The 69,385-nt window shown below is 40.2% G+C and overlaps 3 protein-coding genes and 1 long non-coding RNA gene across 5 annotated transcripts; 1 reads left to right on the plus strand and 3 right to left on the minus strand.

Moving 5' to 3' along the window:
* Positions 1 to 9,368: 9,368 nt before the first annotated feature.
* LOC142372717 (cytochrome c oxidase subunit 5B, mitochondrial-like) lies at positions 9,369 to 15,009 on the minus strand. Its single transcript, XM_075455670.1, has 4 exons — positions 14,844 to 15,009; positions 13,714 to 13,784; positions 10,576 to 10,675; positions 9,369 to 9,801 (listed from the first exon to the last, which is right to left on the minus strand). Exons 1-4 carry the CDS (start codon positions 14,992 to 14,994, stop codon positions 9,689 to 9,691), a joined length of 435 nt encoding a protein of 144 aa, XP_075311785.1. The 5' UTR covers positions 14,995 to 15,009; the 3' UTR covers positions 9,369 to 9,688.
* Positions 15,010 to 17,507: 2,498 nt separating this feature from the next.
* Positions 17,508 to 20,486, minus strand: LOC142372964 (cytochrome c oxidase subunit 5B, mitochondrial-like). The gene is made up of 4 exons (XM_075455990.1): positions 20,347 to 20,486; positions 19,474 to 19,544; positions 18,498 to 18,597; positions 17,508 to 17,977 (listed from the first exon to the last, which is right to left on the minus strand). The coding sequence occupies exons 1-4, from the start codon at positions 20,441 to 20,443 to the stop codon at positions 17,865 to 17,867; spliced, it is 381 nt and encodes a 126-aa protein (XP_075312105.1). The 5' UTR covers positions 20,444 to 20,486; the 3' UTR covers positions 17,508 to 17,864.
* On the plus strand, positions 17,870 to 18,769 carry LOC142372965 (uncharacterized). Its single transcript, XR_012768369.1, has 2 exons — positions 17,870 to 18,003; positions 18,440 to 18,769. It is a non-coding gene; the product is annotated as an uncharacterized LOC142372965 (long non-coding RNA).
* A 4,235-nt stretch (positions 20,487 to 24,721) lies between the features above and the next one.
* LOC142372789 (drebrin-like protein B) lies at positions 24,722 to 44,985 on the minus strand. 2 transcript variants are annotated; one of them, XM_075455760.1, is made up of 15 exons: positions 44,711 to 44,985; positions 44,565 to 44,620; positions 41,085 to 41,197; positions 40,072 to 40,146; positions 39,750 to 39,893; positions 38,678 to 38,755; positions 38,446 to 38,588; positions 38,314 to 38,368; positions 36,946 to 37,011; positions 36,617 to 36,722; positions 36,339 to 36,533; positions 29,401 to 29,478; positions 29,176 to 29,270; positions 27,467 to 27,536; positions 24,722 to 24,998 (listed from the first exon to the last, which is right to left on the minus strand). In XM_075455760.1, the coding sequence occupies exons 1-15, from the start codon at positions 44,791 to 44,793 to the stop codon at positions 24,862 to 24,864; spliced, it is 1,494 nt and encodes a 497-aa protein (XP_075311875.1). In that variant the 5' UTR covers positions 44,794 to 44,985; the 3' UTR covers positions 24,722 to 24,861. The 2 variants fall into 2 exon arrangements, with proteins under 2 accessions (XP_075311875.1, XP_075311876.1); XM_075455761.1 differs by lacking the exons at positions 39,750 to 39,893; positions 40,072 to 40,146.
* Positions 44,986 to 69,385: the final 24,400 nt, after the last annotated feature.

Consider the following 69,385-nt stretch of genomic DNA (forward strand, 5'->3'; position numbering starts at 1 on the left):
CCGTTACACAATCAAGTACCACCTGTCTGGAGGAGATTGAGACGTGGATGAAGCACAACTTCCTACAACTAAACAGTTCCAAAACAGAAGCCATTCTAGTTGGCACCCCACACCAGCTCCGCTCTTCCACCATCACCAGCATCACCTTCACTGGTCAAGACATCCCCCTCTCCACTTCTGTCACCAACCTAGGTGTCAAAATTGACCCACAACTCACTTTTGACACCCACATCAAACATCTCTGCAAAACATCTTTCTATCACCTCAGGAACATAGCCAAACTCCGCCCAACCCTTACCCTGGCTGATGCAGAGAAGCTCGTCCACGCCTTTGTCTCCTCCAGGCTGGACTACTGCAATGCACTCTTCATCGGGATCTCTGGCAGGAATATCCAGAGACTGCAATACATCCAGAACAGCGCTGCCAGGATCCTGATGAGAGTGCGCAAATTTGACCACATCACCCCCATCCTCAAATCTCTCCACTGGCTCCCTGTCCCACTCAGGATTGAATACAAGGTCTCCCTCCTCACCCACCAGTGCATTCACGGACATGCCCCCAAATACCTCAAAGAACTCCTCACCCCCCACCCACCCCCCCCACACGCACCTGTCGATCCGCAGCTTCGCACACCCTCAAAGCTCCCAGAACCAAGCTCCGCACTATGGGTGACCGGGCCTTTTGTTCTGCAGCTCCAAGGCTGTGGAACGCCCTCCCAGACCATCTGAGGTCCCCACAGACCACTGATGCTTTTAAATGTAGCCTAAAAACACATTTTTTTAGGAAAGCTTTCTATTAATTTTATTGCATTTTTTAACATTTATTAACTTGTGCCCCTCTTTTCTTTTAAGCTTGCACTGTAGCACTTTGAGATTGTTTTAATGTAAAGTGCTTTATAAATAAAATTCATCATTATTATTATTATTATTACCGGCCGGGGTCCAGGAATGGGAACGCAGACGGCTTATCTCGTCGGTCTGGGGAGATGGAGGTGCACGCTACCCAGGCCACCCTTCAACCCGTTTTGCCAGTGGACGCTGCTGCGCAAACAGAGTTTGGTCCTGAGGTCGTGGGCTGCGAGCTGCAACTAATGAACCAATGGAGGAGAGCACAGCAAGTAGATCCTTCCCTCCAGCAGCTGTACACATGGAAGGAGTGACGGGCCGGCCCCACAAAGGAAGTGCGTTCCACCCTGCCTCGATCAATGCAGAGGCTGCTGGCCGAATGGGAAGAGATCGGGATCCAGGATGGCACCTTAGTGCGCCGGGTGAAGGAGCCAGACTCCGGCCTGGAAACCTGCCAAATCCTGGTGCCTGCGGCGGAAGCCAAGGAGGTGTGGCGGCAGTATCATCAGGCCTCCGGGCATGCCAGTAGTGACCGGACTTTGGGCCTCTTGCGACGGAGGTTCTTTTGGGCCGGGATGGCCACAGACTGCAGCACTTGGATACAGGACTGCATAACGTGTGTTGTAAGCAAAGCTGGACCTGAAGTGAGGGCCCTCTTGCAGTCCATCCAGACTACCTATCCCTTCGAGGTGGTCGGCCTGGACTATTTGTCCCTGGGGAGGCCAGCAGACACCTACCCGTACATCCTGGTGATCACAGACCTGTTCTCCCGATACACAGTTGCAGTGCCCACTCGTGACCAGACAGCCCAGACAATCGTTAGGGCCCTATAGGGCTCATTCGTACAGACATTTGGCTGCCCTGAATGGATTCTGTCAGACCGGGGAGGGGCGTTTGAGTCGGAGCTGATGCAGCAACTGTGCGCCCTGTATGGGTGTGTCAAAGGCCGGACCACCCCATACCATCCCCAGGGCAACGGAGCTGTGGAACGCTTTAATCAGACGCTCCTGTCCTTGCTGAACTCCCTGCCGGCCGAAGAACACGCCCAGTGGCCCTTGAAACTACCCGCACTAGTGCAGGTATATAACAACACTATACACAGTGCTACAGGACTAACCCCCTACTTTGTAGTGTTTGGCAGGCATGCTCGGCTCCCAGTAGACCTGTGTATGGATGGTCGGCCTCCACAAGAACGCACCACCCGTGAAGGGTGGGTCCAGAATCACCACCAAACACTGACTAGGGCCTACCAACAGGTTCAAGCACGCACCCAACAGAGACAGGCCTGGGACCAGGCCCGCTACAACACCAGGGCAAGAGCCCTGGCGCTGCTTCCAGGGGAGCGGGTGCTCATCAGGAACTTCAGGCGTCGTGCCAGGGGCAAGCTGGAGCCGAGGTGGGTCCCCTCACCATTTGTGGTTCTTTCCCAGGTGCGGCCTGGGCAGCCGGTCTACCAGATACGGCCAGAGGGTAAGGAGGGGCCCATACGGACCATGCATCCAAACAACTTGAGACCATGCCCTGCTGGTCTGCATGCCCCAACGGACCCCCCGGCAAGGAACTAGGCTGCCCACCCAATGGCCCATGGTAGGAGTGGCCGTGCCTACGCCCTTGCCCGTGCTGCCCCCAAGGTCTGATCAGGCAGAGCCCACATCTGCTAGTGAACCGGCTCCTGAGCCCCCTCCAGTACCCCAGGGGGACGAGGTTAGTGCAGGGTCTTTGCCTCTGGTCAGACGGTCGCAACGGTCTACTTTTGGGGTGCCCCCAAATAGGTATAGGCACTGAGGGGTCGGGGGCGACCACCCATTTAGTGGGGGGGAATTATGTCGTGGGGGGAGGATGGTATATTCCCTTTATGGAAAAGAATGACGTCTCCATCAGACCAGCCAAACACCAAATATGTTTAGGTGATGATATATACAGCTACGGCACCCTCCGGACACCAATGGACAGGCACGCTGAGCGACGTGCACACGTGCTCCGTGCCCCTGATAAGTCTACTGTGTGGCCGGGGGAGAACATCGAGCTTGAGCTGCCGCCTGAACTGTGCGATATGGACTGTGAACTGGCTGTTGAACCACACATGGATGTCTCGCGTGACCAGTCACGCTCACGCCAATGGCCTACTCCTACCTTACTGCGGGGTGTATCAGCAAAGATTTGTGTCCCAAATCTCACTGGCGAGCCACGGCTGGTTCAAAAGAGCGACCATCTGTGCCGTGTCCATCCAAAATATGTCCCTCCAAAATATGTCCCTCCACGCCCACACCGTTCAGAGGCTGCAATGGCTGACCCCCCAAGCTGGTTGCAACGACCAAATCAACATTGTCCTCCGACTCTGTCACTCTTGACCCTGATGACGTCATGCCACCTGTACAGAGAGTTTGAAAGTGTGTTTGATCCCCAATATAAAGGATATAACGGTGCAGTAGGCCCATTCCAGGCCAGGGTGAACATGGGACCCCTTCTACCCTCGCAGCGCAAGGGGAGGGTTCCACAGTACTCCAGGGTTCAGCTGCAGTCGACATCAGGCATCATTGAAATGGAAATGGAAATACATCATTGCCACAGACCTAACCAAAGCCTTTTACCAGATCCCTTTGTCCAGGGACTCATGGAAGTACTGTGGGGCCGTCACGCCCTTTAGGGGTGTCCGTGTGTACATGTGGAGGGCTATGGGCATGCCGGGGTCCGAGACGGCACTGGAGAAGTTGACGTGCAGAGTCTTTGGAGACCTCCTTGAACAGGGCCTTGTAGCCAAGGTAGCAGATGACCTGTACTGCAGCGCGGACACTCGGCGAGGACTTGCTAGCTGTCTGGAGGCGGGTTCTTTCGGCCCTACAACGCTGTGGTCTGAACCTATCCTCCACCAAGACCACTGTTGCCATTGTACAGACCTCCATCCTGGGCTGGGTCTGGCGTCAGGGAACAATCCGGGCCAGCTCTCACCGCATCTCGGCTCTAGCTGCGTGCCCCCCACCTAAGACTGTGATGGGCTTGCATTAATTTATTGGCGCATATAAAGTGCTGGCTCGTGTAATGAAGAACTGCGCCGCGGCGCTGGCCCCATTGGACGATGCGGTTGCCGGGCGTGAGTCGAAGGAAGCAATCCTGTGGCCAGACGAGGTGCTCAGCGCCTTCACCTCTGCTCAGAAGGCGCTATCCTCAGCGCGTGCTATCACGCTTCCACGGCCTGCTGACCAGCTGTGGATTGTCACTGACGGCGCTGTCAGGGAACCGGGCCTGGGAGCCATGTTGTATATCACCTGCAAGGACACTGTCAGGGTCGCGGGCTACTTCAGCGCCGGAACCAGAGCTCTTGGCTGCCGTGTGAGGTCGAGGCCTTGTCCATAGCTGTGGCGGTGAAACACTTTGCCCCTTACATAACCCAGTCTTCCCGGAAAGCGTGTGTTTTGACAGACAGCAAGCCATGTGTACAAGCTTTTGGGAAGTTGTTCAGGGGAGAATTCTCCGCAAGCCCTCACGTTACTTCCTTTCTGTCCACAGCTAGTCGGTTCCAAGTACCCATCCGGCACGTGGAGGGAGCAGCTATTCTGCCATGTGATTTTGCCAGCCAGAACGCGCCTGAGTGTGACAGCCCCACCTGTCAAGTATGAGCCTTTGTCTGTTCGAAGTCCGACTCCGTTGTGCGCCAGGTCACAGCAGAGGATGTTGTGCTCATGGACTGCTAAGTTGCCCTTCACAAACAGGTCGGCATGGCTGGGCCTACAAGCCGAGTGCTCTGACCTCAGACGGACCCATGCTCATCTCCGTCAGGGCACACATCCTTCTAATAAGCTGACTAAGATTCATGATGTAAAACGGTACCTGAACGTTGCCACAGTGGCTAAGGATGGCCTACTAATGGCCTCGCTGCGCACAGATTGGTTGAAGTTGGTAATGCCAAGAATTTCAACAAGAACCCGGTGGCTTAGAAGGCCATTCAAGAGGTCCAGGGGAGCCTAACTGTAGGGCTGTTACTCCCCTGTTACTCTCTGTCGCCACAGCCCATCTGAACAGCCGTGTTAGGTCACGTGGATTATCTTCTCGGGAAATGCTACTTCAGCGTGACCAGTTTTCCCATAGGCAGTTACCTGTGGTCGATCGGAACCTCATCTTGAGACAACACTCGGAGCGTGTCGCCAACCACCCGTACAGCGTGAAGTCGAAGGTGCCCTCTGGTCGTGTGGCTATGCCTCCCGCCATCCGGCCCGGCGACCTTGTGTACCTACCTTTACTGCGATAGGAACAAGTCGAGAGCACGTGACAGATACCTTATAACAAGCCTGGATGTCGTTGTTGTGTCTGTTCCTGTTTACACTAAACAGCTGCTGCCGCACTGCTCCATCTGCGTTGTGTGATTCATGTGTGTCATCCTCCATTTACTGGCGTTGAGTTTAGTGCGTGCACCACAACTTTAAAAAGCCAGCATCAATGGAGCTCAGATTTGACGAGTCACCATGGCAACGGGGAAGAGGAGAGTACGTTTTTCACCAACCTCGAATTGGAAATCTTAATGCGTTCATATGGCGAGTTTCAACACGTTTTTAAAAAAGAAGTGCAACACCGCTGCAGCTGCAAAAGCATAAGTTTAAATGTAGTCCTTTGCAATCACAATCAATATTACAGGGGAAAACTGTTTGAATAGTAGCCTATTCATTTATTTAATTTAGGTGCAATCCCGCGGGGGAGAAGCACACTTGGCAGCAGTTTAAGATGAAATATAAAAACATTGTTCAAACAGGTGAGACCTCGGCATGGAGGTACCTCATTTTGATCATGTTTTACACTATAAAGTAAATATTAAGTGGCTATTTCACTGTGCAGTTGTTTTTATCCCCAACATAATGCTGTTTTCACACACATAAATGTATTCTCATCTATATCATGTTCTGTTAAATAATTAAGCCTATTTAAACTAACACAGACTTCTACTCGGCTAACAGAAAGAAGGCAGATGCCTGTAAAAGGGGTGTTGGCCCAGCAGCGCCACCTCTAATGGAGGCAGAGGAGCTGGCCCTAAACAAGAATATTGGAAGGGCAGTGGCTGAGGGAATCCCTGGAGGGAGTCCACCCCCAAAACACAAGTGCCTTTATAAAATACAATAGGCCTATAAATATCTTTTTTCAGCCTATTCATACATATGTCTTTTTTTCTTTTGTCCCACCAGATTCTGATGGTGCCGTTCAAAAAGATAATTGTCTGGAAATGCTAAAATATCAATGCGCGTTCTGACGCCATCTTCCGACGTATATTTAATTCTCTGTGCAGTAATGCTGCACCTTCATCCACGGGATTGTCAAAAGGATATGCCATGTGCGTGAAAAAAGTCACCTCCTACTGTGCCTAATCACAGTAGAATTACAGACCGGTATCCCTTCTACCCTTCCTGTCCAAAACTCTTGAACGTGCTGTCTTTAAACAACTGTCCTCTTACCTCCACCAGAACAACCTCTTGGATCCCTACCAGTCCGGGTTCAAGGTGGGCCACTCAACTGAGACGGCCCTCCTAGCAGTAACTGAGTCACTCCAAACTGCTCGAGCTAACTCTCTCTCCTCTGTCCTGATTCTCCTGGACCTTTCTGCAGCATTTGACACAGTGAACCACGACATCCTTCTCTCTACCCTGGAGGGAATGGGGGTTTCGGGCTCTGCACTCTCCATGTTCTCATCCTACCTGACAGATCGCTTCTACCAGGTCACACTGAGAGGGTCTGTGTCGAAGCCACGTAGGCTCACCACCGGGGTTCCCCAAGGTTCGGTCCTGGGTCCTCTTCTTTTCTCCCTCTACACATCATCTCTTGGTTCTGTCATCCACTCCCATAACTTTTCCTACCACTGCTATGCAGACGACACCCAGCTGATTCTGTCTTTTCCCCCTTCTGACACCCAAGTGGAAGCACGCATTGCTGCGTGCCTGGCAGACATCTCGGGGTGGATGTCGATGCACCACCTTAAGCTCAACCTGGACAAGACAGAGCTGGTGTTTCTCCCGGGGAAGGGCTGCCCATTCAGAGACCTGGCCATCACCATGGATGACTCTGTGGTGACATCAACCCGGACCGCGAGGAATCTGGGTGTGACCCTGGACGACCAACTGTCGTTCTCGCCAAACATCGCATCAGTGACCCGTTCCTGCCGATTCCTCCTCTACAACATCCGGAGGATTCGCCCCTTCCTCACCGACAAGGCAGCACAGGTGCTCATCCAGGCTCTTGTCATCTCCCGCCTGGACTACTGCAACTCCCTCCTTGCTGGCGCCCCGGCTTCTGCCATCAGGCCTCTGGAGCTGGTTCAGAAAGCTGCTGCTCGTCTGGTGTTCAACCTCCCCAAGTTCTCCCACACCACTCCCCTTCTCCGCTCTCTACACTGGCTCCCTGTAGCTGCTCGCATCCAGTTTAAGACTCTGGTGCTGGCCTACAGGGCAGTGGAAGGAACAGCTCCTTCATACCTCCAGGCTATGGTCAAGCCCTACACCCCCGCCCGACCACTTCGCTCTGCGGCCACCAGGCGCCTGGCTGCCCCGTCACTCAGGGGTCCCTGGGCACGATCGACACGGTCACGGCTTTTCTCTGTTCTGGCACCCCGATGGTGGAACAATCTCCCGACTGATATCAGGACAGCTGAGTCGCTGCCCATCTTTCGCCGCAGGCTGAAAATCCACCTCTTCAGGAAAAACTACCCTGCTCCGTCCTAGTTCCTTACGCACTTATTGTTTCCTCCACCACTGGCACCCTCTATATTTTCATTACCCCCTACCCGAACCAGGGTTTGAATCCCATTCCTGCTTTTCTTACCTCTTTTATTTCTTCCCCTACCCGAACCAGGGTTTGCTTCCCATTCCTGCTTTTCTTACCTCTTTTATTTCTTCCCCTACCCGAACCAGGGTTTGCATCCCCACCCCGCTGTGACTGGTGTGCAGTTGGTGAGAGGCTGAGGTATCTGACTTATCGCACTTACCCTAGCACTAGTTTTGCTCTTAGCTGTTTGGTATTGGAAGGAAATGCACTTATGATTTCTTGCGACCTGAAGTTCTTTTGCCTACCGATGTTGAACGCACTTATTGTAAGTCGCTTTGGTTAAAAGCGTCTGCAAAATGACCGTAATGTAATGTAATGGACTTCTAGAAGTAGAAGAACTAGTCTACGCCAAAACTCGCCTGCTGACTGAACGAATGAATGAGGAAATCAAATGGTGTGTGGGGCTGAAAGAGGGCAGAAACAGAGAGAAACTCGAGGTTCATTGAGTAAAACCTGGTCCCGATCAGGTTAGGTTCATAGAGTCTGTTACTACGGCAACTGACCGAGAGCTTAAGTTACCTCTCTCTGTGAAACAGGCTAGAGTTACCCCTCTTTCTCTGGTTTGAGTTACCTCCCTTTGGGAAACGGAAAACTCAGAGTTTCCCTCATTTCAGGGTTAATGAACTCAGTTTTCACTAAAACTCAGTTTTTGTTTGTTTGTTGTTTTGGTAGTGGCCCTCCTGAAGCCTATTAGTCCCATCTCGAAGTTGACATATTTCTTATCTGAATTATAAATAAACTTTCATATTAAATTCTAAATAATGTCTCCGTGGCTGCTTGAGGATTGAGGAAAATGGGTCACATGTATGTTGTGCCTTGGTTACGCCTAGATGGGGCATAACAGTCAAAAAGGGAGTTTTTTTTCTCTCCAGTCGCCTCACACCCTGTCCTGACTGAATGCAAGCGAATCCGACGCGAAACGACGACGAAATGTCATGCGAGGGTGTCCTGATATGCAGCATGACGATTTTGTCGTGAGTGATTCTATTGGTTCACAATCCAAACCAATCAAATCAGATCACCAATTAGAAGTGTTTAGGGGCGGGACGCCGCCACAAAATGTCATCCAGATAGAGACAGTGCGAGTGATTTTTTAAGGGGTCAGCGTCATCGCACATTCTAATCACTTTTTATCGCTCGCTCACTTTCAGTCAGGATGAGATGTTATGCACACTCAGGACGGGGGATCGGATTAAAAAGAAGTTTCAGTGCAATCTGTAGGTTTCCTTAGCTAGGCTTTTTTTTTTTTTTTTTTTTTTTTTTTTTTTTAAATTGGCTCTATGTGAATTGGGCTAATTTGGAACTTAATTAATTCCATAATTAAGATAATGATTGTATTACAATGAATTGGACTTCATCTTAGAAATGCTTTGAGATTACATTTGTTGGGATTTAGTGCTTTATAAAACTGATGTGATTTTTTTCTAAGCCTTTGGACGTAGTTATTTTTTCACACCTCCTCGTTGCCCCAAATTCTCAGCACCAATAAATCCAAAGATATATGAATACAAATGCTGATCATCATTTTGAATCTGCATGTTTTTAGGCAAATATGTTTTAGACAAAAGCTGCTTCATGAAATAAAACTCAAAAACCCTCAGCTGCACCATGTGTCAGCTTTGACATTTCATCTAGTCAACATGCTCATTAAATAGTTTTCAACTAACATGCCTCACGTTCAGGTGGAAAAAGGTGTGAACTGGAAGCAGACTGACAAACAAACACGAGTTCAGCACTTTAATGGTTCCATAAGAGGAGTTGAGTGGTTTGAGTGTAACATTGTATAATAAACGTGCACATGTAAACTGAAGCCAAACATGTCTGGTCTGTGTGGAAATGTAACATGGAGAGACAAATGAGGTTACCAGTTAGATCAAGTATGATACAGAACAAAACCAGGATATACACCAAGCCCAAAGACAAAATGTCTTCCTGGAAGTGACGATAAGACTCTTCTTGTTCAGGAGCTTTAGGAAATATTTAAGAGAAGCCAAACTAGTACTGCGTATACATCTCTATGATAATAAGATCAGGGTTTTAAGTTAGTGGGGGAGCTCGTGGGCCACCAGTTTGTAGTGGGCGCCGCAGGACGGGCAGCGCTGGGGCTCGCCCTCTTGAAGCCAGAACCAAACCACAGCAGTGTTGTCTTCCTCACCTGCAGAGGAAACGAGAGCAGGTGAGAACTGAACGTGTGGAGGCAGACATCAATGAAAGGGTCTGTTTATCATCCTGACTGTTGCACACTACATAGGGATCATTACACATGTTTAAATGTTTACAAGCTGATCAATATCACTGCCTTAAAGCACGATAGGATCTGAAGATCACTGAGCTACAATCCTGCTGATCCTCATCAGAATCAAACTGCTGATCCTCATTCAGATAAATTCAAAGCATCTCTGAGAACAAAAGCAGAACGAAAGATATTCTAACAGAATAAACTAACAGGGCCCTGCTTTCTCTTTGTATTTAAATGATTCAAACTGTAGAAAACAGAGCTGGTTGATGTTGGACCATTAACAACCATCGGACTTCTTTTCTTGGCCTTCATGCAGTTTGTTTTCAGATGCTTCAATAACTCAGATGATCTGTTCTTGGTTAACATCCAAAATTCATAGAATTTGATTAATTGAGCAGCTCTAAGTTTGATTTAAGGAAGAATTTTAAAGTTCAGTGATTTTAATTAATAAAAACCTTTAAGAGTCTTCAGGAACAAACTTCAGATCTAATTTTTAAGTCTCCTTTTTTTAATTTACAAAAAGAAGTGATTGGTCGGGCCATGGTGGTCACTGGTCTCTAAACTAAACCCGACCTGCTCCAGTTTGACACTGAGAACCCAGAGCTGAGGCTGAACCTGTTTCACAGTGAGGGAATTAAACATAAAGAAGAAAGTTCAAGAACCAACAGAGTTAAACACAAAGCAACTTACAGACACATCCCACAATCCTCTTGTTTGTGATGGAGGGAACCAGGTGGGGGTCGGTTTTGGAGCCAGCGTAACCTTTGGGCTTCATCATGTTGTAGGGATCCTTCAGGAGGGAGGAGAAGGAGGAGGAGGATGAAGGATAGTCATGTCACTACAGTCATCATTCAGATCTGTGTTTGAAGGCATCTCTGAAGCCAACATCAGACCTCATTAAGTTCAACAACATATCAGAGACTCAGATCGGCTGCTGTCGGATAAGAAGCCAGAAGTTTTAATTAAACTGCCGATCAGCAGAATGAGACTGCTGATCGGCAGTCTCATTCTGCCGATCAGCAGAATGAGACTTATTTCTAAGCAGTGTTTCTCAGTCCTGACCCCCGGGCCCTCTGCTCTGCCCCATACTTACACAAATGACTGGTAAAGGGAATAAAGATGCAGGTAATTGTTAGTTTTTATTTGTTTTACAGCATGAACAAAATCTAAAAATGATTCAAGGACTCAAACATCCCAACCATCAAGAGATGTCATTTAAAACAGTTTGTCTGTGCTGAATGTTGAAGGACTTTTCTGGACAAGTCATTATCTCAGATCTGTGTTCTGAGCAGGAGTGGACTAAATGTACGTTTCCATTCCCATCTACGACGCTGAAACGCTGCAGGGAGCGTCGACAATCTGCTGTCATGACAGACCGATTTCCAACATTTCACTTCTGAACAATGACAAACTGGCCCCGACTGTTCTGGCTGCAACAGAAGCAGTGCATTACGTTGGACATTTTAACGCATCTAAGCCTGTTACATCTGGAGTTACTAATGGTGAGCGAACATTTATGTTTCACCGCCTGCAGGTCGCAGAAGAGTTTCCGAGTCCGAGGAGAAAAACTTCTAAATAGAATAGAATAGAAAAATACTTTATTCATCCCCCAATGGGGGAAAATTAAAAAAAATGGGGGAAATTCAAAAATGGAAATGTACATTGTAAATGTACAATTTAAAAGATTTTAGGGGACTAATGACAGCTGGAGTGAGACCTGAGACCATGTGGATTAAAATGGCTGACTGCCCTGAACAAAAAACACTCAGTTACACAGAGCACTAATCAACATGGCGGGCTATCTTTCATCCTATGCTAGTCTTCAGTATCGGACCGTTTCTCAATATGCGTACTTGTCTGTACTCATGTTCTCGTGTACTTCTGAAACGTCATCACTAAAGGACCAAGTACTGTTCCAATTCAAAGTATGCATCCAGACAAGTATGCTCCACATTCCCGGATGTGTACTTGCTCCGCCCATTTTATCAAGTACATTTCTGTGGTGACTTGTGTAGACAGCTTGCTATCCCAGAAAGCAGTGCGGGTCAAGCGAAGATGGCAGAGGAGTTGACAAAAGTTGACAGGTATGCCATTAGCCTGCTCCTCCTCCGCATCCTGGCTCATCACTCCCGTTTCTCCCTCCTCAGCCTTATCGCTTCCTCTTCAGCTTTAAAATAAAGTATTCCAACAGCAGCTGCAAGCACAGCTTGGTACATTTTCAATCATTTTTAGAAGTTTTGATTTTTCTTTGCTGTTGAAAATCACACACGGGCAGCGATGAACAGAAAAATCATAAACAATCTTTTAAGTTTTTATTTTTATTTTTGGTGTCAACGTCTTTGATGTAATCAAGTACGCTTCCGTTCCAAATGCACAATGAGCGTACTTGCGTACTTCTGTACTCAGAAGTCTGTACTTCCGACAAGTCCATACTTGTCCAGTAACCTCCAGTTAAACTGCGGCTAATCGCTGTGTGTTTGGGGACTTTATAAACCTCACGTCTCAGATAAGTGCTGCTCATTTCCCAGTTTGCTGGCTGCATGTAACGACCTCCTGAAGCACGATTAACCGCCTCTCTGGTGTCCTGGAGGACTCGTTTAGTCAGCCTTGAGGAACCGGAGGCTAAAAGTGACCGAGATCTTCGGCCATTCGCCAATTCTACAGGGTAACATGTTCCGATGAGCTGGGAGTGTTTCTGAAATACTCAGGAGTTCTTGTCAGCTCCAAAGTGTTTCAGTCTGGATCAAACTGAATCATGTTTCGGTTACAGACTTGCAGACCAATTACAGGAATAGAACAGTTTCTACTTTGAATATGCTCCCAACACATAAAAGTACAGTGAACCCTCGCTATAACGCGGTTCACCTTTCACGGTCTCGCTGCTTCACGGATTTGCATCGTGCATTGTGTTCTGCATTCTGATTGGCTAAACAGTCTCTCCGCTTCTTCTCTACCTGTGTGTCAATAACGTTGCGGTTTAATATGTACACGTACACGTTCATTACAGTTCTGAAACATAATCGATGGTGGCATGTCGGTATATAAAAATCTTTTTGCCCAGAAGAAAAAAAAAGAGCGACAACAACTACCGATCTATGTTCTTCTCTCGAAAAAACACACCTGCACCGCAGGCGTTAGAAGAAAAAAACGCTACAGAGCGGAGTCAGGATGCAGCAGCTCAGTCAGAAGAGCAGTGAAATACACGCGAGTCACTATTTATCCTACTGTACTTTGTATTTCTTTTCATAATCATTTTTCATTTTCTCCCGTTCTAATCCAATGACTCGGGTCGCGGTGGGGCGGCGCTGATCTCCGCAATTTGAAGCCTTCAGTTCGTATTGATGATTAAAATGATTATTTTACAGTACAGTAGTTATTTGTTAAAAAAAACGTTTATACAGTACTTTTATTTGTTAAACAAATGCTTGGGCCTGTAAAAAGGTGTTGTTCTTTGGTTTCAATGTATTATGGAGTATTTCATTGTATAATAATTGTAAAATTTTGCCTATCACGGGTTCTTTTTGGAACGTAACTTTGGAACGTAATCCCCACGAAAAACGAGGGTTCACTGTAACTAGAATGTACTGTTTAAGCAGACCAAGTAAGAACAAACAGCGGCAGTCTGAGGTGAAAACAACCTACGAAGCCACCAGCAGGACTGAACAACATCCTGGACCTTTGTTTCTCGGAACAAAGAACGTAATCAGTTCTGTTTGATTCATTCAACAAATTTCACTTTTCAATGACTGGTGGAGCCGAGTGTCAATGTGCACAATGATCTGTGATGGTTGATTCAGGTTAAAGGAATAAACTAATGAGTGACCGTACCGTTCCGTCCTTCATGGCCTTCATGATGATCTTCTCCAGTCCAGTGGCCTGCTCCTCATCAGTGGGAATCCCTGCAAACATGTCAGAGTACAGCAGTCTAATCATCTATTATTATTCATTATTACCCTAACTTAAAGATAGAGATGCAGTGGCTGTGTAGTTTCATCAGAAGAAACCAGAAACCAGAAACCAATTAAACCTTCCAAGAACCAAAAGTCGGGACAACTTTTCAGTCTTTGGACAAAAACTACAGAATTTAATTTATCAAACCTTTAAATTACAAAGCTTTGTAGTAGAAGATACAAAGTGTTAAATCGGAGTGAGTGTGGCTGCTTAAACTCAAGTAAATACCAGCCAGATGTGTCCCAGATTGACTTCACTTCACCCAGGGAACTGACTCTGGGACAGTTCGGTCCATCAAGCTGGAACCTTCCTGTCACTTCAGAAATAAAACCTAAGTACCTTTAAATTTGTAAACATTTATTAAAAAGATAAATGACCAACATTAAAAAAAAACTGATTTGGAAATATTTAAACTATAGACTTACATTCTCTCCACATATTTTTCAGAATAAGAGCTTAACCTAGTAATTAGTAATAAATTAGTAATAAATCCAAATTATCGGTTAATCGAGTAGGAACTTTTAAGATCAACAGCCTCCCGATACCTCGTTTGGTAACGCAAGTTAAACATAATGATAACTTAACTGTACAGTTTCGATAAGTACAATACCACAGTAAAAATAACATACAAATCAAATGCATTTGTTAAAACTGTCGATTTTTGCGGGTTAATCATTAACAACGACGTTTGACCGCTTGCTATCGTTGCTAAGCTAATGCTAAAAAGCAAAGTTAGCTCTTCGCTTTAAAATCAACCGTTTCGAGTTATATGTTATTTTACAATGAGCCGAAGTGAAGATGGTTTCAGATTAAAACTATAGAGCAAAACTTTCAACCTTTGATGCACTAATGGGTTTAGCAGAAACACAATTTAAAAGTTTTTAAACTTGATTTGGCCTGCCCCATAAGAGAGTCGCAGAGACAGGAAGAGCTCGTCGGTCAGCGGGATCAACCTTTTCTTAGCTCATATTTGTGTGTTTAAGGCGTTGTGTTGGTTCCATCCTCACCTCCAGCCGCCATACTGCGGGTCAGAGCCGGAACCCGGGAAGCTTGACAGCTCGCCGCGGCTCTGAAACCTGTACGAAGCAGTAACCTTGCAGCCATTTCTCCTTCTGTGGCGTCTGTCAAGTGCGGACGAATAATGATGACGTATGCCATTCTTCTGCAGAGGTTAGACATTTGCCTACCAGTTTTCTTGCATTAGCGCCCTCTTCTGTTTCAAAGTTCTCCAACGTTCTCTATTGGGGACAAGTCAGGACTGCAGGCAGGCAGGCCAGTCCAGTACCTGTACTCTCTTCTTCCTCAGCCATGCCTTTGGAATGTGTGCAGAAGGTGGTTTTTCATTGTCTTGTTGAAAAATGCATGGACGTCCCTGGAAAAGATGTGGTCTTGAATATGATGCTGTAAAATCTCAGTGAATTTTTCTGCATTAATGCTGCCATCACAGAAGTGGAAATGAGCTTTGCCAAGGGCACTACAGAGCCTGGCTTTTGGACTGGTTGCTAACAACAGTCTGGATGCTCCTTTTGCTCTTTGGTCCAGAGCACACGGCATCCATTTCATCCAACAAAGATCTGGAATACTGATTGGTCTGACCACAATACACGTTACCACTGTGTGATGGTCCATCCCAGATGCCTCAAAGCCCAGAGATGTGGATGCCGCCTCTGGACGAGGTTAAGATAAGGCTTTTTTTCTGCACAGTAAAGTTTGTGAATGAAACTCTGTATTGTAGTGCTTGACAAAGGTTTCCCACAGTAATCCCTTATCAATAGCAATCTTTCGGACAGAGCCGTTCTAAGAACGGTCCTCCTCGAATTTCGTTCTAATAACTGTCCTTCCCCAGCGGAACTGTTTCAGTTTGCATTCGCACATGAGTCGGGACCAGGTCGGGACTGATGTGGCGCAACCGTCTGCGACAGTGACGTGTTACTTTAGCGCCACACTCAACAACAAAACAAAACAAAACAAAACCTGCAAAAAGTAAGGAGAGAAGAAAAAACACCACAAAGAAGCTAATATGGAGAGCGGGGAGGCCACCGTGTTCATGGTCTGCATGATGGTGATATTAATCATGGACGATCACATCGGGCGTCTAACATCGAGGCTGGAAGAGCACACAGAGAGAGTCAGGAGGTGAAGGATCGAGCGCAGGCGATACTTCGGCCCAATCCCATTTCACCCCTTGGCCCTACCCCTTACCCCTTCCCCTCCGTTTTGCGCGTTCACGTGTAGGGGTAGGGGTGTCCCAATTCTCGTCGGCGGAGGGGTAGGGCTAAGGGCTAAGGGCTCTGTAGCCCTTCAAACGGAGGGGTTCGGCCAGGCAGACTCGTTCGAAGGGGTATGATATATTTCCCAGAGTACAACGCGACTACCGGGAGAACTCAAGTGTTTTCAAACATGGCAGAAGCAAAGAAAGGACCACACAAATGTAAGTAGCTCTATTTTTTTTTGCCATAATTTAACTGTTTTAGGTTGTGATAACTGGTGTATTGTGTGAGTTTAACATGGTGGCAATGTGTAATTGTTTTCTGCTATAAACGCACATGGGAAAAGTCGCTATTTACATGGAGTAATCGGTCAATGCACGTGAAGCTGCTACGAAAGAGTAGTCGTTTTTGAAATTGTAACTCGAGTATTTACAAGCAATGTAGTTGGTTAACCATAGAGAAGTTCCTTTTGAGTGACGTGTGCGTCATTTCGCTACCTATTATCACAAGTATTCATATACAGTACGTGACTGTGATTCACAGGGACGTGTGAATCTTCGTTTCATGAAGGAAGAAAGGAGAGCAGAGCGCCGCAGACAAAGGAGACAACGTGTAAGTTTAACTTATTAAACACGTGCCGGTTGTGTCTGTGTCGTATGAGTAAACATTTCAGCCGTGACAGCATGACATGGGGCTTAGCTACCGACCACCAAACACCTACGTCAGATGTGTTCCTATAGAACCCTGAAAAGACCCAGCCTCAGAGAAGGAGCTAAAATGGTTATAGGAACTGAGGGCGATGGTCCCGAGTTCCTGTATGTCCGAATGCGGGAGAAAACGGCCCCGTGGATTAAAAGGTTATAAGAACTGCCAAAGGTTCCTACAGTCCGAATGCCGCTCATGTGGTTCTATCAGCTTTTGATGAATGACGGTTCTTGATGCAGTGCTTTCTGAGGGTTCAGAGATCACGGGTGTCCAGCTTAGGCTTCCTCCCTTCATTCCTCCAGTTTCCTTGAATGCTTTAATGATATTCTGCGCTGTAGAGGGAGAAATATGCAAATCCCTTCCAATCTTTCTTTGAGGAACATTGTTTTTAAACACATTTGTGGAGACTGGAGATCCTCTGAACATCTCCTCAGACTCTTTGTACCACTTTATTACTGTCACCTGTTTTAACTTCTTTATCTTATCTCCTTACTGGCCCTAAATTGCCTCCGTCCCATTTTATCTAGTGATTTTTTTTTATCTGTTGCAATCCTAAAATGCAGTCGTGGATGAATATTAATAAATTAATGAGACAAGACTTGAAAAATCTTGGGTTTGACTGTCTGAAGTGCAATAAAATCTGAATCTACTTACAGGTGTATTTCAACAGCATCAATCATTAAAGAAACAAAGCTTCTATAATGTTTAATTGATTAACTGATAAAATAATAAAAAAAAGAGTCCAGGAGAAGTGCATTAACAGGAATTGATCACATTTATTGGTTTAATAAAAGTTAAGTATGACAGTGTACAGTACAAGTTTAGATGTAAACTGGTCCAAACATACCTGATCTGTGTGGAAATGTATCATAAGACTGATGAGGTTAGCAGGTGGATCAAGTGCTGACACAGAATAAGATAAAGAATAACCCACCAGGAAATACACCAAGCCCAAAAGATGCCTGACCTTCCTGTAAACTGAGAAGTGGAAACAATCGGATTGTTCTTGTTCTGGAGGTGGAAGCCACACGGTGCAGATGTGCACCTAGGACATCCACATATACATATATAGATATATAAACACACACTGATAAGATGGTTTTATGTTACAGGTTAGTGTGGGAGCTCGTGGGCCACCAGTTTGTAGTGAGCACCGCAGGACGGGCACCGCTGGGGCTCGCCCGCTTGAAGCCAGAACCAAACCACGGCGGTATTGTCTTCCTCACCTGGAGAAGAAACAGTAACAGGAAATGTGAGCTTTTAAATAAGATAAGTCATGGATGAAAATCAAAACCAGAAGAGAAGCTGCACATTCATGTTACTGTCAAAAAACTGACAGAAAACAGGCTTCTTCATCAAAATCTGAGATTAGAGGCTGCAGCTCGGACACACCAGCGCCACCATGTGTTGACAAACAACTGTAAGATTAGCTGTAGTTTTCACCCAACAGCCCTGAAGAATAAACATTTTTTTAAAAGTGCCCTAAGGTGTAATACCACTGATGGCCAACAGGTGCTGCTAAAGAATAGACTCCCATTTAAAACCATCATGAAATACCTCGAGAACTCATGTTCAATGTTTAAAATGGTATCTAAATGATAAATGATATCCGTTAAATTAGAAAATATTAAATCTCAAAATAATGAAAAATCTCTTTAAATATGTCTCTCTGCTTTTTAATGTTGCAGCACTTTGGTCAACAGGAGGTTGTCAGAAGCACAGTGAACCCCAACGAGTTAAACTTACAGACGCATCCCACAATCCTCTTGTTTGTGATGGAGGGAACCAGGTGGGGATCGGCTTTGGAGCCAGCATAACCTTTGGGCTTCATCATGTTGTAGGGATCCTGCAGGAGGGAAGAGGATGAAGGCAGACTGATATTATGTGGTCAGAGTTTAATGAAACAGCAGACGTCATCAGAGAGGATTTCTTTTTTTCAGAGACATGGAAACTCTCTAAACTAGAGCCAAATCGCCAAAGTAGAATTTCCTCTAAAATTAAAATTTATCACATGAAAATCGATTCTCATTCTGATATTTTCTGTTCTTTCTCACTAGTTACATTTTATTAAAAATGTCTCTTCCATTTTACATTAATTTACATCTTTTTTGGGTATTAAAGGTGGGGTAGGGGATCTTTTTCTGGAACATTTTTTTACATGTTGCTTGAAATACTCTTCACACCCCCATTGCAACCAATTAATTAAAAGTTTTGACACAAATATGAAAAGTTTTAGTGGCCTCTAGAACGTACAATCTAGGAAAAACAGTATCCAATCATTGTGAACGGACCGTTCACAATGATTGGATACTGATGCCGTCTATCAAACTGCAATCTGCTCCTCCCTCCCCCTCCTTCCCCATGTGCGCATACCCTGCTCCGTGAACGAATTACGCGTCCAGAAGCTTGGCAGGAAGCTAAACTAGAGCCAGCTTGGCTAGCACCTAGCATTATTAAACGTATAGTTAGCATATACTAAATACAGCAACGATCGATGCTTACTGTCAGAACAGCGCTTGTGCACCTTCGTGCTCGTGCGCGTTCATGTACTCTAGAGGCGTGCCTTCGGGGGGAAAGTGAAGAAAAGGGTTGGGACTTTTTACCTGTGTATTTTCAAAATGCAGCTTCGCTCGACTCAAAATCCAGGATCTCCTACTCTACCTTTAACTGTATGTATAAGTCAGGGTTCCTCCTCAGTGACAGATCCTAAGTATCACCATACCGTCCCATCCTTCATGGCCTTCATGATGATCTTCTCCAGTCCAGTGGCCTGCTCCTCATCAGTGGGGATCCCTAAAAACACAGAGTTTTTACTTTTTTACTCGTGAACAGTGTCAGCAAACAAGACCTGGAAACTTGATAAAGCAGCTGTGATGGCATTCATTTACCACACAGGGGAGGGTAACATGAAAATGATCATCCATCGACTGCCAGTGGGATCACAACACAACAGACTTTGTTTTAAAGGATATCTAACGAGTTAAAATCAAGAAAACTGCAAATATTTGACTTAAGAAGATACTGAAATGATTAAAGTGCCAAACAAAAGGTTTTTATTTAGTGTAAATTACCTAAATCATGAAGTAAGTAACTAATTATCATGCTAAAATCATTGGCCTACTAATTTCACACAATTTTCAGTAGTTTCAGTACCAAATTACACAAAACTCAAAAATGTTTTACAGTTAAACTGCTGACATTTATTAAATACTGCCATTTATCATCAAAAACCTGATCTGTAAAACATCAGCTTTGCTTTCTCATACTTTTTATTCACATAAATATCCGCATTCATGGACTGTGGTGTGAACGGATAGGGACGAAATTAAAAACATCATGTATTTTTTTTTCCATTAGTGTGCCGAATTGAATATGGATTAGGTTTATTTCCCATATCAAAATAAATTAATGTTTTAACGGTATAAAATATAAAAGACAAACTGTTTTAACAGAAATCGTCACATTTTGTAACTGAAGTCTGTGGAACGTTGTGGGACAGGAGGTGTTATCTGTCCTTGCTGCGGTTAATCCTTCCTTTAGCTGATAATAAAGCCGTATATTGGTTGGAGTGTGTTAGTGTCGGTTCCGTCCTCACCTCCAGCCGCCATGCTGCGATTCAGAGCGGGGACCCGGGCAGCCCGGCAGCTCGTCGCAGCTCTGAACGCCGAGCGGATAAGTAACCTTGCGGCCATTTTTCCTTCTTGGTGTTGGATCGTGGCTGGTCGCAGGAAGATGACGTAAAAGGTCTTCAAAAAAACGTTTCTGACTTTTCAAAGAGGTGAAAATAAAGACCAATAGAAACTGATTCTGTAAATTAATGTGATGTACAGTTAACATCTTAGCTAAGACTGACCCTTATTATTATAAACATAATTAATTTAACTTAATCCTACAGAGTTGAAGTATATATTTGATAACCTTTGAGTTCACATTACTTGACTATACAGTTTCTGAGAATAAATTTACATATAGAAGTTGTCTATCAGAGGATGCTATAACCAGATTTAAAGAATTAATGCCATCATCCTTTTCTTCACTGCCATGTGCAGATATGACAGACAACGACTACCTAAATTTTGCTCCAGCAACACTTGACTCTCTTCTTGACAGCACTATAGTTTCAATGCCTACAAATCTGGACAATGTTGCCCCTCTGAAAAGGAAGGTAATCAGTCAGAAGAGGTTGGCTCCTTGGTATAATTCACAGCTGCGTGCTTTAAAGTAGACTGCAAGAAAGCTGGAGAGACAGTGGCGTTCCTCTAATTTAGAAGAGTCTCAATTAGTCTGGAAAGATAGTTTAATAACGTATAAGAAAGCCCTTCGTAAAGCTAGAACTGCTTATTATTCATCACTGATAGAAGAGAATAAGAATAATCCCAGGTTTCTTTTCAGCACCGTAGCCAGTCTGACAAAGAGTCCAAGCTCTGTTGAGCCAGGTATTACTTTAACTCCCAGCAGTGGTGATTTCATGAGCTTCTTTATCAATAAAATTGTTTCTATCAGAGAGAAGATTAATGGAGTCCTTCCCACTATCATCTGTGATGTATCATCAAGTACAGCAGCTTCTTTAGAACCTGATTTGTATTTAGACGGCTTCTGTCCAGTTGATCTCTCTGAACTAACAACAGAAATAGTCTCTTCTAAACCATCAACTTGTATTTTAGACCCAATCCCAACCAGACTGTTCAAGGAGGTTTTCCCCTTAATTGACACTTCCATATTGGATTTGATCAATCTGTCTCTATTGACAGGATATGTACCTCAGACTTTTAAGGTTGCTGTAATTAAACCTTTACTTAAAAAAACCTACTCTTGATTCAGAAGTGTTCGCTAATTATAGACCTATATCCAATCTCCCTTTTATGTCTAAAGTTGCAGCTCAACTTTGTGATCATTTACGTAGAAAAAATCTGTTTGAAGAGTTCCAGTCAGGATTCAGAGTGCATCATAGCACAGAAACAGCACTGGTGAAAGTTACCAATGATCTCCTCTTAGCCTCTGATAGCGGACTTGTGTCTGTGCTTGTCCTGTTAGATCTCAGTGTTGCATTTGATACGGTCGATCACAGACTTGAACATGTTATTGGGATTAAAGGAACTGCATTAGGCTGGTTTAAATCATATTTATCTGAAAGATTTCAGTTTGTTCTTGTAAATGAAGAATCTTCCTCACAATCCAGAGTAAGTCATGGAGTTCCTCAGGGTTCTGTGCTTGGACCAATTCTTTTCACTTTATACATGCTTCCATAAGGTAACATTATTAGACAGCATGGCATAAATTTCCATTGCTATGCTGATGATAATCAGCTGTACTTATCTATAAAACCAGATGAACCCAATAGGTTGGTCAGACTACAAGCATGTCTTAAAGACATAAAGACCTGGATGACTCAGAACTGTCTGCTTCTAAATTCAGACAAAACTGAAATTGTTATCTTTGGACCTGAGCGTTCTAGGGAGAAATTGTCTAGCTATATAGTTACTCTACATAGTATTTTTTTGGCTCCTCGTACTACAGTGAGGAACCTTGGAGTTATTTTTGACCAGAATTTATCATTTGACTCGCATATTAAACAGGTTTCTAGGACTGCCTTCTTTCATCTTCGTAATATTGTTAAAATCAGGAACATCCTGTCTCAGAGTGATGTAGAAAAACTAGTCCATACATTTGTTACTTCAAGATTGGACTACAGTAATTCTTTATTCTTGGGCTGTCCCACATATTCTTTGAAAAGCCTTTTCAGCTGATCCAAAATGCTGCAGCCAGAGTTCTGATGAGAACTAAAAGAAGAGATCATATTTGTCCAGTTTTAGCTTCTCTTCATTGGCTCCCTGTTAAATGCGGATGGCCACCCTTCCTGAGTCTGGTTCTGCCAGAGGTTTCTTCTTGTTAAAAGGGAGTCGTTCCTTTCCACAGTCGCCTCAGGCACGCTCAGGATGGGAGATTGGACTGAAGACAAATTTCAGTGCAATCTGTTGGTTTCCTTAGCTAGGAAATTGTTTTTGAATTGGCTCTATATGAATGAATTGGATTCTTTTGAAATTAATTATGATTACAATGAATTGAACTCCAATTGGCTTGAATTGGACTATTCTATTTAAGTGCCTTGAAATGACATTTGTTGTAATTTGGCGCTATATAAATAAAACTGAATTGAATAGAATTGAATACAGTTCCTTAAAATGCATTTCTAAATGGTGCGTAAAAAGTTTACATTTTACTCACAAGAATTAAGACATCATCCAGTCTTTTAATCCAATAATATTTATATTGACTCCTTTGCTATTTTGTCCTATCCCTGCATGTCCATGTGGGGCCCATGTGGGGTTTAAATTTGGGCTGCAGATAAGGGTCCCACGTGGATTTGTCCGCAGTTTCCACGGTGGCCTCACCTGTGTTTGCCCATATGGGTTTCAAAATGCAACTTGAGGGTTAGGGGTTAGGGTTACCCTAACCCTTAAATTATTCCAATGGCAATACAGATAAACACATCACTCAAAATAAAAGAATGTTCACATTCAAATTGGCTAAATGCAACGTCCAACTAAAGCCATACAGCAACTTGAAACCCATATGGGCAAACACAGGTAAGGCAGACAGAGAACGGAACAAAAGGCAGCCAACATCCAAAGAAGAGCTTTGGGATGTCCTTAAAGAAGTGTTAAAATTGGCTTTGTTCTTAGACATTATGAATGAAATAGTCTGTGTACTTTTCCATGATGTCCTAAAGTGATCCAGGAATGGGGAGACAAAACAAATAGCCTGGGAAAGTAGGTGCAAGATTCACACACACACATTGTTTGGCTGATCCAGAGAATATGACGAAGCATGTTGAACCTACCCAATCATACTCGGTCGAGTGTGAGTCCAACCTATGAGGCTATAAATGCAAATGATACCTGGAAATCGAGGCTCAGTCTGACGGATTTCCTGCGGGAGCTCTGTTCCACTGAGCCCAGCGCTGATATGCTTGACGTGTGACTACCAATAAACACTTTATTTTACTTGAGATTCCTCCGGCTTGTTCTTGAGCTTCCAATGAAAGAATCGAGCTAACAGAAGCCTGGAGAACTATTATAGAGATAACCTCTTTGTGTGTGAAAGTCTGTCTGTGTGGATCTACCCTTGGTTGGTCACATGATCCACATAGACGTGCCCTCACTACCCTGACGTGCCCAGACGACTTCCCCTGCAGCTAAGCGCTGCTAAGCTGCTAGAGACGGAGAAGGCACAACTGACCGGTGAGTAGGTTTTGAAGCGATATTTATTTATGCAGGTTGAAGTGACCAGCATCATGTGTGTGTGCGTCTGACTCTGCACACACTCTCATAAGTTATAGCCGCTAATTAACCACACACATCGTGCTGAGGGCAAAAAGTATGTCTGTATGCCTCTATGTATGTCTTCTTTTGTTTCTATGTTTCTTTTGTATCTCTCTATCTAGCTGTGTAATAAAGACATTGAACTTTTGGCAGTCTCCCTCCACCCTTTCTTCCTTTCCCAGAGAGTTTCCTCAGCTCTTTTCATCCTAGTATAATTCCACCCCAGAGCAAATCATACAGGAGCCACTGAACAAATTCTGGAAGTCATCTTCCCTGACTCTCCTAAATTCATTCTAGGAGACGTCAACCACTGCTCACTCAATCAGTGCCTAAAGGATACCAGCAGTATATCATGATCACCACCTGGGGAGGGGGTGACCATTAATGTAGCTACAATATTCTATTATCGCCTTGAACCTATACTGTTTGCTCTTTCATTCAATTGCACTATAACATTTAAAGATAAATGTTTAACCTTTATCTTTAACTTGTCCGTGCTACGTATGTATACTTGTATATGACAGTGATCCTGATTGGTATCGAACTAAACACCAGTGTCATCTGCATAAAAATGGACTTTGGCCTTTGTTACATCTCAAGCAAGATGGTATATTATATATTCTACTTTTCATAAAACAATTCAATATGAAGAGTCTGAAGAGGATGTCTTTTATTTTAATAGTGTGTTACAGAAGTAATGTTAAACACAGATGATATAAAACATGATGAACAAGCTGATGTAGGAGAAATATTCATCTCATGGCCTTCAAGTCACATGAAAACAAAAGCTAGATAAGCTCCACATAATTGGCAGGGAACATGCCATAGTGTCCGTCAGGTCCAACACCTCTCCACCAACCCTCATCCAACATCTCTATTTGAGTGATAATGTCGTCAGGGTCAAAGGTGATTTCAGTGTCATCCACTGTGGAAGACAAGTGATACCCATAAGTAAGAAAAAACAGTCTATTTACACCTTTAAAACAAACGCTACCAAGTGTTTTACATTAGCAAGAAAACCAAATGAAATAATTTTGACTGAATGCTATGTCTTGTTACCTTCCTCACACTTACTGATGATCAATTAATTAGTGCATTGATCAGCAGCTCCTGGCTGCTACTTACCCTCTTAATTCCTGATTGAAGGGTTCACTTAGTTTTTCACACACTGCTTCTGTGTTTTGTCTCAGTTTTAGTTCAATAAATAATGACACTGTGTAATATGTCATGTGTTCATTTGAGGTTGAACTTAGCTCATTTTAAGACCTGTGGCCTCATGTACAAAGGGTTTTCACGTCAACGATCAGATGTATAAAGAGCGAAATGACTGTGGAAATGTGCAGTGCCTCACGCCAGCTTCAGGGCTGGCGTACGCACTTTTCTACAGCTGTTGATTCTTTGGCGACACTTAGAGGGGATGTTGGGAAGCTGTTATAAAAGATAAATGTGAAAATAATTAGTCCTCAGACTGTGATGTGCACATTTGAGACACATGAACAATTAACACCCCCATGTGTCTGCAATTACACGAGTGGATATAAAAGCCTGCGCAAAGTGGTGCAATGTGTACCATTAAAAACAATGGCTGCTTTAGCGGTATTATAAGACTTTGCAAATGGTGCAATTCGAAGAGAGCGTGTGTGAACATGATGGCGACTGGCTCATCAGCCGCTTTAGGTTCCCGAGGGCAATTCTCCTGGAACTGTGCGCAGAGCTGCGGCCGGAGCGCAACACAGCAAGGAGCCATGCGCCGCTTGTGCCCACAGGTGATGTGCATGACTGGGGTTCCTAGCAACCGGGGCATTCCAGAGGGAGCTGGCCAACCGATTGGGACAGTCTACCCTGAGCCAAGCCATGCCACGCGGTGGGACGGAATTACCTGCATCTCAGCCAGGTATATCAAATTCCCATACAATGCAGTTGAACAGGCCAACATTAAAGCCCAATTTGAAGCGAGAGCCGGCTTTCCTTATGTAATTGGAGCTATCAACTGCACACACATTGCTATAAAAGCACAATCACATTATGAATTTGTATATGTCAAGAGGAAACATTTTCATTCGATCAATGTACAGATCATATGTGATCCGTAAATGCAATTAACCAACATTGTGGCGAGGTGCCCTGGTTCAACGGACGATTCATACATTCTGAGTAACAGCATTGTTGGGAACAGACTACAAGGTGGCACTGTGCGCGATGGGTGGTTTTTTGGTGAGTAACTTTATTCGTGTTATTGTCCTAATATTATTTCCCTTGACGTGCATTGAGCATGTGCGCCTCCAATTTCTATCCCGTCTTCACAGCATCATAGTCGGTGGTTAAAGTTTGTTTCTTGCTGTTTTTTGCTGGTTAAACTACAGCTTAAGATCTTTCTAACAAGCCCCTGATCGTCTCTTTGTGCAAATGGTGATAACCCTGTGCGTAAAGTGTGAAATGTCTTAATCAGCCTCACCTTTTCCCCGGCGCACTTCTGCACGTTACTGTATGAACACGTTTGTTGTAAGTTACACAAAAACATAGGTATTTACCTTGGGGGTAATCAGTGTCACCCACATGTGCTCCCACCACTCCAGAGAGAGCAGTGTCACCCATAGTTGCGCCGACTCTCTGTTCAAACACCCCCACCCCCTGCCTGTTTTGGCCACACTTTGGCGGTGGGCAGCCTGTCTCCACTTCACATCCACCTTAATGTCGGACCACTTCTTTTTCACCTCTGCTTGTGTGCGCTTCTTAGACCGCACACGCTCTCTCACCCACTCCTCTTACGTTTTCTCTGCCTGTGTCGGGGGACAGCATGTCAAAGAACACATTTTTGCGCACCTCCACTTCAGAAAATAGCACCTCGCTTTCTGTGAAGTTGTTCTTTTTTCCCGTCTCACTCATTCTTTTTTGTTATTTTCTGATCGTGCATTCAGGGGAATCGCGGGTGTAGGGCTCATTTAAATGATTTTAAATTAAATGATTAAATAATTTTTTAATTTAAATGATTTGCATATTTAAGTAGAGCGTGGACAGGGAGGAGTCGGGTACTCCGACATATGCGCTCAATTCCAAGTTGATTGGGATGTACAAACGAAATGTGCTTGGATTGATGCGTGCTGTGTCGCACAGATTCATACATCCAGATATTTTTGTACGTTGGAGGGCATTTGGGTTTGAGCGTATGCCATGTTTCAGTAGGAAATCCATGCAAGTCTTTGTACATGAGGGCCCTGGTGAGGACCAGATTAATTTATTATATATATATGTGTATATATTGTATACATGAAAAATTGGGACACAGCCAAGAACAGACGCTGAGAAACTGCTTAATAAAAACAGAAACATCAGACAGGTTTCTTTACCATTCTGTTCAAACTGATTCAACATGATTGATGAGTGTGTACGCACCAGCCTGGTAGTCATAGAGAGCTTTGGCACAGGTGCACTGTCCGCTGCCCGTCACATCACCATCCCCAGCCTGATATTCAAACCACAACATTTTAATAAACCTAAACATTTCGGGCACTACTAAGTTCAGTGTTGGTAATAACGGCGTTAGAGTATAACGGCGTTACTAACGGCATTATTTTTTTCAGTAACAAGTAATCTAATTAATTACTTTTCCCATCATTGCAACGCTGTTGCCGTTAGTGAGAATGTGAAGGGGCGCGTTACTACAATGTGGTTGAATGAAGCTCAAGGTGTCAGGTTTTGGCCACACATCAGCTGCCTGGAGAGAGCAGGGGTGGGAATGTTGACACTGTTGCAAATACAATGATGATTGGCTTGGTGGCCGGATCATGCCCTGCTCACGCTGTCTAACTGCACACTCTGACTGCCAAACACAACAAGACAGCGACGATAGCAACGAGCCAGGGAAATTCAAAGGTGGCGTTCTCAAACTGGAAGTACTGGCACTACTTCTCGCTCATTGAAATTAAAGGCAAGAATGTTTATGTAACATGCACGCTATGCACAGGAAAAAAGACTATCCACGTCTGCCTCAAGCAACTCAAATATTATGAAGCCACTCACATTAACACATGCTAACATGGCAGGCTGCAATCTATTGAGTTCAAATAAATACCAAATGTTCTAAAATACTGTATATAGTGTTTCTATTCTTCAATCAGTTAATATAAACATCTTTGACGTTAAAAATGTTATAGAATGTAATAGCGTATAGAACAAGAAAACTAACATCACAGTTACTTTGCTGAGTAACTAATTACTCTTACAATGAGGTAACTGAGTTACTAACTCAATTACTTTTTGGGAAAAGTAATTTGTAACTGTAACTAATTACTTTTTTAAAGTGACCAACACTGATTAAGTTCCACGTGTGAGGAAATACATTAGATTAACATGATCATATGGGCATCCAGGATGGAAAAATAAGAAGAATTAAAGTGAAGAAGGAAGATGAATGTCAAAGGTGTTCAAATTTTGTTGGTGGACATACAGTCAGATAGATGATCAAGAGGAAGAAACGTTCTGGAAACAGAAGTGTAAATTATTCCTCTGACTGATTTCACAAGATTAAAATAGTTAAAGCAATACTATGTAACATTTCTACCTTAAAATAACAGCTTGAAGAAAATTGTGCGGCTAGAATGAGTTTTAATATTACGATTGGCCTGTCTCCTATGCCCTTCGGGGTCTGAGTTGGAAAAACTGCGCTATGTAACTTTGCTGTGGACCGGCCCGGGAGCGGCCCGGGAGCGGCCCGGGAGCTGAGTGGAAGTACTTCGACTTGCTTTCTGGCACACCTACCGCAAAAACAAATAGACCCCTCTCACGCTCCCAGGTACATTTGATTACTCTTACCTTCTCGATCGACATAGCTTGCACCTTCTGACTCCTCGCCGGTTCGTCAACAAACGTGAAACGTGAAAGCGAAAGGGTGTTGTATTTACGACAGTGTAACCGTACATTACCTCCAAGCCTGTAGGGGGAGCTCCATAATGGGCTTTTTGAGAAGTTACATTGTATTGCTTTAACTGTGATCCTTATAAATCATTGTAGGATGTTGTTTTAATAAAATTGAACAAATTTTCTTTTTGATCTCTTTGACAGCAGAGAGGCATGTGTTGAGGTCCCAGAGAAAGTGGACTCACCACTGATGTAGGTTGGTAAATATTTTCATGCAGCTCCTCCCTGATCAAGTCTGGTTCTGGTACCATGTACAGATAATCCTGAGCTGGACTTTCCTCTGTGGATGAATAACATGACAGCTTCACCGTGTGGAAAAGTGAAGTGAAGTATATTTTCTCACATAAAAATACTGTTTCAGGAACAGTTTTAGGTTGTAAAAACATCTTTTGTTACTGCTGTCATCGAACCTGGAGTCGCTTCTTCTGCATCGTCATCAAACTCGTCTGACCACTCCTCTTCGTATGTGTAACCAGCATCTGTGTTTACTGAGGATTGAATGAGAGGCTTGAAATCTTAACACATTGAATACCGGCGGTGTTTACGGAATTATGTCGTAGAATCCCAGCGTTCTAAACCATTTTTTGATGTTTTTTGTACAGTCACAGCATATTATGTGATAGGGCCACTGAAACATGTTATGGCTCGTTTGAAAGCTGAGACTTTAAACTCTTTGTGGGTCAAAACTGCGTGTCTCTAGGTGCCGCCATTAGCGAGCTATCCTTAGCTAAACCAAGGCGGGTATCCACCAAAATCAACAACAAACTGAGATATCGGGGCTTTTGTGAAACGTGCGCTCTTTCAGCCTGTCGCACTTTAGATACTTACATATCCGGGTCAGAGAATCTGTTTCGACCTCACTCTGACCGTCACTACGGTCTTAAAAAGGAATGATCACCTTCGTTCTGCCTATCACCGAAACCATATGTCAAAAAAGTCACGCCCGTGACCTCCGGAAGCAGAACGACCTGCGCTAACAAATAGCAGGGATTGCTCCCGGTTCAGTCTCTCACCTTGATCGCCTCAAAACCGGACCAGGTAAGAAGCAGATATTTTTTGCATACGCTACACAGTCACAGAATTCACTACCCGAGGGTAACAGGTGCCTTGTGTCCCTGTGAATTGGACTGTGCAGTTAAGCTAATATCACGTTGCCGTGAGCCTGCTTTAATTGCGTTCGCGCTCTGTTGCAGATCACCGTAGCGCTTCACTTGTTTTGTTATTTATTGTTGTATATACGTTGCGTGCCCTATACCGCTGTTCGCAGCCGTGGGGTTAGTGTGCGCCTGCTAGGTGCGTTCGCGCACTGGTGCAGGCCGCCAGAGGAAGACTATTAAGTTTTTTGTTGCTGTTGGTTACCACTAAGTGAGCCTTCTTAACGCGTTTGCATACGTTACAGGCTACCCTAGCGCTACACTTGCATATATTTTGTATTGCTAGTAGCATATTGTTTTCTAAGTGTAGTGTGTTGTTTAAGTTTAACATTACTCTACCGCTGTTGTAACTGGTGAGTTTGTGTAAGCCAGTAGGTGCATGCGTGCACTGTTGTGGGTAAGCAAGTGCATTTGGGCATTTTTTGTTGTTTTAAAACACTCAGTTCTGCACCTGTATATTTGTTTGTTCTGTGTGTTATTTTGGCCACTGGAATTTTTCAGGTAAGTAGCCAGATAAAGTAAGGATTATTGTTATAAATAAATGAGTGTTGTTCAGGTAAGTACAGATTGGTGCTTACTGATAATTGTTTACTGTTTCAGTGGTGAAATAAATAAATAAATTAATTAATTAAGTGGTTAATCAAACAGCACCCTATAGCCGCTGTTCGCAGCCGTTGGGTTAAGTGTGTGCCGGTTAGGTGCGTTTGCACGCTGTTGCCGGCCACCAGTTAAAAACTTTTTTTCCTGCAACTCGCCATAATGGCCTTGCACCACTGCAGAGTCTGCATGGTTGCGATGAGCACCGCAGACGGGCACAGGGAGTGCCCTACTTGCCTTGGGGCCGCCCACGTGTTGGAGGACGTGGACAACCCCTGCAGTGCAGCAGTTGACCTGCTTAGGGGGGAACGACTTCGCCGTGCCAACCAGGTGTCTGGTCACGTGCATGAAGGCAGGGCGGAAAGGCGACGCTCACCCCATCGGTCGGCCCGTAAACATGGGCGTAAGCGTACGCGCAAATGCTCAAGAGACCGGCAGCGTGAGTCCCCCCATAGGTCTGACCAGGAAGAGGCCCCCAGAGCTGCGAAGCGCCCTGTTCCAGCTGAGGCAGCTGAGGCAGCAGAGGGCGGTAGTAGTGGGTTAGCCCAAATCCTCTCAGCTCTCCAGGGGCTATCAAGGAGGATGGACAGGCTAGAAGGCCATCAAGGCCCGCCATCCCTACCGCCATCCCTACCGCCGGGCCAGGGGGGTCCCCCCTTACGCAGGCCTGAGAGCCATGGTGAGGAGGAGGACCGGGCCGATACAGACGTGCTATTCCTCCACGTGTCGCAGACCACTGACACAACAGGTGGAGGCAGCCGTGGTGGTGAACTATACACTGGCTCTAGGGGTGAGTCCACAGTCGTGGGGGAGATACCTGTAAGCCATCTGCTGTCAAGGGTATTGTGTGCCTCTAAAATTCTGGGCCTTCAGCCCCCCACACCAGACCCAGCTCCTTATGGGGGTGTTTGGGAGGGTGTATCTCACGCTAGCCCCCCACCTTCTATTCCCGTGGCGGAGGACTACACCAATATGCTGAGGACCGCTTAGGGTAAGACCTTGCAGCGGCCCCAGTTTAACCCAGGCTGCCGTCAGTTGGCAATGGCTGTATACCCTGCTGAAACAGGGCTGGGAGACCACCAGTGGAGGCGTCAATTGCCTCTTGGACATCACTTGGGCCTGTGCGGGCATCCCCTAATCCACGTTGCCCGCGTAAGGAGTGTGCAAAGACAGACCGCCTGGTCACTAGGTCTTTTAACGCTTCGGCACGAGCAGCCCGTATGGGCAATGCCCTTGCTATGACGCTGGCGGCTCTGCGTAAGACGCTAGACCCGGCAGACGGAGATGCCATGGCCCTGGTGGAGGCTGCTCTATCTGCTCACTCCCAGCTCACATGGGATGTAGGAGACTCGATGGCCTCGGCAGTGTTGTGCCGTCGTCAGGTGTGGCTTGCGCAAAACCTCTCTGCCAGAGGCTATTAAAGCTGAGCTGATTAACCTCCCTGTGGCACCTGGGCGTGTTTTTAATCCAGGATCCCAGGAGGTGCTGGACCGTGCCGAACGTGCTGTGGCTTCAAGGGAGGCTGTCCAACGTGTATGTGTTAGAGCAGCTCCCGGCGTCGACCGAGCATCAGTGGGTAGGTTCAGGCAACGGCAGCCCGGCCGGCCTCCTCGGGCTAGTATCGCTCAGGGCCAGTATTTTCAGGCAGTTAACCAGGGGCCAGCCCCACATCCCCAGTTCAGGGGGAGGCGGGGATCAAAAACAAACAGGGGCAGAAACGCAGGCCGGGGCGGTGGTCCGGCGTAGCAGTCAGGGGCTGCCCGTCGGATGCCCTTCCCAGCTATCTCGGATCTCCTGGGAGGGGATTGTGCCAGACCCTTTGGTCGTGGCAATGGTAGCCCACGGGTACCGGCTACAATTTCGACGGGGTCCCCCAGATTTTTCAGGGGTCAGAATAACAGCTGTAAGAGACCCAATTTTAAAGTCCGTGCTCGACAACGAGGTTCGAGAACTACTTTTAAAAGGGGCTATCTCAGAGGTACCACCCAGCGCACAGCGAGCTGGGTTTTTTTCCAAATATTTTATTGTGCCCAAAAAGGACGGCGGTCATCGGCCTGTCCTCGACCTCAGGCCCCTAAATCAATACCTCAAGGTGCTGACATTCAAAATGGTTTACACCGCAGTGGTGATACGATCAATCCAGTTCTTGGGCTTCGTGGTAAATTGGAAGAAATCCAATTTGCGGCCCCGCCAACAGGCAGAATTCCTGGGTATCCTCCTAGATTCAGCCCACATGAAAGCGTCTCTCACTGGCCGGAGAGCAGACAGCTTAATAGAGACCCTGAAGTGCTTTCGGCTCGGCGGACTAGTTACCGCCCACAGAGTCCAAAGGTTGCTGGGCTTGATGGCTGCGGCAGCCGTAGTGGTTTCTCTTGGCCTGCTGAGGTCACGTCCCTTCCAATGCTGGTTCAATGCGTTCCAACTCCACCCGAGAGACGACAGGCAGGTCAGGCAGCGTGTTTCTCGGGCTTGCATCCGAGCCCTGCGTCCTTGGAGGAACAGGGAGTTCCTGCTCAGTGGCGTCCCCCTGGGGGGTCATCCTCACAGGAGACAGGTCATCTCGACGGATGCATCCCTAACGGGATGGGGGGCTGTCTGGGAAGGACGTTCAGTGTGGGGCATTTGGCAACCTCCATGGACGTGGGAACTTATCAATGTTCTCGAACTGAAGGCCATTCACCTTGCACTACAGCGGTTCCTGCCAACATTACAGCACAGCCATGTTCTGGTGAGATCGGACAGCACCTCTGCGGTGTATCACGTCAACCACCAGGGGGGGACAAAGTCCCAGAAATGCCTCCAAGTGGCGGAGGAGCTCCTAACATGGGCATGGCCACGACTGGCGTCACTGAGGGCTGTGCACGTCCCGGGCGTGGAGAACGGTGCGGCCGACATGCTCTCCAGGACTGGTCCACTCCTGGGAGAATGGAGACTGCACACAGATGTGGTCAACCAGATCTGGATGCGGTACGGGGTTGCGCAAGTGGACCTGTTTGCATCAGCAGAAACAACCCACTGCCCGGAGTGGTACTCCCTCAGGGGGCAGGGGGGCAGTTTGGGCCTGGATGCTCTATCGAAAGAGTGGCCAATAGGCTTACTGTACGCTTTTCCTCCACTCCCTCTCATCCCTCAGGTTCTACAGAGGATCAAGGAGGGCCAACACACAGTCCTGCTGGTTGCCCCACGTTGGCCAGCGAGACTCTGGTTCTCGGACCTGCTCCAGTTACTGCAGGGGCAGCCATGGCAGTTGCCAAGCAGAGCAGATCTGCTGTCACAAGCAGACGGGAAGGTCTGGCATCCGAACCCAGCCGCCCTGCGCCTTTGGGTGTGGCCGTTGCAGAGCCGGTCGCTGATCGCTTAGATGAGTCTGTACAGGAGACACTCAACAACGCCAGGGCCCCATCTACTCGAGCCAGTTATGCGCTCAGATGGGGAATCTTTTCTGACTGGTGCCGTAGTATGGATATTGAGCCAGCAGCAACTTGCCCTGTGCCTCATGTGTTACGCTTCTTGCAGTCCCAACTGGATCAAGGCAAGGCGGTTAGTACGGTGAAAGTCTATGCTTCAGCCATTTCCACTTTCCACCAGGGGGCGAACAACGGGCCTCTCGGAAGGCATCCTTTGGTTGGCCAGTTCTTGAAAGGGGCGCGCCGGTTACGTCCAGCTCGTACCCTACGGGCACCAGGCTGGGATCTTCCGATGGTTTTAACTTCATTCACGAAAGCTCCGTACGAGCCCATTTCGGATTCCGATCCACGCTCTTTGTCACTCAAGACTGCTTTCCTTCTGGCTCTCTGCTCAGCAGGACGAGTCGGGGAACTGTGTGCCCTCTCTGTCAGTGACGACTGCCTCAGATGGAGGGAAGGCGGCACTGGTGTGTCACTGTGGCCAAATCCAGCCTTTTTACCAAAGGTTATTAACAGGCAGTCCATCAACCATGTTCTGGAGGTGGATCAGTTTCAGCCTGCCTCTGCCTCTCAGGCAGAGCAGGAGAAGTTACTGACCTTGTGCCCAGTGAGATCCTTGAGGGCTTATCTGACCCTTACACAGCCACTGAGGAGAGCACACTCCCAACTTTTTGTCTGCTATGGGGCAGCAAAAAGGGGGTTGCCTCTTTCAAAGCAAAGGCTGTCCCATTGGCTAGTAGAGGTTATTTCCCATGCCTATAAGGCACGGGGGATGCAAGCCCCTCCTGGTATAAGAGCTCATTCTACCAGAAGTATGGCAACGTCCTGGGCTGCCCTCAGGGCAGTACCAGCAGACGATATCTGTGCAGCGGCCTCATGGTCTACGCCATGCACTTTTACTAGGTTTTATAGGGTGGATGTAACTCGCCCAGCTTCGGTCGGCGACGCCGCCCTCATGTCCGTGACCGAGCGAGGTTTTAATAATTAGCTTTTATGTTCCTCGCGACCATTTTGGTATTTGTCATCCCTTTTTAAGACCGTAGTGACGGTCAGAGTGAGGTCGAAAACAGATCGAAAGTTACGAATGTAACTACGGATCTGTGAGACCGAGGGCTGACCGTCACTATCTTTTGTCGCTCAGAACAGCCTGAAGCGCTCAAGGTAGGAGACTGAACTGGGAGCAATCCCTGCTATTTGTTAGCGCAGGTCGTTCTGCTTCCGGAGGTCACGGGCGTGACTTTTTTGACATATGGTTTCGGTGATAGGCAGAACGAAGGTGATCATTCCTTTTTAAGACCGTAGTGACGGTCAGAGTGAGGTCGAAACAGATCCGTAGTTACATTCGTAACTTACGATTTGCGTCGTGTCGCATGTTGCAAAGCTAACCTGTTCATAAGACCGCCTCCTTAGACTTGTCACGTGTCTTCTCCTTCTTGTTGTTTGTTTATGTTACTTTACCGTCACCCTCTGGAAACCGACACGTGCGATTGGACAAAATGCGGAAATGCACAACAATCAATGCAGCGTTATCAAAATTGTTCTTGAGTTGACGCAAAGCCATTGGCGTAATGATCAAAATGTCCAGATGATGACACCAGTTTTTGACTGCCATCTATGTCAGTTCTGTTCATCACATAATTACAAAAATCACACAGAATGTGCATTAGAATGTATAGATTCAGAATCCATAAAAAAAACGTAAAAACGTATTTTTACCATTTGGGAGCCAACGCATGGGCAGTAAAAACGTAGTTTTACGTGACTTGGGAGTCAATGTGTTAATTCTTTATGTATGCTTTGACTTAACAATCAATTCCAAAAGCAAAAGATGGATTTTAAGTTTGTTCTCTCCTCTCCTTTTTCCCACTTTAACATAACTAATCTACTAATAATAGATACACAGAGGCAGTAATATTAACTGAAATATCACTGAATGTTACCCAGCCCTTTCTCTGGGTGATGTAATATAAAGTCCACTTTCATATTTAAAATCTGATTATTTTTACCTCTCTGAGCTGCAGACAAATTCCTCACAAATCAAAAATAAAGTCTGCATCACACAAATATGTTTTTCCTGAATTACCTAAAACAGAATTCCTCCAGGTTTTTATTACAAACTGTACCTGAGCACCCAGAATGAATGGCAGCTCATTCTACTGCTCCCTACCAGGTGTTGGATGTGTGTCTGACCTGCAGAAACTTGAGGTGAGCCTATGGCCTCTGGCAGTGTTGTTGAGAAAGCTGCAGGAGGTGACATGGGAAGCACAGGTGAGACAGGTGTGACCGGCGAGCCGCGGCTTGGGGAAGATGCTCGGATACTCCGAGGCTGCACCGGGGCTTCTCTCTCAAAAGACTTCTGAGAAAAAAATGGACTCTGAAGCTTCCCTAAGAAAAAAAGGATTCATTAAAGGATTCGCTTCAACACATGTTGTTTATGTCTGCTTTGTTGTGTTTTTTTATTACTTTACCAGGTCTGGATGCAACAGGTATGTCGCAGACTGCAAAGCTCTGCTCCTTCTGCTTGAATATGTCTCTGGGATTAAAGGATCTCTGAGAAATCAGAGACTTTGCTTCCTGTGAATGTAATTGAGGTTTTAAAGGGATATCCCCAAAAGTTAAAATTAAATTACCATACACCACAGGGATAGGTTTAAAAAAAGAGGGCTCAAAACTGAAATTCCCTGTTGGGAGTTCATCGCCATTCATTTAAACTTGATTATTAAATTGTTTAATATAATTAGTCTTGTGCTATGTATCACCTGTTTGTATCTTGGTCTGCAGTGTAATACGTACTCACATTAGCTTTCTGCACAGATGCAGCCGAGTTGATTCCTTTCATGTTGCTTTGACCTTCCTGCTGGTTCTAAAAGAGTCACATCATATTAACTCAGACAGCTTATAATAAAATATCAGTCTTAAACAAGAAAGAACCGAAACAATTTGGGATAAATTGCCATTAAACTTAGACTGAACGTCGTATTGTGTCAGAGTCTTGAGCAAATAGCTGAGATTATTGTTTTGTGGAATTTACAGGATTTATAGGTTTAGGAGACCTCAGTTTAAGGGGCTGGTCAGAAAAAAAATGTATACCTTAAAAGGAAAATGTCTTTAGCTTGATTTAAAAATAATAATAATAGCTCTGTTAGTTTAAAAAAGAAACCTGAGTTAGCTTCATGAGCTACCTGAATTCTTAGCACTAAATAAATTACCTGAAACTTTTTAGAAGTGGTAACTTAGTGGTAACTGATTCATGGTTGTGTAAATGCTTTAAATTAACCTTACTGAGCAATTTATTAGAAAACAACACTGTAGTGCTAGTTTCTGTATGTCCCATAGAGTCAAGCTTAAACTGGATTTAATTTAATCTAATTTAATTGAAGTCAATAACACTTATTTATCTGCAAAGGTAAATTATATTGTTAATATATTAATCATAGAGGTAAAATACAATGGAAATACAAATTTGTTTGAACACTGGAAATATACGTAGCAAAGGGAGAGGCATTATTTAAATCTCCCCAGGTAATTAAGAATGTTTGCTCAAAATATGACCCACATCTACAGTTTTTTTGGCCCACATTTGAACTTGAGTGATGCTGTAGCTTCCTCAACTTGGCCACATTTCCTCCAGACATGGCCCAAGTCAGCCTTTTCTTTTAACCTTTGGGCCACTCCTGGCTCTCACATGTGGAAGCTCATTTTAATGCCAGGTTATTACATGGGCCCCATCTGGCCAGTACAGAACCTATTTTTACCTTAGTTAGGCCAGGCTCATAGCCTCTGGACCATGTCTGGCCGAATGAACAATTTCCAGTGCCATAACAACCATTAGGGGCAGAAGTTAAATGTGTCTGCTAACTGAGAGAGATTGCCAATGTTCTGATGTGTTGTGATTATCAGCGGTGAACAGGTATTTGACATTAGTTTTAAAAAAATATGCTTTCTTTATCCACTTATACAGTATTTTATACTGATCCTTGTTTCCCAGCAGCACAGCAGCACAGAACTCAACATAAACCATGTTTACATAAACCTGTTACACAACAGTCACATAGGACTAACAAATGGGAAACAAACCAGGCTGACCAAACTGGAGTTGTCCTTTAAAATGAAGAAAGATGGCCCAGATATTCAGAAAGTTCCTAATTTGATGTTTTTCATTCACCTGCTGCTGTTGCTCCCTTTCTCTCTCCTCTTCCTCCCTATTCTTCTGAAGCATCCTGTCATGTACACAAAAACAAAGCTCACATATGAGTCTTTAATTCATTGTTTGAATGTTTGTTTCTGTTTGACTCACTTTTCTCGTTCGATCTGCTGAGCTCTCTCCTTGGCTCTCATCTCCCTTTCCTTCGCCTGTTTCTCCTCCATCTCCCTCTCTAGTTTTTGCCTCTCCTGCTCTAATTGCCTGCTCTCCTCCTTTCGACGCATTTCTTCATCCCTCTGATGAGGAGAGATGAATCATGTTAACACCAACGACACAGCAGGTGCTTTAGTTTGCATGACTGCTGGTGTTATGAACGTGGAGAAACCTGATCTTCGACCCAGAAATCCTTCTTCTTGGTTTGTTGAATTTCCTCGACCGCATTGACTTTCCGATACACAGAACCCTGTTATGTGAGCAGAGGAGAAGCTGTGGTTTATATTCAAATACATCATTTAGTTTCTCCTGTCTAGATCTACACATTATGTATGAACTCATTAATTATTCAAGATCAGATGAAACAGTGTTCTCCTGAGAGACTTTATTTATTTTTACCACCTTGGCTTGGGGAGGTGAAGAAGTTGGATCTAAACACAGGATTTACAGGCCAGAGACAGGCAGGTGAACTTTAGGTCTGGTCGAATAAGGTCTGGTCTTTACTTTTACAATTACAAACTTTGATAAGAAAGTAATACTTCATGTTATCTCTACTATGGCATGTGTGACATAATTTCCAGCATGCTAAAATTGCAGCAGACAAAGTATCTAAAGCACTTTTGGCTGAATATTTACTGAAAAGTTTTGCTTCAGAGCTGCAGACCCAAATCAAAGCTGTATGGTCGAATTCTCATTTAGTCCTTAAGTATTTTTTTACCATCTTTCCTAAACTCCATGTCATTTTTCACAAGATTAGATGCTAAAAGGTCTTTTTTTTATGTTTGACTGACCGCTAATTAAAAAAAGGAGACACAACATACTAAACTAAACAAAGGAACAAACTTGAGAGACGACACAGGACTAGATAAGGTAGAGCCATTTTGCAAATGTAGTCTCAACCAAGTTGTTTGTAATGTATAAAACAGGTATGAAACAGAGACAAAGAGGATGAGGAAATTGTGACTGAATTCTGAAATACATTTTTAAACTAAAGTACTGTTAAAACATCAACGGTTGGGATGGAAATAGAACCCAATTATTCATCTCATGTTTAGCTCCACCCCCCAGCTCCCTAATCACAACAAAGGTCTTTCTCTGACTAGGCAGTGAGAATATGCTCACAATATGGACACACATTTTTGTGACTATTCAACATTTTCCTGTGGGACTGGGTAACACATCTTCTGTATTATGGTAAATTTTATGACATTATTTGTAAAAATGCAATCTGTGTGTCCTCTCACCACAGGTCCTCTGGGTGCATCTATGTAATTTTGTGTTTCTTTGTGGAAATTAAAGTTGGCTCCAGACGTTTTGGCCACTTTTGCCAAGATGACCTCCGGCTCCACGTCATCCTCTGTACGGGCATTTATTGTCACATGGGCTCCCTGAGATCACACACGTCAAGTTTCAGGGTGGGGGTGACAAATTAAGGTTTTCTCAGAATTTAGGGACAAAAATTCATTAAGAAATAACTTATCTCAGTGGCTTCACTTTCATTTAATCCATAATTTATTTGAAAGCACCGAACTGTGCAGCTAATTTAACATATAAAATCATTCCAACCTTCAGGAAAGCTGCTATAGCGCTCACATGGTTGGCACAAATTCCTTTCCGGGAGTCCTTCACACCTTCACCTGTCTGAGTCCACAAACACACATCATTTCTGGTTGTAACGGACCTTTCCTACAGATCCTCTCCGGTTCGGCCACTTTAGATTAAAGCATCTGCACCTCACTGTTCTGCTCTCTCCAGTGATGTTCTGCTGGCTTTAAGTCTGAGACAGAAATCCACTACATTGTTTTTAGGATTTTTGTGGTACTGAAGCACCATCCCAGTCTCAGGACTGCGCTCTGCTCCAGGTTTTCTTTCCGGCCTTCACAATGTTTAACTGGTATCACATGGTTCCAGTGCTGGTTCAGAGCCAAACCAACAGCAAAGGAAGAACATGAGCGCTGTGTTACTCTCATTTTCCTGCTAATTCATGTTTTAGCATCACAAGTCACATCTTTGAACACTGCCCAATACACTGAATGGAGAGCAATTCACAATCACCATTTTCAGTTAAATTTATGAACCAGATCTGAAGCAACATTTTCAAACTTTGTAAGACGCTTTGATATCTTCAGCAGGCACTTGTGAATCCCGCTGGAAGCAGAGTTTATAAAAGGGCGAAGAGCATTTACAAACCCCAACTGTTGTTAAAAACAGAGTTTTAAGTAAGAGAAAGAGAGCTCAGTATTTGATGTTTGGATTACTTCAACAGGGTATTGAGTGCAGACTTGAACCAAGTCTCATCTTTAAAATGAATAACTTGATGAAATTCCAGAAATATATCAATCTTGATCTAAAATCTACATATAATTTATAATAATGCACACTGTAACAGACATGAATAGAATAAAGTAGCTCTTCTGACAAGATTTTAACAGAACATTAAGCCTAAAACACTTCAGATAGAATCCCTTACAGATAATAAAGTGTATTAATGTATGTGTGCAGTAACATGTGGAGAAACTTTAAAAACCAGCCCATTAAATTAAATTTAAATTCAATTAAATGATGCATGAGCGTCTCACCCAGTTTATGAGGACATATTTGGGCAGACCAGAGTTGGGGTCCTGGACTCGACAGAAGGCGTACATCACCTTCCCACTGTTCAGCTCCTCCACCAACTCCTCTAAACCACCCACTGCACAGACATACGCACACATATGTTGGAGGAACATGTTAAATCATTTATTAACACCCAAACCTTCTTTGTATTTAGGAAATTTGACCGTTTGTCTCTTCATCACAGCCTCCAACATCTTTCATCTTCGGCGCCTCTCCACTGACCGATGACCAATAACCATCCCTGCTTCAGAGTGCAGAAAACCTGCGGAAGCCCAAAGTTTACACCAAAGAGGGAAGAATCCTCTGTTCCTGAACTGACTGAAACGCCAGGTTTGTATTCCAGGATTTTCTTCCTTTAGGTTGATTGGCATCTCTAAATTGTCCTTAGGAGTGAGTGTGAGCGTGCATGGTTGTTTGTCTCGTATGTCTCTGTGTGGCCCTGCGATGGACTGGCGGCCTGTCCAGGGTGTACCCCGCCTCTCGCCCATTGACTGCTGGGATAGGCTCCAGCCCGCCCGCGACCCGATCGACGGATTCAGCGGTATAGATAATGGATGGATGGATGGATTTTCTTCCTTTACTTAATGACATCACCATGAAATAAGTTTTCATAATGTCTGCCAATCAGAGTAGACTGTGCACTTGTGGAGAGACAACTTAAAGAAACATGATTTAAAATGCAGTATTTCAGCCAGAAAGTGGGAACAAAAATAGGCTCCAGCAGCACACAGTTAAAGAGAAATCATGTGTTTTAAACATTAAAGCGTTAAAGTAACATTAAAGTAAATAAACACAATATGGGCCCGACTGACTGAACAAGGACAAAAAAATGCTGGTGTTAGTGTTTGTAGGTTTTTGTTTGAGTTTTCTGAATTTTTATGTTTCACTGAACCATTTTCTGGTTATTTTGCCGTGTTGAGCCTGAACCTTATTTTTTGCTCCCAGTTCTGTGTTAGATTCTAGTTTATTTCATAGTTATTTGTATTCTTTGAGTCCTGTTTGGTTTCCAACTTGTGTTCCCAGTTATGTCTTTAAACATAACTCTCTGGTTTCCTTTTGTGTTCATGCCTCATATGAGTTCGTATTTTTGTTGTATTTTACTTTCTAGTATTTCAACTCTTTAACTGGATTCTCTCAGTTAACTAAGTCAATGTTACTTCCTCTTTTATTTTGGAGACACTTGTTCCTTGTGTGTTATGTATTTTTTACTTCCTGTCTCTGTTCATACCAGATTTCTATTACCAATCACCACAGCTGTATTTCCTTTGTTGATCCCCCTCAGTACATAAGAGTTCCTGGTTTTCAGTTGTACTTTGTCAGATCATAGTCACTGTTCCTGCTACTTTTGCTGTCTATGAAGTATTCAGTTCTCTTTTTCTTATTTAGTTATCCAGTCTTTTCTTTGTTTGTTTTTACTTCAAGCTTAATCATCCATCTGCATTGGTCTTTTAGGATCTTCACCATCCACCGATCTGAACAGTATGGCTATTAAAATTGCTGAGAAGATGGCTAAAGATGTGTTGTTTCTGAATCCAGCTGTAGATCTGGCAGATGACAGCCAGTGCTGCTAATTGTGAGGTATGAGAAGGTGACTTCTTCTGTTCTAACCATAAAATGACTCAGCTGGTCATTAGTACAACACTGTGAAGTTTATCACATGTGCATAAATGAACTACAAACCCCATTTCCAAAAAGGTCAGGAAGTTTTCTAAAAATGCAACGTTTTGCCACCTGCTGACAGCTGCGCCTGTTACGGTGTTTACTGCTCGGAAGCAGGGGACTGCTCGGTCTGCACTTCGGTCTGCATGGTCTACACAGCACGCAGTGATACGAAGGGAGAGAAAATAGCGCCAAGCGATTGTGAGGTCTGACTTTTTCCTGGAGAACGATTTTGTGATGCAAATGTATTACTCTTTTGAACGCATATTGTTTTGAGAAGCGAAACGCTTTATTTTTTAAACCCCAGCCAACGAGCCGGACTACTTTCGTCAACGTCAATGTTCATAAATGATATTGCTAGTATGGGATGTCATACAGCTTTATGTCAAAAGAGGCAAACTATCCCTTTAATACAAAGAAATGGTTTTCAGTGTCTTCACTGACCAACTTCATCATTTATAAAATGGAAACAAATGTCAAATCTGATGCAGCAACACACTCAGTAAAAGTTGTTCTGAAGTCAAAGAAAGACAGAAAAGTTTATAGAATCTACAGTAACAACGTTCTGGAAGATTCTCCAATCAGCAGATTACCTTGTGACAGATGAGGGTGTCAGGATTGGGTATAAAAGGAGCATCTGCCAAAGGCTTAGTCTTTCCAACAAGGATGGGCCGTGGCTCACCACGTTGTGCCAAACTCCATCAGAAAATCATCAATTCAAGTTCAGAAATCATCAAGAATTATCAAGTTCAGCCATGGTTATTTCAGCAGGACGATGCCAGACCTCATTCTGCACAACTTCCGTGGCTTCATACACACAAAGTGTGTATGCTTGACTGGCCTGCCTGCAGTCCACATCTGTTTCTTATTGAAAATGTATGGAGCATCATGAAGAGGAGAATCAGACAACAACAACCACGGACAGTTGAGCACCTAAAATCTTGGATTCAGCAAGAATGGACATGGATTCCTCTGAAAAACTGCAGCAATCAGTGTCCTCAGTTCCCAAACCATTAAAAAGTGTCATTAAAAGGAAGCTGATGGAACACAATGGGAAACATGACTCTGGAACAACTTTTACTGAGTGTGTTGATGCTTCAGATTCTACATTTGGTTTTGTGTTTTAGATAAATGAAGTTGGTCAGTGAACACAATAAAAATAACTAATTTTAAACTAAACTATATAGCCATTTAGTACATTTACAAATGTGTTTGTTGCATTTTAGAGAAATTCACAACTTTTCCAGACATGAGGTTTGTAGAACATTTGAGTAAAATAATAGAAACTTGATGTATATATATTCGCAGCCATAACAAACTCACATTTATTTATTTATTCATTTTTTGACCCATAAGTTGCCCATGATAACATGACTCATAAATTTAACCACTATATATGATTCTCCATGGGCCTCTCCCTTTTGAAACAACACCAACATGATGGAGATTGTTGTGGTTCTTTTTATAAATGTCTCTCCAATGATTCACATTACTGTCTGTCTGATCAACAGAGAAACCCTGATGCTGGGTGTGTTTGATGAAGATGATGGAAACCTTCCTCTGAGATTCTGCTCTATGTTGACTCCACATTCATCATGTGGCCAGCTGCTATGCCTACCGATATTAGTCTGAATTTAGGTTAGTCGAATCGATCGAGATTTTAGAGAGCCTACTTCAGGTTTTCCTGCCCTGGTCTGAGCAACTTATAGTCACCAGTCAATTCTAGAAGTGAACAAAAAAAACAGGAAGAGGTTCATCATCTGATAATATGTCTCAGGTCTCACCTCCTATATCTACCAGCCGAATATCACTACTGTTGCCCTCATAGGTAAACAGAGCCCTGAAAACACACAAACAGATGACAAATTTAAGCCAATAAGGAGGTGAAATCTGTCGCCTTCACTTTTCCTCTACGTGAAAAAAAGCTCACCAGTTTGTATCCGACTTGCTGTCCACCACCTCCTTATAGGCGGCCATCAGTGCAGCGCTATTCTTACTCAGGTTGACAGTCATCTTATTCCAGGTTTTTTCGCTCAGTCCAAACAGGCTGCCAGGATAGCCAACAGGCTCAGGAGGAAAAAGGTGAATAAAAGCTTGATTATTGTAGTATAATCTGAACAGTTTGAGAGCAGACGGACTCCAGTTTATGATGATTTGCCAAGCAGATTCAGCTCCAGATTCAGTGATGTGTCTAACCTGTCGGATCAGAGGATCCGAACCTGATGAGCCACATTCTTACAGAGGTTACTCCCCTTTGACTTCCACGCCTTTATGCACCAACAGAAAATAGATTACGAATAAACATGCAACGTGTGTGTGAGCTGGATGGCAGCAAACGGGGTGTGACTGTTTCTGATTGTTGTGGGCACAGACAGGAGAAACAGCTCGAGGCAAGTTTGGACACAACATGTAATTTTAAGATTTTTAATGAGTCCACAACAAAACTGACGACATCAAAACTACTAAATGACACAAGTTAAGTAAACAAAAATCAGTGCCGATAAACAAGAAACTGTTATAAATGTTTGGTTTTTCATGTCTTGGTCAGCAGGGCTGGACTGGGACCAAAAAATGGCCCGGGCATTTTTTGGCCATGGCGGCCCACCATGAATATTTATACGATCACACAAGTAATCTCATCACTTTCTGTGAAAAATGCAATTAAATCCTAACACAAATGTATTCATTTAAATAAATCTCCTCACCTTACAAAAGCAGTTTTTTCATTAAATCGCTCTTCTCTGCCACTCTGTCAATCACTGTGTCAGTATCAAGGGACACAATAACATCTTTCACAGTGGCCATCAACATAAAGACTTCCAGTTTGCTGGCAGAAAGGCAACTCCTCAGTCTGTGTTTGATGTAGCGGAGGGTTGAAAATGACCGTTAATGACCGAGGCAGGAATATTAATTTCGTATTTCTCCGGTTACCTACCAATCCATTTCAGCAAAGCAAGGCAACTGTAACCTGTAACACCTGCAAAAAATATAGTTATCACAAGCTAAAATAACACTGAACACTTTGGTGTCTACATGAGAGTGTCATAAACATTAATGACACACTTGATATCTATGACTGATGTCATTGGGTATTTGCAATATCTGCACACCAGTCAACTTTACATAAGCCTACAAAATGGAATGGCACTAGATAGTTATAGCCTTTCCTACATTAATGATGGTTTAAGTACTGTAATGCTAATGACAGGCGCATGCCACTTTTACATCTTCAAATAAAATAAATCTACTCATAGCATTAGTTGAAAATAAAGACTGAATGATCTCTGTGACAGAAACGCGCGCGCGCGCGCAGACACACACACACACACACACACACACACACACACACACACACACACACACACACACACACACACACACACACACACACACACCACAGTCGGTGACCACCTCTTAACCAACAAGGTTGTGCAAAAAAACAGGCTAGGCTTTTTATTCGTGTTCCAGCCTGACTGGATAAAATAAGTAATAATTTCAGCATGATCAATTCCCCCCATACTGATGTAGTGAAGATGTAGCCTACCAGTCGTTTATCTATAAATACCTCATTTAAGTCTCCACGCACACGGGGAGCCCTCAGTCCTCCCATTAAAAAAACATGTCGTCATTCTGCTAACATTTTGCCTAACATTTGCCTACTTCTTACCGGGCTGGCTATTCTGACCTCCTCAATCTGTCCCTGGATCACGTCTGTCTCCTCCTCCTCCACCTCTGAATCCACCTCGATAGCTTCTTCCTCTGTGTTTGGCCTACACTGTTCTACGGAGACACTCATGCACTGGGGGCTGCTGAGGATGTTGACGGCCCTGGCCCTGCACTTGATGGCCCTGCACCCGGTGCTGTGGTCGTGGTGGAAGCACTTGCAAACATGTCAGTAAGCTTCACACATTTTGCTGCTTGTAGGCTTTTTAACCTTTTATCTCGAGCTTCTGTGCACCACCCTTTCGTTTCTGTTGGTTATCCATTTCGGTTTTTGACTGTTCTCTCCTAGTCCGTTCAGCTCAAATGGTAGGATTGATGACCTGACCTGTGTCAACGGTGAGGGGAGGGGCGGGCCAAAGAAGAGCTGAGAGATTTCATATAGCCACGTCAACATGAAATCGTTTTTTTACATTAATCAAAAAAAAGAAAAAAAAAGAAACCCACATCACCGGCCCTCGAGGGGCGTCGGTCCACCGGGAAAATGCACGGTATGCCAGACTGTCAGTCCAGCCCTGCCTTCATATATATCAATTTTAAGTAGGTTCCATGCATAAACCTCTTTAAATGACCTTGTTTGAGAAAGAAAAACAGGAATAGCCTTACTTTTGCGAGTTAAAGCCAAATTGGTATTTTTGCTATAAAATGAATTCCTTCAGTCAAAACAAGTTCAAACTAATTTGTCCTTCATATATATCAATTCTAAGTAGGTTCCATGCATAAACCTCTTTAAATGACCTTGTTTGAGAAAGAAAAACAGGAATAGCCTTACTTTTGCGAGTTTAAGCCAAATTGGTATTTTTGCTATAAAATGAATTCCTTCAGTCAAAACAAGTTCAAACTAATTTGTCCTTCATATATATCAATTCTAAGTAGGTTCCATGCATAAACCTCTATAAATGACCTTGTATGAGAAAGAAAAACAGGAATAGCCTTCTTTTGCGGAATTAAGACGAAATTCGGATTTTTGCTTATAAACACCAATTCCTTCAGTCAAAACAAGTTCAAACTCCTATGTCCTTCATATATATCCATTCTAAGTAGGTTCCATGCATAAACCTCTTTAAATGACCTTGTTTGAGAAAGAAAAACAGGAATAGCCTTACTTTTGCGAGTTAAAGCCAAATTGGTATTTTTGGTATTAAATGAATTCCTTCAGTCAAAACAAGTTCAAACTAATTTGTCCTTCATATATATCAATTCTAAGTAGGTTCCATGCATAAACCTCTTTAAATGACCTTGTATGAGAAAGAAAAACAGGAATAGCCTTCTTTTGCGGAATTAAGACGAAATTCGGATTTTTGCTTATAAACAAATATTCCTTCAGTCAAAACAAGTTCAAACTAATTTTTCCTTCATATATATCCATTCTAAGTAGGTTCCATGCATAAACCTCTTTAAATGACCTTGTTTGAGATAGAAAAACAGGAATAGCCTTCTTTTGCGGAATTAAGACGAAATTCGGATTTTTGCTTATAAACACCAATTCCTTCAGTCAAAACAAGTTCAAACTCCTATGTCCTTCATATATATCCATTCTAAGTAGGTTCCATGCATAAACCTCTTTAAATGAACTTGTTTGAGAAAGAAAAACAGGAATAGCCTTACTTTTGCAAGTTAAAGCCAAATTGGTATTTTTGGTATTAAATGAATTCCTTCAGTCAAAACAAGTTCAAACTAATTTGTCCTTCATATATATAAATTCTAAGTAGGTTCCATGCATAAACCTCTTTAAATGACCTTGTTTGAGAAAGAAAAACAGGAATAGCCTTACTTTTGCGAGTTAAAGCCAAATTGGTATTTTTGCTATAAAATGAATTCCTTCAGTCAAAACAAGTTTAAACTACTATGTCCTTCATATATATAAATTCTAAGTAGGTTCCATGCATAAACCTCTTTAAATGACCTTGTATGAGAAAGAAAAACAGGAATAGCCTTCTTTTGCGGAATAAAGATTAAATTCGGATTTTTGCTTATAAACACCAATTCCTTCAGTCAAAACACGTTCAAACTCCTATGTCCTTCATATATATCAATTCTATGTAGGTTCCATGCATAAACCTCTTTAAATGACCTTGTATGAGAAAGAAAAACAGGAATAGCCTTACTTTTGCGATTTAAAGCCAAATTGGTATTTTTGCTATAAAATGAATTCCTTCAGTCAAAACAAGTTCAAACTAATTTGTCCTTCATATATATCAATTCTAAGTAGGTTCCATGCATAAACCTCTTTAAATGACCTTGTATGAGAAAGAAAAACAGGAATAGCCTTACTTTTGCGGAATTAAGACGAAATTCGGATTTTTGCTTATAAACACATATTCCTTCAGTCAAAACAAGTTCAAACTAATTTTTCCCTCATATATATCAATTCTAAGTAGGTTCCATGCATAAACCTCTTTAAATGACCTTGTATGAGAAAGAAAAACAGGAATAGCCTTCTTTTGCGGAATTAAGACGAAATTCGGATTTTTGCTTATAAACACCAATTCCTTCAGTCAAAACAAGTTCATTTTCCTATGTCCTTCATATATATCAATTCTAAGTAGGTTCCATGCATAAACCTCTTTAAATGACCTTGTTTGAGAAAGAAAAACAGGAATAGCCTTACTTTTTCGATTTAAAGCCAAATTGGTATTTTTGCTATGAAATGAATTCCTTCAGTCAAAACAAGTTCAAACTAATTTGTCCTTCATATATATCAATTCTAAGTAGGTTCCATGCATAAACATCTTTAAATGACCTTGTTTGAGAAAGAAAAACAGGAATAGCCTTCTTTTGCGGAATTAAGACAAAATTCGGATTTTTGCTTATAAACACCAATTCCTTCAGTCAAAACAAGTTCAAACTAATTTGTCCTCCATATATATCAATTCTAAGTAGGTTCCATGCATAAACCTCTTTAAATGACCTTGTTTGAGAAAGAAAAACAGGAATAGCCTTACTTTTGCGAGTTAAAGCCAAATTGGTATTTTGCTATTAAATGAATTTCCTTCAGTCAAAACAAGTTAAAACTAATTTGTCCTTCATATATATAAATTCTAAGTAGGTTCCATGCATAAACCTCTTTAAATGACCTTGTATGAGAAAGAAAAACAGGAATAGCCTTCTTTTGCGGAATTAAGACGAAATTCGGATTTTTGCTTATAAACAAATATTCCTTCAGTCAAAACAAGTTCAAACTAATTTTTCCTTCATATATATCCATTCTAAGTAGGTTCCATGCATAAACCTCTTTAAATGACCTTGTTTGAGAAAGAAAAACAGGAATAGCCTTCTTTTGCGGAATTAAGACGAAATTCGGATTTTTGCTTATAAACACCAATTCCTTCAGTCAAAACAAGTTCAAACTCCTATGTCCTTCATATATATCCATTCTAAGTAGGTTCCTTTCATAAACCTCTTTAAATGACCTTGTTTGAGAAAGAAAAACAGGAATAGCCTTACTTTTGCGAGTTAAAGCCAAATTGGTATTTTTGGTATTAATTGAATTCCTTCAGTCAAAACAAGTTCAAACTAATTTGTCCTTCATATATATAAATTCTAAGTAGGTTCCATGCATAAACCTCTTTAAATGACCTTGTATGAGAAAGAAAAACGGGAATAGCCTTCTTTTGCGGAATAAAGATTAAACTCGGATTTTTGCTTATAAACACCAATTCCTTCAGTCAAAACACGTTCAAACTCCTATGTCCTTCATATATATCAATTCTATGTAGGTTCCATGCATAAACCTCTTTAAATGACCTTGTATGAGAAAGAAAAACAGGAATAGCCTTACTTTTGCGATTTAAAGCCAAATTGGTATTTTTGCTATAAAATGAATTCCTTCAGTCAAAACAAGTTCAAACTAATTTGTCCTTCATATATATCAATTCTAAGTAGGTTCCATGCATAAACCTCTTTAAATGACCTTGTATGAGAAAGAAAAACAGGAATAGCCTTACTTTTGCGGAATTAAGACGAAATTCGGATTTTTGCTTATAAACACATATTCCTTCAGTCAAAACAAGTTCAAACTAATTTTTCCTTCATATATATCAATTCTAAGTAGGTTCCATGCATAAACCTCTTTAAATGACCTTGTTTGAGAAAGAAAAACAGGAATAGCCTTACTTATGTGAGTTAAAGCCAAATTGGTATTTTTGCTGTAAAATGAATTCCTTCAGTCAAAACAAGTTCAAACTAATTTTCCCTCATATATATCAATTCTAAGTAGGTTCCATGCATAAACCTCTTTAAATGACCTTGTTTGAGAAAGAAAAACAGGAATAGCCTTCTTTTGCGGAATTAAGACGAAATTCGGATTTTTGCTTATAAACACCAATTCCTTCAGTCAAAACAAGTTCATACTCCTATGTCCTTCATATATATCAATTTTAAGTAGGTTCCATGCATAAACCTCTTTAAATGACCTTGTTTGAGAAAGAAAAACAGGAATAGCCTTACTTTTTCGATTTAAAGCCAAATTGGTATTTTTGGTATTAAATGAATTCCTTCAGTCAAAACAAGTTCAAACTAATTTGTCCTTCATATATATAAATTCTAAGTAGGTTCCATGCATAAACCTCTTTAAATGACCTTGTTTGAGAAAGAAAAACAGGAATAGCCTTACTTTTGCGAATTAAAGCCAAATTGGTATTTTTGCTATAAAATGAATTCCTTCAGTCAAAACAAGTTTAAACTCCTATGTCCTTCATATATATAAATTCTAAGTAGGTTCCATGCATAAACCTCTTTAAATGACCTTGTATGAGAAAGAAAAACAGGAATAGCCTTCTTTTGCGGAATAAAGATTAAACTCGGATTTTTGCTTATAAACACCAATTCCTTCAGTCAAAACACGTTCAAACTCCTATGTCCTTCATATATATCAATTCTATGTAGGTTCCATGCATAAACCTCTTTAAATGACCTTGTATGAGAAAGAAAAACAGGAATAGCCTTACTTTTGAGATTTAAAGCCAAATTGGTATTTTTGCTATAAAATGAATTCCTTCAGTCAAAACAAGTTCAAACTAATTTGTCCTTCATATATATCAATTCTAAGTAGGTTCCATGCATAAACCTCTTTAAATGACCTTGTATGAGAAAGAAAAACAGGAATAGCCTTACTTTTGCGGAATTAAGACGAAATTCGGATTTTTGCTTATAAACACATATTCCTTCAGTCAAAACAAGTTCAAACTAATTTTTCCTTCATATATATCAATTCTAAGTAGGTTCCATGCATAAACCTCTTTAAATGACCTTGTTTGAGAAAGAAAAACAGGAATAGCCTTACTTATGTGAGTTAAAGCCAAATTGGTATTTTTGCTGTAAAATGAATTCCTTCAGTCAAAACAAGTTCAAACTAATTTTCCCTCATATATATCAATTCTAAGTAGGTTCCATGCATAAACCTCTTTAAATGACCTTGTTTGAGAAAGAAAAACAGGAATAGCCTTCTTTTGCGGAATTAAGACGAAATTCGGATTTTTGCTTATAAACACCAATTCCTTCAGTCAAAACAAGTTCATACTCCTATGTCCTTCATATATATCAATTTTAAGTAGGTTCCATGCATAAACCTCTTTAAATGACCTTGTTTGAGAAAGAAAAACAGGAATAGCCTTACTTTTGCGAGTTAAAGCCAAATTGGTATTTTTGGTATTAAATGAATTCCTTCAGTCAAAACAAGTTCAAACTAATTTGTCCTTCATATATATAAATTCTAAGTAGGTTCCATGCATAAACCTCTTTAAATGACCTTGTTTGAGAAAGAAAAACAGGAATAGCCTTACTTTTGCGAGTTAAAGCCAAATTGGTATTTTTGCTATAAAATGAATTCCTTCAGTCAAAACAAGTTTAAACTCCTATGTCTTTCATATATATCAATTCTAAGTAGGTTCCATGCATAAACCTCTTTAAATGACCTTGTATGAGAAAGAAAAACAGGAATAGCCTTCTTTTGCGGAATAAAGATTAAATTCGGATTTTTGCTTATAAACACCAATTCCTTCAGTCAAAACACGTTCAAACTCCTATGTCCTTCATATATATCAATTCTATGTAGGTTCCATGCATAAACCTCTTTAAATGACCTTGTATGAGAAAGAAAAACAGGAATAGCCTTACTTTTGCGATTTAAAGCCAAATTGGTATTTTTGCTATAAAATGAATTCCTTCAGTCAAAACAAGTTCAAACTAATTTGTCCTTCATATATATCAATTCTAAGTAGGTTCCATGCATAAACCTCTTTAAATGACCTTGTTTGAGAAAGAAAAACAGGAATAGCCTTCTTTTGCGGAATAAAGATTAAATTCGGATTTTTGCTTATAAACACCAATTCCTTCAGTCAAAACACGTTCAAACTCCTATGTCCCTCATATATATCAATTCTATGTAGGTTCCATGCATAAACCTCTTTAAATGACCTTGTATGAGAAAGAAAAACAGGAATAGCCTTACTTTTGCGAGTTAAAGCCAAATTGGTATTTTTGGTATTAAATGAATTCCTTCAGTCAAAACAAGTTCAAACTAATTTGTCCTTCATATATATAAATTCTAAGTAGGTTCCATGCATAAACCTCTTTAAATGACCTTGTTTGAGAAAGAAAAACAGGAATAGCCTTACTTTTGCGAGTTAAAGCCAAATTGGTATTTTTGCTATAAAATGAATTCCTTCAGTCAAAACAAGTTCAAACTAATTTGTCCTTCATATATATCAATTCTAAGTAGGTTCCATGCATAAACCTCTTTAAATGACCTTGTTTGAGAAAGAAAAACAGGAATAGCCTTACTTTTGCGAGTTAAAGCCAAATTGGTATTTTTGCTATAAAATGAATTCCTTCAGTCAAAACAAGTTCAAACTAATTTGTCCTTCATATATATCAATTCTAAGTAGGTTCCATGCATAAACCTCTATAAATGACCTTGTATGAGAAAGAAAAACAGGAATAGCCTTCTTTTGCGGAATTAAGACGAAATTCGGATTTTTGCTTATAAACACCAATTCCTTCAGTCAAAACAAGTTCAAACTCCTATGTCCTTCATATATATCCATTCTAAGTAGGTTCCATGCATAAACCTCTTTAAATGACCTTGTTTGAGAAAGAAAAACAGGAATAGCCTTACTTTTGCGAGTTAAAGCCAAATTGGTATTTTTGGTATTAAATGAATTCCTTCAGTCAAAACAAGTTCAAACTAATTTGTCCTTCATATATATCAATTCTAAGTAGGTTCCATGCATAAACCTCTTTAAATGACCTTGTATGAGAAAGAAAAACAGGAATAGCCTTCTTTTGCGGAATTAAGACGAAATTCGGATTTTTGCTTATAAACAAATATTCCTTCAGTCAAAACAAGTTCAAACTAATTTTTCCTTCATATATATCCATTCTAAGTAGGTTCCATGCATAAACCTCTTTAAATGACCTTGTTTGAGATAGAAAAACAGGAATAGCCTTCTTTTGCGGAATTAAGACGAAATTCGGATTTTTGCTTATAAACACCAATTCCTTCAGTCAAAACAAGTTCAAACTCCTATGTCCTTCATATATATCCATTCTAAGTAGGTTCCATGCATAAACCTCTTTAAATGAACTTGTTTGAGAAAGAAAAACAGGAATAGCCTTACTTTTGCAAGTTAAAGCCAAATTGGTATTTTTGGTATTAAATGAATTCCTTCAGTCAAAACAAGTTCAAACTAATTTGTCCTTCATATATATAAATTCTAAGTAGGTTCCATGCATAAACCTCTTTAAATGACCTTGTTTGAGAAAGAAAAACAGGAATAGCCTTACTTTTGCGAGTTAAAGCCAAATTGGTATTTTTGCTATAAAATGAATTCCTTCAGTCAAAACAAGTTTAAACTACTATGTCCTTCATATATATAAATTCTAAGTAGGTTCCATGCATAAACCTCTTTAAATGACCTTGTATGAGAAAGAAAAACAGGAATAGCCTTCTTTTGCGGAATAAAGATTAAATTCGGATTTTTGCTTATAAACACCAATTCCTTCAGTCAAAACACGTTCAAACTCCTATGTCCTTCATATATATCAATTCTATGTAGGTTCCATGCATAAACCTCTTTAAATGACCTTGTATGAGAAAGAAAAACAGGAATAGCCTTACTTTTGCGATTTAAAGCCAAATTGGTATTTTTGCTATAAAATGAATTCCTTCAGTCAAAACAAGTTCAAACTAATTTGTCCTTCATATATATCAATTCTAAGTAGGTTCCATGCATAAACCTCTTTAAATGACCTTGTATGAGAAAGAAAAACAGGAATAGCCTTACTTTTGCGGAATTAAGACGAAATTCGGATTTTTGCTTATAAACACATATTCCTTCAGTCAAAACAAGTTCAAACTAATTTTTCCCTCATATATATCAATTCTAAGTAGGTTCCATGCATAAACCTCTTTAAATGACCTTGTATGAGAAAGAAAAACAGGAATAGCCTTCTTTTGCGGAATTAAGACGAAATTCGGATTTTTGCTTATAAACACCAATTCCTTCAGTCAAAACAAGTTCATTTTCCTATGTCCTTCATATATATCAATTCTAAGTAGGTTCCATGCATAAACCTCTTTAAATGACCTTGTTTGAGAAAGAAAAACAGGAATAGCCTTACTTTTTCGATTTAAAGCCAAATTGGTATTTTTGCTATGAAATGAATTCCTTCAGTCAAAACAAGTTCAAACTAATTTGTCCTTCATATATATCAATTCTAAGTAGGTTCCATGCATAAACATCTTTAAATGACCTTGTTTGAGAAAGAAAAACAGGAATAGCCTTCTTTTGCGGAATTAAGACAAAATTCGGATTTTTGCTTATAAACACCAATTCCTTCAGTCAAAACAAGTTCAAACTAATTTGTCCTCCATATATATCAATTCTAAGTAGGTTCCATGCATAAACCTCTTTAAATGACCTTGTTTGAGAAAGAAAAACAGGAATAGCCTTACTTTTGCGAGTTAAAGCCAAATTGGTATTTTTGCTATAAAATGAATTCCTTCAGTCAAAACAAGTTCAAACTAATTTGTCCTTCATATATATCAATTCTAAGTAGGTTCCATGCATAAACCTCTTTAAATGACCTTGTTTGAGAAAGAAAAACAGGAATAGCCTTACTTTTGCGAGTTAAAGCCAAATTGGTATTTTTGCTATAAAATGAATTCCTTCAGTCAAAACAAGTTCAAACTAATTTGTCCTTCATATATATCAATTCTAAGTAGGTTCCATGCATAAACCTCTATAAATGACCTTGTATGAGAAAGAAAAACAGGAATAGCCTTCTTTTGCGGAATTAAGACGAAATTCGGATTTTTGCTTATAAACACCAATTCCTTCAGTCAAAACAAGTTCAAACTCCTATGTCCTTCATATATATCCATTCTAAGTAGGTTCCATGCATAAACCTCTTTAAATGACCTTGTTTGAGAAAGAAAAACAGGAATAGCCTTACTTTTGCGAGTTAAAGCCAAATTGGTATTTTTGGTATTAAATGAATTCCTTCAGTCAAAACAAGTTCAAACTAATTTGTCCTTCATATATATCAATTCTAAGTAGGTTCCATGCATAAACCTCTTTAAATGACCTTGTATGAGAAAGAAAAACAGGAATAGCCTTCTTTTGCGGAATTAAGACGAAATTCGGATTTTTGCTTATAAACAAATATTCCTTCAGTCAAAACAAGTTCAAACTAATTTTTCCTTCATATATATCCATTCTAAGTAGGTTCCATGCATAAACCTCTTTAAATGACCTTGTTTGAGATAGAAAAACAGGAATAGCCTTCTTTTGCGGAATTAAGACGAAATTCGGATTTTTGCTTATAAACACCAATTCCTTCAGTCAAAACAAGTTCATACTCCTATGTCCTTCATATATATCAATTTTAAGTAGGTTCCATGCATAAACCTCTTTAAATGACCTTGTTTGAGAAAGAAAAACAGGAATAGCCTTACTTTTGCGAGTTAAAGCCAAATTGGTATTTTTGGTATTAAATGAATTCCTTCAGTCAAAACAAGTTCAAACTAATTTGTCCTTCATATATATAAATTCTAAGTAGGTTCCATGCATAAACCTCTTTAAATGACCTTGTTTGAGAAAGAAAAACAGGAATAGCCTTACTTTTGCGAGTTAAAGCCAAATTGGTATTTTTGCTATAAAATGAATTCCTTCAGTCAAAACAAGTTTAAACTCCTATGTCTTTCATATATATCAATTCTAAGTAGGTTCCATGCATAAACCTCTTTAAATGACCTTGTATGAGAAAGAAAAACAGGAATAGCCTTCTTTTGCGGAATAAAGATTAAATTCGGATTTTTGCTTATAAACACCAATTCCTTCAGTCAAAACACGTTCAAACTCCTATGTCCTTCATATATATCAATTCTATGTAGGTTCCATGCATAAACCTCTTTAAATGACCTTGTATGAGAAAGAAAAACAGGAATAGCCTTACTTTTGCGATTTAAAGCCAAATTGGTATTTTTGCTATAAAATGAATTCCTTCAGTCAAAACAAGTTCAAACTAATTTGTCCTTCATATATATCAATTCTAAGTAGGTTCCATGCATAAACCTCTTTAAATGACCTTGTTTGAGAAAGAAAAACAGGAATAGCCTTCTTTTGCGGAATAAAGATTAAATTCGGATTTTTGCTTATAAACACCAATTCCTTCAGTCAAAACACGTTCAAACTCCTATGTCCTTCATATATATCAATTCTATGTAGGTTCCATGCATAAACCTCTTTAAATGACCTTGTATGAGAAAGAAAAACAGGAATAGCCTTACTTTTGCGAGTTAAAGCCAAATTGGTATTTTTGGTATTAAATGAATTCCTTCAGTCAAAACAAGTTCAAACTAATTTGTCCTTCATATATATAAATTCTAAGTAGGTTCCATGCATAAACCTCTTTAAATGACCTTGTTTGAGAAAGAAAAACAGGAATAGCCTTACTTTTGCGAGTTAAAGCCAAATTGGTATTTTTGCTATAAAATGAATTCCTTCAGTCAAAACAAGTTCAAACTAATTTGTCCTTCATATATATCAATTCTAAGTAGGTTCCATGCATAAACCTCTTTAAATGACCTTGTTTGAGAAAGAAAAACAGGAATAGCCTTACTTTTGCGAGTTAAAGCCAAATTGGTATTTTTGCTATAAAATGAATTCCTTCAGTCAAAACAAGTTCAAACTAATTTGTCCTTCATATATATCAATTCTAAGTAGGTTCCATGCATAAACCTCTATAAATGACCTTGTATGAGAAAGAAAAACAGGAATAGCCTTCTTTTGCGGAATTAAGACGAAATTCGGATTTTTGCTTATAAACACCAATTCCTTCAGTCAAAACAAGTTCAAACTCCTATGTCCTTCATATATATCCATTCTAAGTAGGTTCCATGCATAAACCTCTTTAAATGACCTTGTTTGAGAAAGAAAAACAGGAATAGCCTTACTTTTGCGAGTTAAAGCCAAATTGGTATTTTTGGTATTAAATGAATTCCTTCAGTCAAAACAAGTTCAAACTAATTTGTCCTTCATATATATAAATTCTAAGTAGGTTCCATGCATAAACCTCTTTAAATGACCTTGTATGAGAAAGAAAAACAGGAATAGCCTTCTTTTGCGGAATTAAGACGAAATTCGGATTTTTGCTTATAAACAAATATTCCTTCAGTCAAAACAAGTTCAAACTAATTTTTCCTTCATATATATCCATTCTAAGTAGGTTCCATGCATAAACCTCTTTAAATGACCTTGTTTGAGATAGAAAAACAGGAATAGCCTTCTTTTGCGGAATTAAGACGAAATTCGGATTTTTGCTTATAAACACCAATTCCTTCAGTCAAAACAAGTTCAAACTCCTATGTCCTTCATATATATCCATTCTAAGTAGGTTCCATGCATAAACCTCTTTAAATGAACTTGTTTGAGAAAGAAAAACAGGAATAGCCTTACTTTTGCAAGTTAAAGCCAAATTGGTATTTTTGGTATTAAATGAATTCCTTCAGTCAAAACAAGTTCAAACTAATTTGTCCTTCATATATATAAATTCTAAGTAGGTTCCATGCATAAACCTCTTTAAATGACCTTGTTTGAGAAAGAAAAACAGGAATAGCCTTACTTTTGCGAGTTAAAGCCAAATTGGTATTTTTGCTATAAAATGAATTCCTTCAGTCAAAACAAGTTTAAACTACTATGTCCTTCATATATATAAATTCTAAGTAGGTTCCATGCATAAACCTCTTTAAATGACCTTGTATGAGAAAGAAAAACAGGAATAGCCTTCTTTTGCGGAATAAAGATTAAATTCGGATTTTTGCTTATAAACACCAATTCCTTCAGTCAAAACACGTTCAAACTCCTATGTCCTTCATATATATCAATTCTATGTAGGTTCCATGCATAAACCTCTTTAAATGACCTTGTATGAGAAAGAAAAACAGGAATAGCCTTACTTTTGCGATTTAAAGCCAAATTGGTATTTTTGCTATAAAATGAATTCCTTCAGTCAAAACAAGTTCAAACTAATTTGTCCTTCATATATATCAATTCTAAGTAGGTTCCATGCATAAACCTCTTTAAATGACCTTGTATGAGAAAGAAAAACAGGAATAGCCTTACTTTTGCGGAATTAAGACGAAATTCGGATTTTTGCTTATAAACACATATTCCTTCAGTCAAAACAAGTTCAAACTAATTTTTCCCTCATATATATCAATTCTAAGTAGGTTCCATGCATAAACCTCTTTAAATGACCTTGTATGAGAAAGAAAAACAGGAATAGCCTTCTTTTGCGGAATTAAGACGAAATTCGGATTTTTGCTTATAAACACCAATTCCTTCAGTCAAAACAAGTTCATTTTCCTATGTCCTTCATATATATCAATTCTAAGTAGGTTCCATGCATAAACCTCTTTAAATGACCTTGTTTGAGAAAGAAAAACAGGAATAGCCTTACTTTTTCGATTTAAAGCCAAATTGGTATTTTTGCTATGAAATGAATTCCTTCAGTCAAAACAAGTTCAAACTAATTTGTCCTTCATATATATCAATTCTAAGTAGGTTCCATGCATAAACATCTTTAAATGACCTTGTTTGAGAAAGAAAAACAGGAATAGCCTTCTTTTGCGGAATTAAGACAAAATTCGGATTTTTGCTTATAAACACCAATTCCTTCAGTCAAAACAAGTTCAAACTAATTTGTCCTCCATATATATCAATTCTAAGTAGGTTCCATGCATAAACCTCTTTAAATGACCTTGTTTGAGAAAGAAAAACAGGAATAGCCTTACTTTTGCGAGTTAAAGCCAAATTGGTATTTTTGCTATAAAATGAATTCCTTCAGTCAAAACAAGTTCAAACTAATTTGTCCTTCATATATATCAATTCTAAGTAGGTTCCATGCATAAACCTCTTTAAATGACCTTGTTTGAGAAAGAAAAACAGGAATAGCCTTACTTTTGCGAGTTAAAGCCAAATTGGTATTTTTGCTATAAAATGAATTCCTTCAGTCAAAACAAGTTCAAACTAATTTGTCCTTCATATATATCAATTCTAAGTAGGTTCCATGCATAAACCTCTATAAATGACCTTGTATGAGAAAGAAAAACAGGAATAGCCTTCTTTTGCGGAATTAAGACGAAATTCGGATTTTTGCTTATAAACACCAATTCCTTCAGTCAAAACAAGTTCAAACTCCTATGTCCTTCATATATATCCATTCTAAGTAGGTTCCATGCATAAACCTCTTTAAATGACCTTGTTTGAGAAAGAAAAACAGGAATAGCCTTACTTTTGCGAGTTAAAGCCAAATTGGTATTTTTGGTATTAAATGAATTCCTTCAGTCAAAACAAGTTCAAACTAATTTGTCCTTCATATATATCAATTCTAAGTAGGTTCCATGCATAAACCTCTTTAAATGACCTTGTATGAGAAAGAAAAACAGGAATAGCCTTCTTTTGCGGAATTAAGACGAAATTCGGATTTTTGCTTATAAACAAATATTCCTTCAGTCAAAACAAGTTCAAACTAATTTTTCCTTCATATATATCCATTCTAAGTAGGTTCCATGCATAAACCTCTTTAAATGACCTTGTTTGAGATAGAAAAACAGGAATAGCCTTCTTTTGCGGAATTAAGACGAAATTCGGATTTTTGCTTATAAACACCAATTCCTTCAGTCAAAACAAGTTCATACTCCTATGTCCTTCATATATATCAATTTTAAGTAGGTTCCATGCATAAACCTCTTTAAATGACCTTGTTTGAGAAAGAAAAACAGGAATAGCCTTACTTTTGCGAGTTAAAGCCAAATTGGTATTTTTGGTATTAAATGAATTCCTTCAGTCAAAACAAGTTCAAACTAATTTGTCCTTCATATATATAAATTCTAAGTAGGTTCCATGCATAAACCTCTTTAAATGACCTTGTTTGAGAAAGAAAAACAGGAATAGCCTTACTTTTGCGAGTTAAAGCCAAATTGGTATTTTTGCTATAAAATGAATTCCTTCAGTCAAAACAAGTTTAAACTCCTATGTCTTTCATATATATCAATTCTAAGTAGGTTCCATGCATAAACCTCTTTAAATGACCTTGTATGAGAAAGAAAAACAGGAATAGCCTTCTTTTGCGGAATAAAGATTAAATTCGGATTTTTGCTTATAAACACCAATTCTTCAGTCAAAACACGTTCAAACTCCTATGTCCTTCATATATATCAATTCTATGTAGGTTCCATGCATAAACCTCTTTAAATGACCTTGTATGAGAAAGAAAAACAGGAATAGCCTTACTTTTGCGATTTAAAGCCAAATTGGTATTTTTGCTATAAAATGAATTCCTTCAGTCAAAACAAGTTCAAACTAATTTGTCCTTCATATATATCAATTCTAAGTAGGTTCCATGCATAAACCTCTTTAAATGACCTTGTTTGAGAAAGAAAAACAGGAATAGCCTTCTTTTGCGGAATAAAGATTAAATTCGGATTTTTGCTTATAAACACCAATTCCTTCAGTCAAAACACGTTCAAACTCCTATGTCCTTCATATATATCAATTCTAAGTAGGTTCCATGCATAAACCTCTTTAAATGACCTTGTTTGAGAAAGAAAAACAGGAATAGCCTTACTTTGCGAGTTAAAGCCAAATTGGTATTTTTGCTATAAATATGAATTCCTTCAGTCAAAACAAGTTCAAACTAATTTGTCCTTCATATATATCAATTCTAAGTAGGTTCCATGCATAAACCTCTTTAAATGACCTTGTTTGAGAAAGAAAAACAGGAATAGCCTTACTTTTGCGAGTTAAAGCCAAATTGGTATTTTTGCTATAAATGAATTCCTTCAGTCAAAACAAGTTCAAACTAATTTGTCCTTCATATATATCAATTCTAAGTAGGTTCCATGCATAAACCTCTATAAATGACCTTGTATGAGAAAGAAAAACAGGAATAGCCTTCTTTTGCGGAATTAAGACGAAATTCGGATTTTTGCTTATAAACACCAATTCCTTCAGTCAAAACAAGTTCAAACTCCTATGTCCTTCATATATATCCATTCTAAGTAGGTTCCATGCATAAACCTCTTTAAATGACCTTGTTTGAGAAAGAAAAACAGGAATAGCCTTACTTTTGCGAGTTAAAGCCAAATTGGTATTTTTGGTATTAAATGAATTCCTTCAGTCAAAACAAGTTCAAACTAATTTGTCCTTCATATATATCAATTCTAAGTAGGTTCCATGCATAAACCTCTTTAAATGACCTTGTATGAGAAAGAAAAACAGGAATAGCCTTCTTTTGCGGAATTAAGACGAAATTCGGATTTTTGCTTATAAACAAATATTCCTTCAGTCAAAACAAGTTCAAACTAATTTTTCCTTCATATATATCCATTCTAAGTAGGTTCCATGCATAAACCTCTTTAAATGACCTTGTTTGAGATAGAAAAACAGGAATAGCCTTCTTTTGCGGAATTAAGACGAAATTCGGATTTTTGCTTATAAACACCAATTCCTTCAGTCAAAACAAGTTCAAACTCCTATGTCCTTCATATATATCCATTCTAAGTAGGTTCCATGCATAAACCTCTTTAAATGAACTTGTTTGAGAAAGAAAAAACGGAATAGCCTTACTTTTGCAAGTTAAAGCCAAATTGGTATTTTTGGTATTAAATGAATTCCTTCAGTCAAAACAAGTTCAAACTAATTTGTCCTTCATATATATAAATTCTAAGTAGGTTCCATGCATAAACCTCTTTAAATGACCTTGTTTGAGAAAGAAAAACAGGAATAGCCTTACTTTTGCGAGTTAAAGCCAAATTGGTATTTTTGCTATAAAATGAATTCCTTCAGTCAAAACAAGTTTAACTCCTATGTCCTTCATATATATAAATTCTAAGTAGGTTCCATGCATAAACCTCTTTAAATGACCTTGTATGAGAAAGAAAAACAGGAATAGCCTTCTTTTGCGGAATAAAGATTAAATTCGGATTTTTGCTTATAAACACCAATTCCTTCAGTCAAAACACGTTCAAACTCCTATGTCCTTCATATATATCAATTCTATGTAGGTTCCATGCATAAACCTCTTTAAATGACCTTGTATGAGAAAGAAAAACAGGAATAGCCTTACTTTTGCGATTTAAAGCCAAATTGGTATTTTTGCTATAAAATGAATTCCTTCAGTCAAAACAAGTTCAAACTAATTTGTCCTTCATATATATCAATTCTAAGTAGGTTCCATGCATAAACCTCTTTAAATGACCTTGTATGAGAAAGAAAAACAGGAATAGCCTTACTTTTGCGGGAATTAAGACGAAATTCGGATTTTTGCTTATAAACACATATTCCTTCAGTCAAAACAAGTTCAAACTAATTTTTCCCTCATATATATCAATTCTAAGTAGGTTCCATGCATAAACCTCTTTAAATGACCTTGTATGAGAAAGAAAAACAGGAATAGCCTTCTTTTGCGGAATTAAGACGAATTCGGATTTTTGCTTATAAACACCAATTCCTTCAGTCAAAACAAGTTCATTTTCCTATGTCCTTCATATATATCAATTCTAAGTAGGTTCCATGCATAAACCTCTTTAAATGACCTTGTTTGAGAAAGAAAAACAGGAATAGCCTTACTTTTTCGATTTAAAGCCAAATTGGTAATTTTGCTATGAAATGAATTCCTTCAGTCAAAACAAGTTCAAACTAATTTGTCTTCATATATATCAATTCTAAGTAGGTTCCATGCATAAAACATCTTTAAATGACCTTGTTTGAGAAAGAAAAACAGGAATAGCCTTCTTTTGCGGAATTAAGCCAAATTCGGATTTTTGCTTATAAACACCAATTCCTTCAGTCAAAACAAGTTCAAACTAATTTGTCCTCCATATATATCAATTCTAAGTAGGTTCCATGCATAAACCTCTTTAAATGACCTTGTTTGAGAAAGAAAAACAGGAATAGCCTTACTTTTGCGAGTTAAAGCCAAATTGGTATTTTGCTATTAAATGAATTTCCTTCAGTCAAAACAAGTTCAAACTAATTTGTCCTTCATATATATAAATTCTAAGTAGGTTCCATGCATAAACCTCTTTAAATGACCTTGTATGAGAAAGAAAAACAGGAATAGCCTTCTTTTGCGGAATTAAGACGAAATTCGGATTTTTGCTTATAAACAAATATTCCTTCAGTCAAAACAAGTTCAAACTAATTTTTCCTTCATATATATCCATTCTAAGTAGGTTCCATGCATAAACCTCTTTAAATGACCTTGTTTGAGAAAGAAAAACAGGAATAGCCTTCTTTTGCGGAATTAAGACGAAATTCGGATTTTTGCTTATAAACACCAATTCCTTCAGTCAAAACAAGTTCAAACTCCTATGTCCTTCATATATATCCATTCTAAGTAGGTTCCTTTCATAACCTCTTTAAATGACCTTGTTTGAGAAAGAAAAACAGGAATAGCCTTACTTTTGCGAGTTAAAGCCAAATTGGTATTTTTGGTATTAAATGAATTCCTTCAGTCAAAACAAGTTCAAACTAATTTGTCCTTCATATATATAAATTCTAAGTAGGTTCCATGCATAAACCTCTTTAAATGACTTGTATGAGAAAGAAAAACGGGAATAGCTTCTTTTGCGGATAAAGATTAAACTCGGATTTTTGCTTATAAACACCAATTCCTTCAGTCAAAACACGTTCAAACTCCTATGTCCTTCATATATATCAATTCTATGTAGGTTCCATGCATAAACCTCTTTAAATGACCTTGTATGAGAAAGAAAAACAGGAATAGCCTTACTTTTGCGATTTAAAGCCAAATTGGTATTTTTGCTATAAAATGAATTCCTTCAGTCAAAACAAGTTCAAACTAATTTGTCCTTCATATATATCAATTCTAAGTAGGTTCCATGCATAAACCTCTTTAAATGACCTTGTATGAGAAAGAAAAACAGGAATAGCCTTACTTTTTGCGGAATTAAGACGAAATTCGGATTTTTGCTTATAAACACATATTCCTTCAGTCAAAACAAGTTCAAACTAATTTTTCCTTCATATATATCAATTCTAAGTAGGTTCCATGCATAAACCTCTTTAAATGACCTTGTTTGAGAAAGAAAAACAGGAATAGCCTTACTTATGTGAGTAAAGCCAAATTGGTATTTTTGCTGTAAAATGAATTCCTTCAGTCAAAACAAGTTCAAACTAATTTTCCCTCATATATATCAATTCTAAGTAGGTTCCATGCATAAACCTCTTTAAATGACCTTGTTTGAGAAAGAAAAACAGGAATAGCCTTCTTTTGCGGAATTAAGACGAAATTCGGATTTTGCTTATAAACACCAATTCCTTCAGTCAAAACAAGTTCATACTCCTATGTCCTTCATATATATCAATTTTAAGTAGGTTCCATGCATAAACCTCTTTAAATGACCTTGTTTGAGAAAGAAAAACAGGAATAGCCTTACTTTTTCGATTTAAAGCCAAATTGGTATTTTTGGTATTAAATGAATTCCTTCAGTCAAAACAAGTTCAAACTAATTTGTCCTTCATATATATAAATTCTAAGTAGGTTCCATGCATAAACCTCTTTAAATGACCTTGTTTGAGAAAGAAAAACAGGAATAGCCTTACTTTTGCGAATTAAAGCCAAATTTGGTATTTTTGCTATAAAATGAATTCCTTCAGTCAAAACAAGTTTAAACTCCTATGTCCTTCATATATATAAATTCTAAGTAGGTTCCATGCATAAACCTCTTTAAATGACCTTGTATGAGAAAGAAAAACAGGAATAGCCTTCTTTTGCGGAATAAAGATTAAACTCGGATTTTTGCTTATAAACACCAATTCCTTCAGTCAAAACACGTTCAAACTCCTATGTCCTTCATATATATCAATTCTATGTAGGTTCCATGCATAAACCTCTTTAAATGACCTTGTATGAGAAAGAAAAACAGGAATAGCCTTACTTTTGAGATTTAAAGCCAAATTGGTATTTTTGCTATAAAATGAATTCCTTCAGTCAAAACAAGTTCAAACTAATTTGTCCTTCATATATATCAATTCTAAGTAGGTTCCATGCATAAACCTCTTTAAATGACCTTGTATGAGAAAGAAAAACAGGAATAGCCTTACTTTTGCGGAATTAAGACGAAATTCGGATTTTTGCTTATAAACACATATTCCTTCAGTCAAAACAAGTTCAAACTAATTTTTCCTTCATATATATCAATTCTAAGTAGGTTCCATGCATAAACCTCTTTAAATGACCTTGTTTGAGAAAGAAAAACAGGAATAGCCTTACTTATGTGAGTTAAAGCCAAATTGGTATTTTTGCTGTAAAATGAATTCCTTCAGTCAAAACAAGTTCAAACTAATTTTCCCTCATATATATCAATTCTAAGTAGGTTCCATGCATAAACCTCTTTAAATGACCTTGTTTGAGAAAGAAAAAACAGGAATAGCCTTCTTTTGCGGAATTAAGACGAAATTCGGATTTTTGCTTATAAACACCAATTCCTTCAGTCAAAACAAGTTCATACTCCTATGTCCTTCATATATATCAATTTTAAGTAGGTTCCATGCATAAACCTCTTTAAATGACCTTGTTTGAGAAAGAAAAACAGGAATAGCCTTACTTTTGCGAGTTAAAGCCAAATTGGTATTTTGGTATTAAATGAATTCCTTCAGTCAAAACAAGTTCAAACTAATTTGTCCTTCATATATATAAATTCTAAGTAGGTTCCATGCATAAACCTCTTTAAATGACCTTGTTTGAGAAAGAAAAACAGGAATAGCCTTACTTTTGCGAGTTAAAGCCAAATTGGTATTTTTGCTATAAAATGAATTCCTTCAGTCAAAACAAGTTTAAACTCCTATGTCTTTCATATATATCAATTCTAAGTAGGTTCCATGCATAAACCTCTTTAAATGACCTGTATGAGAAAGAAAAACAGGAATAGCCTTCTTTTGCGGAATAAAGATTAAATTCGGATTTTTGCTTATAAACACCAATTCCTTCAGTCAAAACACGTTCAAACTCCTATGTCCTTCATATATATCAATTCTATGTAGGTTCCATGCATAAACCTCTTTAAATGACCTTGTATGAGAAAGAAAAACAGGAATAGCCTTACTTTTGCGATTTAAAGCCAAATTGGTATTTTTGCTATAAAATGAATTCCTTCAGTCAAAAACAAGTTCAAACTAATTTGTCCTTCATATATATCAATTCTAAGTAGGTTCCATGCATAAACCTCTTTAAATGACCTTGTTTGAGAAAGAAAAACAGGAATAGCCTTCTTTGCGGAATAAAGATTAAATTCGGATTTTTGCTTATAAACACCAATTCCTTCAGTCAAAACACGTTCAAACTCCTATGTCCTTCATATATATCAATTCTATGTAGGTTCCATGCATAACCTCTTTAAATGACCTTGTATGAGAAAGAAAAACAGGAATAGCCTTACTTTTGCGAGTTAAAGCCAAATTGGTATTTTTGGTATTAAATGAATTCCTTCAGTCAAAACAAGTTCAAACTAATTTGTCCTTCATATATATAAATTCTAAGTAGGTTCCATGCATAAACCTCTTTAAATGACCTTGTTTGAGAAAGAAAAACAGGAATAGCCTTACTTTTGCGAGGTTAAAGCCAAATTGGTATTTTTGCTATAAAATGAATTCCTTCAGTCCAAAACAAGTTTAAACTCCTATGTCCTTCATATATATCAATTCTAAGTAGGTTCCATGCATAAACCTCTTTAAATGACCTTGTATGAGAAAGAAAAACAGGAATAGCCTTCTTTTGCGGAATAAAGATTAAATTCGGATTTTTGCTTATAAACACCAATTCATTCAGTCAAAACACGTTCAAACTCCTATGTCCTTCATATATATCAATTCTATGTAGGTTCCATGCATAAACCTCTTTAAATGACCTTGTATGAGAAAGAAAAACAGGATAGCCTTACTTTTGCGATTTAAAGCCAAATTGGTATTTTTGCTATAAAATAAATTCCTTCAGTCAAAACAAGTTCAAACTAATTTGTCCTTCATATATATCAATTCTAAGTAGGTTCCATGCATAAACCTCTTTAAATGACCTTGTATGAGAAAGAAAAACAGGAATAGCCTTACTTTTGCGGAATTAAGACGAAATTCGGATTTTTGCTTATAAACACATATTCCTTCAGTCAAAACAAGTTCAAACTAATTTTTCCTTCATATATATCAATTCTAAGTAGGTTCCATGCATAAACCTCTTTAAATGACCTTGTTTGAGAAAGAAAAACAGGAATAGCCTTACTTTTGTGAGTTAAAGCCAAATTGGTATTTTTGCTGTAAAATGAATTCCTTCAGTCAAAACAAGTTCAAACTAATTTTTCCCTCATATATATCAATTCTAAGTAGGTTCCATGCATAAACCTCTTTAAATGACCTTGTATGAGAAAGAAAAACAGGAATAGCCTTCTTTTGCGGAATTAAGACGAAATTCGGATTTTTGCTTATAAACACCAATTCCTTCAGTCAAAACAAGTTCATACTCCTATGTCCTTCATATATATCAATTCTAAGTAGGTTCCATGCATAAACCTCTTTAAATGACCTTGTTTGAGAAAGAAAAACAGGAATAGCCTTACTTTTGCGATTTAAAGCCAAATTGGTATTTTTGCTATGAAATGAATTCCTTCAGTCAAAACAATTTCAAACTAATTTGTCCTTCATATATATCAATTCTATGTAGGTTCCATGCATAAACCTCTTTAAATGACCTTGTATGAGAAAGAAGAACAGGAATAGCCTTACTTTTGCGATTTAAAGCCAAATTGGTATTTTTGCTATAAAAATGAATTCCTTCAGTCAAAACAAGTTCAAACTAATTTGTCCTTCATATATATCAATTCTAAGTAGGTTCCATGCATAAACCTCTTTAAATGACCTTGTTTGAGAAAGAAAAACAGGAATAGCCTTCTTTTGCGGAATAAAGATTAAATTCGGATTTTTGCTTATAAACACCAATTCCTTCAGTCAAAACACGTTCAAACTCCTATGTCCTTCATATATATCAATTCTATGTAGGTTCCATGCATAAACCTCTTTAAATGACCTTGTAGGAGAAAGAAAAACAGGAATAGCCTTACTTTTGCGAGTTAAAGCCAAATTGATATTTTTGGTATTAAATGAATTCCTTCAGTCAAAACAAGTTCAAACTAATTTGTCCTTCATATATATAAATTCTAAGTAGGTTCCATGCATAAACCTCTTTAAATGACCTTGTTTGAGAAAGAAAAACAGGAATAGCCTTACTTTTGCGAGTTAAAGCCAAATTGGTATTTTTGCTATAAAATGAATTCCTTCAGTCAAAACAAGTTTAAATTCCTATGTCA

Source organism: Odontesthes bonariensis, chromosome 22 (assembly GCF_027942865.1).
Source record: "Odontesthes bonariensis isolate fOdoBon6 chromosome 22, fOdoBon6.hap1, whole genome shotgun sequence".
Taxonomy (NCBI): domain Eukaryota; kingdom Metazoa; phylum Chordata; class Actinopteri; order Atheriniformes; family Atherinopsidae; genus Odontesthes; species Odontesthes bonariensis.

Coding starts and splice junctions, on each gene's coding strand:
- LOC142372717 (XM_075455670.1), bottom strand. CDS start 14,994: ATGGCATACGTCATCATTATTCGTCCGCACTTGACAGACGCCACAGAA. Junction 10,676..13,713: donor AGGCCATGAAGGACGGAACG/GTACGGTCACTC, acceptor TCCCTCCTGAAG/GATCCCTACAACATGATGAA. Junction 9,802..10,575: donor GAGGATTGTGGGATGTGTCT/GTAAGTTGCTTT, acceptor TTTCCTCTGCAG/GTGAGGAAGACAACACTGCT.
- LOC142372964 (XM_075455990.1), bottom strand. CDS start 20,443: ATGGCCGCAAGGTTACTTATCCGCTCGGCGTTCAGAGCTGCGACGAGC. Junction 19,545..20,346: donor TCGCAGCATGGCGGCTGGAG/GTGAGGACGGAA, acceptor CTGTGTTTTTAG/GGATCCCCACTGATGAGGAG. Junction 18,598..19,473: donor AGGCCATGAAGGATGGGACG/GTATGGTGATAC, acceptor TCCCTCCTGCAG/GATCCCTACAACATGATGAA.
- LOC142372789 (XM_075455760.1), bottom strand. CDS start 44,793: ATGACTGTCAACCTGAGTAAGAATAGCGCTGCACTGATGGCCGCCTAT. Junction 41,198..44,564: donor TCGGCTGGTAGATATAGGAG/GTGAGACCTGAG, acceptor ATGTCTGTGCAG/TGGGTGGTTTAGAGGAGTTG. Junction 38,369..38,445: donor CAGCAGATCGAACGAGAAAA/GTGAGTCAAACA, acceptor TGTACATGACAG/GATGCTTCAGAAGAATAGGG.